This window comes from Accipiter gentilis, chromosome 2 (assembly GCF_929443795.1).
Source record: "Accipiter gentilis chromosome 2, bAccGen1.1, whole genome shotgun sequence".
NCBI lineage: Eukaryota > Metazoa > Chordata > Aves > Accipitriformes > Accipitridae > Astur > Astur gentilis.
This window is the reverse complement of record NC_064881.1, coordinates 3096396-3168095: the sequence shown is the minus strand read 5'-3', so window position 1 is coordinate 3168095 and position 71700 is coordinate 3096396. Positions and strand designations below refer to the sequence as shown.

At 46.6% G+C, this 71700-nt stretch overlaps 1 protein-coding gene across 1 annotated transcript; it reads right to left on the bottom strand.

Annotated features, from left to right (window-relative positions):
• Positions 1 to 32945: 32945 nt before the first annotated feature.
• GATA6 (GATA binding protein 6) lies at positions 32946 to 54416 on the bottom strand. The gene is made up of 7 exons (XM_049829313.1): positions 54345 to 54416; positions 51997 to 52925; positions 48175 to 48341; positions 44753 to 44878; positions 43237 to 43324; positions 43037 to 43143; positions 32946 to 34558 (listed from the first exon to the last, which is right to left on the bottom strand). Exons 2-7 carry the CDS (start codon positions 52904 to 52906, stop codon positions 34391 to 34393), a joined length of 1566 nt encoding a protein of 521 aa, XP_049685270.1. The 5' UTR covers positions 52907 to 52925; positions 54345 to 54416; the 3' UTR covers positions 32946 to 34390.
• Positions 54417 to 71700: the final 17284 nt, after the last annotated feature.

Below are 71700 nucleotides of genomic sequence, written 5' to 3'. Positions count from 1 at the left end.
GCACATTAGGCAGATGCTCGTACCTAAAAAAAGGAACAAATTTCCCTTGGGGAAAAACTGGCATGGCATCAGAGGAACCTGACCAGCATCCAGTGGCTGTGGCCCAGGCGCAGCTTGGACGTAAGCACCACCAGTAAGCCTAGAATTAGACATCTTTCCTTCAGTAAAAATAACACACGCTCTATCTGTCATTATTAGCCTCTAAAATTAATTTAGTTTTCATGAATAAGCTCACGAAGTAAGCTGTTTGTTATGGTAAAAGCAGAAACATTAATGGCTTTAAATGGCTTTAGCTGATAATAGTCTGATAGATGGGGTAAATGGGAAGAGACATTATATGTCCCTTAGTTTCTCAGGGAATCGAGAGAACAAAGTGAGGGAGAAAGCCAGTCTGTGGTTCCTGTTGTAGCATAAGGTGGCAGTAAGAAATGTATTTCTCAGACCAGTTCTGAAACAGAGTTATTTTTGACTCTCAAATGCAGACCAGTTGTAATGCTTAGAGTTCAGCAGAGAGCAGAGTCATGTTCTTCCATCAGTCAGGAATCCCTTACTCCTTCTAATAAGTGCAGATTTTTTCCAGCGAGCAGCAGGGAATGTTATGCACATGTCACAAGACTTTTCTCCAGCCTCTTGGACTGCCTCACCCTCGCTGGAGTTAACAGTGAATAAAGGACAGTTTCCCAGCGTCCTACTCTAGTGGATTTTTTTTCCCCCTAGGGCCCACTGGAATAGCGTGTGAATTGTGGTGTGAATAATCTACAATATATGCTTACAATGTGTCATTTTGCCTGCCAGGAGATCATTTGCAAACAGTCAATAAAGGAGAGATACAAAACTGGCCAAATAAAGTTATTTAAAAACAATGTATTTGTGGGATAGTGTTCACTCAAAGCAGTTAAGAAACCTTAGGATACATCCAGCAAAGGACTAGGTGCCCAGAAGTTAAGTATGTGTAATGGGTAGTAGCAGCAGAACTGAGAATGCAGCATTGAAAGTTAAGACTGATCCTATCATGAGGGAAGAGGGCTAGGTACTTTCAAAGGACAGTCCAAAAATACCTCCATGCTGAACTGGAAGCTGCCTGAGAGCAGAAAGCACTCACACTCCAAACCCTAATTCACCACCTCACCCCCACCCAGGGAGTTTAGATATCTGACTTAAGATCAGTCATAAGGTGCTGCTGTCCCCACAGGGACCTGTTGAAGCTGGATGCCTGCAGACTTTCAGTTATGGGTCTCCAAGATTAGGCAGCTGAATACGTGTTTTCCATCTCACAATTTTGGGTTTAAAAGCTTGAGGTCCCTCTATGCTCATTTTGGAGCTGTCACTTAAGCATAGTAACATGACTTGGCAGTGTCTTGCCCATAATACAGCTTTATTTCCTTTCCATGACAGTTTAGCATCATCAGCTTAGAACTGACTGACTTTGCTATCCTAAATGCCAATGAATTACTGAATGACTCTTTTATAACTTGCCGCCTGGTAAGAGGCAGTGGTCATCTTATGACAAGAGTATAAATAAATCACAATTCGTGATTTCTGTCAGCTAAAGCAGTCAACATAAATAGGTTGTATGGAGCTTTTTATTTCAGGGACTGCTAACTGGTATAGCCACTGCCACAGCTGCTCCTTGCTGGTTGTCCTAAATGAAAAGCCTCCACAAGCCCTGTGGCGAAGGGAAGTCCACCAGTCATACAAACAAAACAATGCTACAAGATATCTTCTGCCTAATTTCCAGGCCACAGCTCTTTGGGGACTGCTCTGCATTCTTCTGGTGGCTTGCGTCTTCGGTACCCTCCCTGCTCTGTTCAGCTGGGGAGAAAAAGGGCTCGTTCCTACACAAAAAAGTGGGTAGGGCCACACCAGAAGGGGCATTTTCACCAAGGAGCTCTAGAGACATCTTTCCTTGGTAGAAGATACAACCCTCATATTCCTTTCCTAGATTATAGCTTACTTGATTCCTGTGTTTAGAAATTGTACGCAACTTGTGTCCAAGACAGAACCAGGAAAGGGGCCACTTAGTCCTGCGACAGGTCCAGTGCCAGAAAGCATGGAAAGCATGAAAACACCTCCCTAATCCTGGAGAAGTTCTGGCAACATCATTTGCAATGTCTAGGCCTCTTCCTTGTGCACTTGTTACCAGCCCAGATGGGGCTCTGAGACAGGTCAGGGTACAGATCCAGTAAGGTCTCGCTTAACAGTTTAGGGATGAATAAAAGGCTGACCCAAGAACTGCTGCACAACTGACTTTCTTTCAGCATGTTGGATGAGAAGACTAATCCGGTCAAGCTTGGAAGAACAAATAAGAAAAATAGCTTCTTGGGTGCTAGCCAGCACTCTAGTACCAGGCTGCAGAAAAGAGAAAGCAAACACCTGTCTGCTAGCCCTCAGAAGCACTTAGTTTCCTCTGGGAGGTGTTCTTTAAGAAACCTGAAAGTTCCTTAATCAAGTACTCCCTGCTTTTAATGCTGGTCGCGTCTGTCTAACGGAGCATGATGCTACAGGGCATGCAGGAGGACACGAGCTAGCCATGCTTCTGGGTTACTGTTCCCTGCCTATCCACAAGGCGACCTTGTTGTGGTTTAACCCCAGCCAGCAGCTAAGCACCATACAGCTGCTCGCTCACTGCCCTCTCTCCAAGTGGGATGGAGAGGAGAGCTGGAAAAAAAATTAAAACTTGTGGATTGAGATAAGAATGACTTAATAACTAAGGTAAAACAAAATGTAATACTAACAATAATAAATAGTAATAATAATAATTATTATTATTATTGTAATGAAAAGGAATATAATAAAATAAAATTTTTTTAAAAAAAAGTCAAGCAATGCACAATGCAATTGCTCACTTCCCACTGACCGATGCCTGAGCAGCCACCACCCCTCCCAGCCAACTCCCCCCAGTTTATATACCGAGCATGACATTCTATGGCGTGGCATACCCCTTTGGCTAGTTCGGGTCAGCAGTCCTGGCCATGCTCCCTCCCAGCTGCTTGTACACCTGCTTGCTGGTAGAGCATGGGAAACTGAAAAATCCTTAACTTAGGGAAAGCACTACTTAGCAACAACTAAAAAACATCAGTGTGTTATCAACATTATTCTCACACTAAATCCAAAACACACTGTACCAGCTACTAAGAAGAAAATTAACTCTATTCCAGCTGAAACCAGGACAGACCTCTGGACCTGACAGCTTCCAGCAGATCCTTGCCTACATGCAGCAACAGTTTTGCAACGCTCCCCAGTCACTGCCATAGCAGGAGCCTAGGAGCAGCAAGAGACTGAGGAGCCGAAGTGGCCCTTGAGCGGGTGTTTTTGAGGAATTCTCCTCAATGCTACTCTACTCACAGTCGCTGCCACTGGAGTGAGTCTGGGAATGTTCCCTGTACCTGGGCAAGGAGCAAGAGAAGCTCAGCTTCACGTTCGCTGCCAGAATACTTCACAACACCCAACTTTTATCTGACTCCTGGCATTTAACAGTTTAGAGATGGGACTGTTCAAAACTAATGAGGCTACTTTGGATGTCCCGTGAAGGGGTTCTGTTACTCTAATGTCCTAGCAGAGGTTGGCAAGCTCACCTTAACTAACCGGTTTATGTGATCTGGGCTTTGGAGTGTTACTGTCATTTTTTGCACCACATCTTGAGATAGAGCTGTGCCTTCTGACTACTTTTAATGAAGCAAATGTTTGAGGTCCTGTTTTGCAGGTGCTCAGCCTATTTTAATATGTCACAATAATGTAGTTGGAGCCTCTGGGTTTTGAAGAACAAAAAGACAGGTTTCCTGCAAAGAGTTTTGATTTTACTGGCCTTCTCAAAGGAAGTAAATTCAGCATTTTGTAATGATCATCATCACTATACTTAGGTGATAAAACCAAACAAAAACAAAACTCAAAAATATTCAGAAAAAATCCATCAAATCTGAGACAAAGAAGAATGCAGTGACAGAGAGCTTTCTGGATCTGGTCCTCAATCACAATAAATGATGGAGTGCCTTATTATACCAGCTTACACCACTGTATTTTAGCAAGGAAACTGTACTGTAATGGTGTTAGGTTACTGGAGGTTTCATACTGTATGACTACTGCAGTGAAACCCTACACATACCCAAAGACTCTGATGTCATGAGACATAGGATGAAGCTGAATTAAGGAGGAGAAAACTGCAGAAAAGGGAGTCATTCTTCTGACACAGTGAATTTCTCTGCTTGCTTTACTAGACTGAGCCACCAGAGTGAATAAGGAGAAGGTGCCAATGAGCACAGCAGTGTCTGAGCTGTCCTACCAGCAGTCCCCTGGCCTGTCACCGAAGGGGCTGGGAGGTGGTGCACAGGGAACAGCAGATCTTTTATGAAACCATCCTCTCCTAGCATAGGAATGAGTGATAGTCATTCCCTATCCACTTTTTTCATACCGGTCACTTTTCTGTGGACTAATATCATCTCTCTCTCACTTGCCTGTGTTCCCATTGGATGCAAAGAGATTTCCAAGCAAAGTTCTTCTGAAGGGACATTGCTGGTTTAACCACAGTGCAGTGCTGCCAATTTTAATGACCTTCAGTCCCACAAGCTGAAAATAGCCTCCTGAAATCAATGGGATTCCCTGCAGAGTCACCCTTTCTCCAGTGTTAATGAAGATCTTGCTTGCAAGCGCCACAAGCAACCCTAGCTAGACGTCCGGCTGCGTGACCTCACTGAAGCCTGTGACGCAAAAGCAGGCGCAAGCCCCGGAGCTTGCTGCATTCTTTTCTGCCATCATTGGTGCTGTGCTGCGAGGCTGCATCACTGCTGCTCCAGGGAAAACTTACAGATGGGGTGCCACAAGTACGTGTAAGAAGCCTTTGGGCAGCAGACTCTCCATTTCCAGGTGTATGAGGTAGAAAGAGCCCAGATGGTTTTCAGTCTCATTTTGAGCCTGGAACAAGTTTCCTATCCTCCCCTCCATCTTTTAAGTTATGAAAAGCGAAAATCTGCTGTGGAAGTAACCCCTTTTCAAAATCACTGGGTGATCTCCAAGATCTCCTAGTCTTTCTCTGCAGTAACTCTTTGCCCCAGTGCTCAGGGCAGCTGGATGGAGAGGAACTTCATGAACTCCAGGTATCGGAGACACTCCCCACCCCCACCCCCCCCGAAGCCTGTGTGTCCCCATAGTCTATCCCCTGTTTTTTTCAGAAGAGTTTTGCCAGACCTTCTGGGCCAGGGCCTGTGGTTTTGGAAGAGGGAACATTATTTGTCTCATAATACAGACATTAAATACAAACAAGGGAGCTGCAGTTGCTGGCATGAAAGCTTTTTGTAGCAATTTACTGTCCAACATCCTTATAATTAATGAGGGTTATAACCACTATTTTTAGTACAGCTAAAATGAGCTGTAAGTTATTAGAGAAAGACATGTTGTGTAACATGTGACTAATGTATCATTTTACCAGGAATTTGTATTAGATTGCTGAAAATTGCAGGGAAATTATTTCCAGAGTATTCCAACTGCTCTGGATGCTCTTTGAATGTACAGTAGAAAACAATCTACAGCTCAGCTGGCCTGACCAGCTAATTGTGTCAAAACCTTCACAAAACTGATTTACTATAACGTAAATCCAGTCTACATATTGCAAGAAAGATGTGGCCAAAATACATTTCAAGTGTGACAAGACCGAAACCATTGAAATTAATTGTGGCAAGAGGTGGAAAACGGAAGTGGGAGAAGATTGCCAATGGCAGAGTTGATGAAATAAGGTGTTTCCTTTAATGGGGGGATTTGCCTAGCTGTTTGTCTAGGGCATGGATGGGCCGGACAGAGGGGCTGGGCAGAGTGGGGCAGGCAGTGCAGGCAGGAGCCTTTCAGGGCATTTCCCTGGGCATCTCTGGGCCCGCAGGGCAAGGGTGGAAGGGAGGGGAGCTGCCGGGAGGGACCGCGGGAGACGGCATCTGAAATGCAGGTAGGTACCAGGAGAAAGCCGGTGTCTCGGCATGTATTTGGTTTGTTTGGGGTAGGGTTTTTTCTCTCCGCTGCTGCTGAGGTAGCCAAGTGTCTTGCAGGATTTGCCTCCCACCTGCCTTTGCTCAGCTGCGTTGTTACACATTATTCAGCATCGAGTGCCCATCTTGGAAAATGGAGAGCCAGAATCCAGGTCTCCGGGTGTCCGGACCATTGTTTCAGCCCCAGGTCCCCAGATAGAAAGAACAGCCAACAAAAGAACAACCTCCCCCACCAAGTAACACCCTTCTTTTAAAAGAAGTAACGTACAACTTCTTTGCTCTTCTCTTGAGATGGGGCACATTCTTCCCTACATAATGATGTTGTTTTCTTGTCTGGCAATGTTGTACACACTGTCACAGCTATTTGCTATGCAATTCAATTCATAAAAGTCAGCAACCTGTTGAAGTGATTAGCCATATTTGCTTAAGAGACGCCCAGTACTGGAATTGCTGAGAGAGTGCATTACAGGTCGGAGTTACAATATTGGCTGGGATCTGGGGGAAGCTTGTACAATCACATTGGCCGTTCCTATTTATGACTCCTAACCTAGCTAACCTAAATACAGCTACTCTTAAGAGATACAGGTGGGACGTAATTCTGTATAAACTGCATACTGTATAGTTTATGTGCAGCCAAGTTGAAGATGGAAAGATGGGGGAGTGGATCCTTGAGACTCAGATTACTTCGGCTGCTAGGCAAAAGCACTGGCACTGGCTGGAGCATCAAGTGTCCCAGCCCAGACATTGACATGTTCTTGAGGGAGTGCTCCAGCAAGGAGTATAAGGTCACCAGTGCTGGCTTAGTGCCTCACTGCCCGGAGGATTTCCGTCTGTGCCTGGAGAATTTTCATCTGCATCTTCCGGGCACTTCCCAGCCAGGTGGCACAATGTGAGGCCAGAACGCATTTGGCACAGGTGTAAGAGGCAAACCATGCAGGCAATCTGTGTGACTCTACCTTCATCAGAAAGTAAGGCAAAGGTAAAAAGATCAGGTATTCATTATGGGAGAAAAAAAAAGGTCTCTGTGGTGGAGCACAGCCCTCAGAACACAAACTGGACAATGGAAACTGTGATAGGATTTTTCAAAGCACGAAAGTAGCTTAGCAACACGTATTTATTTCCTGTTTTAGAAAAGGTGCTATGAAGGCATGAATTCCTAGGAGATGAATCATATATAAAAGACACGCATTGTTTAGCCTTGAAATTGCACCCGGAATACCGGTGAGATAATTCAGCGTATACTCTCCTCCATTCATAAAGTCCTGGCATCTTGATGACCGAGCACGCGTGCATCCAAACATCGTATGAAGCTGGAAAGTCCTTGCGAAAGAGCATTTAATGTCTTTCCCCTCAGTTTTCCATTAGTGGCACAACAAGTAGCAGGTATAGATGCATCTCACAGAAAAGTAAATCCTGTCTGAGAGATTATACTGGTACATGAGAAAACTGAAGTTAGACATTTCCTCTGTGTTCCTTGTTTAGCAAATAATCATGTAATAATTTACTTCCAGGAGTCCAAAATCTAAAGAAGATGCTTGTTACCATGTTGTTTCTGTTTGGGAGAGTGTAAAACTCAATGATTCAGGAATTACGTTTCGGTGAAATCAAAAGAAAATCAAACTTTACTAAGACAATTGCCAGTTTTTTCTTTACATGAAAACCTTTTTGGTTTCACAGTGACCTTCAATTTTCAAAACCGGCAACGCTGTTTCAGAAAAAAATCAAGTCCGAGTGGGGATAGTTTTACAGGTTGCATTGATGACATTTTTTGTTCAGCTATAAGCATGAGATCTTTAATGGTCTTGAGCAAGCTAAACTCTACAGCTCTGTCCATAACCATACAAATATTGTTCCACCTGTGTTGAAAGATATTTAGCTTAGCAATTTATATGAAGTCATCAACCTTTCAAACGGGTCTCTTGTTGAAAATTTTATTGCCACGTTACATTGCTTGACTAAAAATAATTAACTTTCTGCAACATTATTTAATGACACTTCCAAACTACCAATAATGTGAAACAGAAATGTGAGACTTTAGAAAACTCTACCTCCTGCTCACTGAGCTTTTTTTGAAAAAGAAAAGCAATTTTTAAAAAATCCATGAAGGTATAAAAATGTCCTAGTTCTATTCCTCAGGGATTTGTATGGTTCAGTAACTTCAGTATCCACACTGTCTCCTAATCTTTAATATATTTGTCCTCAGAACACCTTTGTGAGACAGTGAAAGGACTTTTTTCTTTCAATAGATGAATATCTGAGAGATGGAATAAATAGGAATGGACATGGCATGGGCATGGACTCAGTCTTGAGATGCTGCAGGCAGGATTAGTATAGATAAGCAGGAAAATATTCTAGAAAACAGTTCTTGCAGCAAAATGCCCAGGTATGTAACTAGTTTTTCTCCCCATAGGCAATACTGAAAGCACCTCTTGGCAATTACTCATCACTAAGTGGCTTGCTTTCCCTGTCATGGTGATTATTTTAAAAATGCATCTATCTACCCCTGCAGCTGTCTATACCTGGGTGTACCTGGGCACACCTTTAGTTCTCTCACAATTTGCTGTCTGTGGCATCACAATGGGAACCTTCCCCGTGGCAAGCACTAGCTGGAGCTTTGCTGGAAGAACCAAATGCTGCTTATGGATAAATTATGAAGGAAGGAGGCATGGCCAGCAATAAGACTACTCTTGGGAGTTTTAGCAATTGATAAAGAATAAATATGGTACCTTACAGCTGAGTGAGGGTGTGGAATAATGCTCTTTTCAAGATCTCCCAGATGGCTCAGCCTCGTTAGCTGTCTTGAAACACATAAGAAAATGAGATTTTTTCGTGTTCTCCCATTCCTCGTAGTTTTCTTTGATAAACCTGTACTTAAAATTAAAATAGCAGTTTAGTCCTATATCTTTTATATTTGCCTTATTACTTGCAGAATTAATAAGCCTGGTCTTAAGTAAGAAAGATTCATCCCTCCCCAACGCCTTCAGTCTCCCCATGCCCGGCAGAAGGTGGGAGATGGTTCAGCCCAGGGCAGAGCCACAAGTGAGGGCTCGGGAAAGAGGACTGACTGTTTCTCTTGTGTCTTTCCATGCTGCAGGGCTTGCACCCGCCATGTGTATCGGTGGCTCTGTATCCAGTACAAGAGCTCAGCAGCCATTTAGAAAATCAATTCCCAGGGTTTCTGGCTCGCTCAGTTCTCTGCAAGTTAATGTGCGCACAATTTCACAGCCCATTTCAACCCAAGCCACTAATGATGGTAATAAATGTCTTCCAATTGTGTTGTCAGATGTAATCGGTATTTTGAAGAAACAAGATGAACAGGACAGATTAGATCTATGAAAATATGAGATTAAATTCCACTTTCACTTGTAGTGACCCTACTGGAGTATCAGAATTGGTGTCTGTGTACTACTGATTTACATATATCTGTCTTTACCAATAAATCTAATACCTGCGCATGTATATAATAGACCTTGTTATTTTTAAAAGCAGAGTTTGCCTTGCTCACAAAGGAATTCTCTCTGTTCTCACACGTCCCAGAAGCAGCAGAAAGCACTTGCTTGGGACCTGTCCCTCACTCTGCCTGTGCCGCTCAGCTGGAGAGCACTTGCAAAGTGAAAGTTGCTCGTTTTGGCTGAGTTTAAGGGGAAGCAAATCCAGCTGCAAGCTTCACACCTGTTCACAGGAGATGGACAGCATTGCTCTGCCAGGAAGAAAGCATGCTCTGAATGAAAGAGAAGGCAGCACGTGTGTGTTGGGGTGGGTATTAAAACCAGCTTTGGGGTATTCTGGAGACACCCTCTGCCTCCTTACCCTGCCTGCCTATGCCAGGAGCCCTTTCTCAATGATTAGACACTATCTACTGAATAAGAACTGCAGAGACCCCAAAGCATGCACGTCTCCCAAGGAGCAAAGCATTACTGACATGAGAATTGGAAACAAGAACAAACGCGTGTTAACTTCAGGGCTGGCTGGATTTTGCCTGAACATTACAGAGACAGAAATCACTGAAGTAAAAACATGAAACATTTACAATACGTTAATGGCAGTATTTCTCCACAGAAGCCAAGTCAGGTGATGGGATTGCATTTTGAAGGGGGTGGCTAATTTGACAGACTTCAAAAACATTGATAGCTGTGCAAATGGAGACAAGGACATACTCTGTAATCCTACTCAGGTGTCACGAAAGGCCTGCATAGTGCCTCATGCCTGTGTACCTTGCAAGAGAGGTACTCTGTGAGTCTTAGACTCACAGAGCCATCCAGGCTGGAAGGAAGCCCTGGAGGCTGCCTGGCCCAGCCTCCTGCCCAAAGCAGGGCCACTGAAGCATGGAGCTGTAGGTAGGAATGAAGATTTGACAGACCTATAGCTTATTCCACTGAGGGTCCTGCAAAAATTAATATAAATGGCAACTACAGCATGATAATAAATCATATTATTTATTAGAATTATTTAAATTATTCTAAATGGGTAAAAGTTGGGAATTACTGAACTTTATTAGGCTGAAAAATAAATGGAGCAGAAAGTCTAGCTGTTGCTTGAACACGGATGCTGTACAGCAGGGTTGCTGATATCATACGTTCCTCCGCACCAGCATCCTGCCCAGGTCTGAGTCTCCACTGCCTGTGAAAAAAAACCACGAAAGATGAAAATGTCCAAGCAAATGCCCAGTGCAACTGCTGCAGTCTACATGACAGCTATTTGGAGCAATTACTTTCAGATGAACCAGCTGTCTCATCTAAAGGTAAGTCATAGCATCATCAAGCTTCTTTAATGTTCAAGGCTGTGAATTATTTTAAAGAGTGTCACAGAAGAAAGTGAGGCTCCTGCAGTGGAGTCAGGACCATCCCCTGTCAAATCTGTTTTAGCATCCCAAGTGGGAAGGAGTTACCATCACTTAGGTTTTCCTTCAAACAAGGACACAGATTGAGGACTCCAGGTAGAGCTTGGCAAAAAAATCTGAATGCCTCTAAAGGGAAACTTGTCCCAGGGAATCCGATGTCATATTCTGAATATCTGCCCAGCCCCTTGTAAGTTTTTTATTAATTCAAATGTACTGAACTTATAGGAAGAAATCTAGAAATTGTACAGCTATCTTTTTTTTTTTTTCCACCTTGCTTCATTTTGACCACTGATTTGATATGGCATGTGCACAGATTTGTATTACTGAAGTCCAAGAGCACATTGATTCATTTGTGCCAGGATACGAATCCAGCAAGGTCCTATCCTGAAAGCAGACTAGGTAAAATTTTTGCAGTGCAAGAAAAAAACAACTATAAGGCTGACCACTTAAAAGACTGAATGTTTTGTTCCTCTTCCTTCAGCCCAGGCTGCTCTAGCCAAGAATATTAACCTGAGTAACAAAAGGGATGGCTGAAGGGGAAGTGCAAGATGAGGCTTAACATCCTCCAGGCCTGAACCTAAAGTATTTTCTGCAGCTGAAGTTGCTATTGTTGCTAAAGAGCCTGTTGTCAGTTCAGGGACACAGGAGCAAGCCTGCCTATATTGCTTGAAATTAAAGGAGAGTAAATTACTGGAGTTACAGTGTGAAAAGAGTGTCTTTTCACCTGGGAAGACCCAGAAGATAGTCTCATATGCGTCTTCATGAAGGTCCATATTTTCCTAGATGTTAAGGATTCACTCCTTAACATGAGTGTCCTTTGAAAGCCGTGAAAATGTCTGAAGCTTACCCAGTCGGGCCATTAGACAGCTGTGGTGTCTGGAGGGGTGGGAAGGAGCAGAGCAGCCAGCCTCACTGGCTTGCAGTGCCTGGGACAGCTGAGCCTCGGGAGACTGCGGAGCAGAGAAAGTGTCTCAGCTTGCACATTCCTCTGTCCCCACAGGACAAGTGCATCTTTCCATTTCCCATGGGTAGACTCAGAGCCTTTGCTCAGGCCGAGTTAAAGCATCATCAGTGTTAGATGAAGTACCAAGCCAGCAACTGGCCAAAGACCTGCCTGGTGTAATTGCCCCGGTGTTGGACTGCACGGGTGTTTGTCCCAGGGTGCACCCATGACTGGCAGGCAGGGACCCACCAACACCCTGGCTGAGATGCTGAACACCTCTGGGGCTGCTCGTGGACTTGCTGAAATGGGAAAAATGGTGATTCATGCAAATAGTAGCTGGCCCTCTGGTCAGAAGAGCACAGGCATGGTTACCAGGCACGAATAAGCAACCTAATGCATGCACCTTTTTTTTCACTACTCCGCAGGCACCAAAGAAGCGATTTAAGGCTCAGAGAGCCTTTCCCACGAAGGCAGAGGGCAGTGGGTTAGTGGCTTCCTTCCTTCCTGGGCTGCGGGCTGCGGGGCTCCCTCGGCTGTGCCGTGGCGGGGAGCAACGACGGAAGGAAGCGGATAACAACACACGGCTGTCCTGCACACACCGGGGGCACGGAGGAAGAGTCAGTGGTTGTGAGCTGTAAATATCCGGGTGGGAGAATAAAAGCCAGGTGATACTGATCTCCAGATGGGGCCTGAGCTCCCCGCAGGTGCTGCTGCCGCCGGGTCTGTGGGAACAGCTCAGGAGCTGAGATCCTCCTGTGCCCCTGGGGCAGCGCCTGCCGTCCTGCCGTCCTGCCGTCCTGCCGTCCTGCCTCTGACCCGAGCCACGGGGCCAGGCCATTTGGGCTGGGGAAAACAGCATGGCGGGTCCAGCCCAGGCTTTAGCTGACCCCTGGATGCAGCGGGGTGGTTGCTTCATTCAGTGCTGTGACAGGAAAAAACCCAAACAGGAGACAGAGGGAGAAACTTCAAAATTAAGTTAATTAGCCAAAAGGTGTTTCCCCCCACAAAAAAAATAATCCAGGACACTAGCAGTATCCACACTGTTTTTCACTCTATCTATGGTTATAAACCTATTACCTATCTTATAAACAAGTAGCGTTGCCAGGTCAATGTATCATTTATTATCTTCTGTACATAACCTTGCTTCTGTGTTCAGCCTTACTATTAAATGAACAGGGAAGCAGCAACAGTCACTGGTTTTGTTGGGAAGCATATAGATTACCAGTATTACAGTTCATTTTATATTTTAAATAATACAGAGAATAGGAAAAACATAAAGCCCGCAAAAACTGCAGTGAAATTACAACCTAAGTATTATTCCAGTATCCAATTACAATGAAGTCAGAAGGAAATGAGATAACATCTGGGTCAGGTGAATTCATCCACAAGACTCTCATTCACTCTGGTGGCAGGTCTTTCCCCCCAAAATATTACAGATTAACTGAAGGTAAATCTTAAAAGCAAGGGTGAAGAAGGAAAGAAAGTGGGTAAAAGTGGCAGTAAATAAGCAAAAATAGGAAAGCTAGTAAGGTCTTGCACTTAACAGAGCCTTCCACCGGGCCACAGCTCGGTGCGAGAGAGACTGAGAATACAGGGGGTTTTGTTACTCATGTGGCTCATGGTTCAAAGATGAAACACTGGAAACATCTGTGCTCTTGTTCTGCCCTATTTAAATCACTTCAGGACAAATCCAGCCCTGTTGTAAATGGGTGTAACTCTGTTCAAGCCAGTGGAGTTGCACCTGCTTACACTAAGGCGCGATCTGGCTCAGTTTGGATCCAAATTAACTCAACATTTGGAAGTAAAAATGAGAGGCTTGGCATATTCCAGCATTTCAGCTGGAATCTCGTAATGCCTGAGATTAGTTTATCTAATAGATTTACAGCTTGAAAAATATTTTATTCTGCTATCAACTCAGTCCAAAAATCTCCCTCTCCCTGCTCCCTTCATTCTTCCTCCCTCCTCTCCCTAGGCAGGAGGATCGGTCCTGACTTGGCCCATGCTGGCCTGCTGCAGCCAGTGGGGAGCACAGCTAATAACAGCACATCCTTTTTGATCTCCAGAGTGCTCCACAGGAGACAGATAGATTGTTCCTGTTGGTAAGGCTGGCCCTGCTGCACTCATCTGCCAGCTTCTCCTCAGACCATAAGGATGTGAGCGTCTGAGGATGAGGGATGCTTCCTGCACCGGCACTGCCAAGGACCACGCCAGCAACGTCTGGCATCACTGGGAAGGAGGAAGTCTGGTTTCCTCCCTTAATTACTAAAGAACTGGTACAGAGGCTTGTGTGGGGAGGAGAGTAATTTATCTTTTTCTTTTTTTTTTTTTTTTCTCCTTTGCAGCTTTGTACATCTACCACATTTCTTTAGGAGTCATAAGGGACAAGTAGTTAAGCCTGGAAACCAGTAAGCATTTAAACAGGTATCTCTCAAAGAAATGAAAGCATGAGGAAATGTCAAAGATCCTCCACACCAAACTCGCCCGTTCAGAAAAAGCCTGAGTAAATAGATAGCCTGTGCAATGTGTTGGGAAAGTCAACAAACCGGAGCTCTCTCACACAAAGAGGGAAGTGAATTCCTGAATCAAGGATTCTCTCCTGAGGAGACCCTGCCCACAACCCTGGGAAGTACAGAGTTACAGCCTGTTAATGCAATTTCTTGCTTAGCCCTCCGGAAAGAGTAGTCCAAGAAAGCACCCTGGAGCCTAAGAGAATCTGGCTCAACAGAGCAAAGTCACTTGTGTTATGCTTCGAAATGAGCTGCAAGACAGATTAGTCTTTGCATTACACATTTGTTATGTTTGAACTTTGTCATATGTGCATAGGTCTGCATATGATACCCCAGCCTTTCAGGGACAACCAAGTGAACACACTGTCACGCTCCAGGAAGGGCTGTAAAACTACCAGTGACATTTGCAAAATTGGTAGGTGGTAGGAAACACTGCTTGGAGAAGAGAAAAAACACATATGGCTCAGCTGGGAAGGTAGTGGTCTCTTGGATTAAGTACTTGCAGAATCACAGAGTAGCTGAGGTTGGCAGGGACCTCTGGAGGCCACCTGGTCCAACCACCCCTGCTCAGGCAGGGCCACCAAGAGCTGGTTGCCCAGGACCATGCCCAGACAGCTTTTGATATCTCCAAGGTAGGAGACTCCACAACCCCTGTGGGCAACGTGTGCCAATGCTTAGTCAATACTGCACTGGTAGAACCTCACAGCCTGGCATCTCTCCATCTTTCAATCATAGGATTGTGATTTCAGCCACGTCTCAGCCTGGCAAGGGAACTGAGCTGCTGCCTTGCCTGTGTGGCCTAGCAGATGGGTCACCTGAAGGGTCAGCGAGGTGCTGATGCCACCTCAGGGCACATTGTCCCATTGCTTCCCTTTTCAGCTTCATATTCACATGAATATGCAGGTTATATCCATCTAGAACACAGCACAAACAGCACAAATGAAAAATTAATAATCCAGATTTTCTCCAAGTTGAAAGAAAGAAGCAACTTGAATGGAGCTTTATCTGGCTTTCATTAATAGACATGCTCCTGTCACCTCAGGCTTTAGAGTAGTGTCTCCTGGTAGATGTATGAGAATCGGTGTTCCCACCACACCTTCATCTCTCATGAGAGGAAAACTAAGCTCATGCTATAGCAACACTCCTCACCTACCCCAAACCTCCAGCCAAATACGAGTTGGTCAAATGATCTACCTTGTCTTACCTTGTATGCTGCTTTTGTCCCTATATTTTTTTACAAAGACTCTTTTATTAAGCCTTTTTTATTGAGCTGAAGACAGAAGCTTGTTGATAATGTTGTCTGTGTCAGGATAAGACTGAACACATTATTTGTAAAACAGTGAGGCTTTGCTTTTCTGAAGGAAACTGTCAACAGTTGCCATGAAAGCTGTTTGAAAGAAATCACTATTTGCCTATAACAATTTCATTGGCAGTGAAGAACCCGCTTTCAAACTACAAATAGCAATCAGCTCACCTTCCCGCTTCTTCTTGAGTTTTCCTATTTAAAGCACCCTGGATTTTTTCCTAGCAGCATGCAGATAACAGAGCTTGGATCAACAATGAGCTAAAGAAGAGCACAAGGAAACAGAGGACTGCACCACCCAGACAAGGGCAGCAAGAACCAAGAAACCTTTTATTAAAGCAGATGTAAACTCCCGTTTGCTGAAAATCAGTGGGAATTTTGCCATTCACTTCAAACTGCTATGATCTGATCCATAAAGTTTGAATCTAAACACAAAAAAATACAGCACTGACACTTTGGACACCAAGGAGAACAAGATAAATTAGTCAGTCAGCTGAAATGAGATATCACATCTTGTTTGGCTCCGTTTGGGATCTTTTGGAGGTGAGAACTTTCATAAGTTATATTATGTATACATAAGTATACATTACATTTTACTTAATGAAGGAAACAAGCTAGTTTTTCATTTCTCCTTTAAATGTTCACATGTGACTTTTACACTCAGTAAGTCTGCATTAAGAAGGGATGAAAAGTCAAGTCCGTTGTTGTGTGCCTTGGACGGAAGATTAGCAAGGACTGGCAAAAAAATTTTGAAGAACATCATCAGATTGTTAATTCTATAATAATTCATAACTGGGAGCTAACTCCTGCCATCAAGAAATCAAGAAGTACTTATTATCAATGATTGTAATATCTCTGATTTTTGTCCTTATCACGTGGACTGTTGGCAAGATCCAGCCAGCGTAACTTGTAACAGTGATGACTTGTGTCACACTTCTTTACTGATATGTAAAATCTAGAAAAGAATTCGTTCATCTTAGCTTCTGATGACACTTGTGTCTGTCATCTCATCTACCTTGAATTTAGGGGTTTTTTAATATTTCACCAAGATGTGAAATAGAGCCACGAAGTTTCTCCTGTCATTGGAATTCAGGTTCCATTGAAACCACATATTTCCAAGTCTGGAATTTACCCAGAAAGCAGGAGTATTTTTGTCTTTCCTGCAGATGTCTGTGGGACAAGCCTATCAATCTGTACAGTTGCTTGTGATTCGATGCACTTGTAAAAATGAGCAATTCTCATAGTTGCCTGTGGTAGTTACTTGCTGTGTTTTGACTTGCTCTACTACTTATTTTCTTTTGTCTCCCAGTCAGAGAAAAATAAATTTGCTGATAAACAATACTACTGTGTGATATAAAGTATTTGGAATTGTGAATGAAAGAAGCTGGCAGGGAGGGGGAAATAACAGAGGGTAGTTTTATCATATCTCATTGACCTGAAGCAATAATAAATGTGAAGGCTGTATGATCATGGGTGATGTTTTTATATACGTATCATATTTTAGATTAGTTTGAGAGAGCAACACATAAAATTGATTGACTGGTGATGTGGCAGTAATTATGCAAATAGAGCAACTTGACCATAAAACACTTTAAAGGGGAGAAGGTAGCTCAGTAAAAAGTAAGCATAAAAAATGTGGTTATTGTATCTGTCCTAATGCCCTGACATCTCTCCTGCCACAGCATGGGAGGAATGGATGTTGTGTAAAAAAATTAAAACTTTATGAAACATCAGATGAAGGTCATAAATAACTTGTCCTTATAAAAAGCATGTCTTTAATTGTCAACTGTGTCTTTCTTACAATTTTGTTCAGTCTTGGGCAAAGTTCAGTTTTATGAGACCAACTTTGTGCGGCAAACACACCTTTGCTCTGCTGCTTTACTGCAGCGTTAATGGTTCATTTGCCTTTGGGGGTAGGGGAAGGTGAGTGCTGCTGTTCTAACCTTTACTTTATGCTGCTCAAATGAGAACCATGAGGTAATATTAGTTCATTGAATCATTCCATGAATTATTCTCAGTTGCTGTGATAGCAAGTAACAGCAGTGTCCCCCCACTGCCCACTCCACAGTCCCTGTATTTTTGCAGCAGCATGAATCATAAGTGATACAGAATGGTGGATGCTTGAGAAGGGGAAAAGAAAAGGAGTGATGCATATTTTCATCCTGATCCCAAATTAAGCCTGTACAAAAGTATTGTCTGTTCATTTTTTGTTTTCTTGACACTCACTTTCTTGGGTCCAAGATGTTTTGACCATACCCCAGGCCATATGTCATCATGACCCCAAGCTCAACGCTGGTCTGCAGTGCATGCACCAAATCCCCGCGGCCCTTCCAGCCTGAGAAAGCATCAGCCATGTGCTAGTAGCATTCCCCGTGGGGACGAAGGTTTAGCCAGTGGCTACCTCTCCAGCAAGTCCCTGGTTGTTCCATACCGATACCTGCAGTCAAACGGGTACACCATTTCTATGAGCTTACTATATTTGTATTTGCCCCAGTCCTACAGGTCAGGCAGCTGGTCAGAGCCTGAGGAATCTCTACCCTTTAGCAAAGAGCCTGGACCATCTTTGAGAGGAAACCAGGGGGGCAGGGGTGGAAGAAAGCTCAGCCGAACACAGATTTGGCCTTCATTTGGCTTAGATTTGGGATATGCATGAAGAACTCGCTAATACCTGGGAAATCAGAGATGTTTGTCCAGAGGCAGCCATGGCATTAATTTTAGCAAAGTAGAAATTGCCTGCAAGGACAGACTGGTGAGCAGGAAGCCAAGGAGGAGACCTATAAGCATGCAACACAACAGAGAGGGTGGAGAGCATCTGCCAACACACACTTCTGCCTAACCAGAGCTATCAGGAGATAGCTGGGGATCCTGGAGATATCCTCTTTTTTCTGCTGGCACTTTGTCCAGACAGAGTTTGAACTTCTCCCACACCAGCTATGGCATGCCCTTGGCTAACTGCTCTCCTCAGCAGCGAGTCCAGTGCCTTTGGCCAGGTTCAGTGTGTAGGACAGTCTTGTGCCTGCACTCTTGGCCTGATGATTTTGGATGTCCCTGAGAGACCTGCTGTGCACAAACAGGCCAGTTCTGCAGCACAGGCTTCCTTCTGGACAAAACCACTTCTCTTCATTTTCTGTTGACTAACTCTCCCAAACTGAACATGGCCTTTGTGTGTACCCCCCTGGAGGATGACATAACACTCCCTAAAGGCAACCATACCCCTCTCAAATACCAGTAAGTAGTGTCAACATGATGTGGACAGCATGCTGTCAGGGGATCCAGGTTTTGAGATATTGGAGACAGTCATTTATCAGAAGTGGCTTGACAGGGATCAGCTGTCCACAGTATCTTCAAAAGATGACCTAGGGACCATCAAATGAAGCTAATAGGAACTGGATACATGACAAGCCAAAGGGGGTGGTTCTTCTTGCAGCAGGTGCTAGATCTGTGCAGTTTCTTGTCAAAGGACCCTGAGGATGCACGTGGTTTACATGGGCTCCGGGGGGAACAGGACAAGCGATCCATTGTGAACTACTACGTAAATAAACTGTGGTGGCTAGGAAAGTCCAAAAAGCTCTGAGCTGAAAATGGTCAAAGTGTGCAAGGGAATCAAAGGAAAACATTATACATACTTGTCCTGTTCTCACACTCCCCAAGCTTGTAGCCAGTTTTTTGTAACCAGTTTTAGAGACAGACTATTGGGCTAGAAGGGTCCTTGGTCTGAACCAGTACATTCGCATGGATGTTTTCCCTACAATTAGGCTGATAAATGCTTTTTTTTGCCATCTAGGTAGGACATATACTAAAAAAAAAAAAGGGGGGGGGGGGGGGGATTAAATCTTGAAACTTTTACTATCTTGAGCAGAAAGTCACTTCCACCCCCAATATTTCAGAAATAGTTATGGAGACTGGCTGAAACCGAGACTGAAAAGGTGAAGGTGAGGAATCTCAGCTGCTCTCAGCAGTGTTATAAGGCAAGACCATAATCATGCTAGAAATGGTCATGATCATATAGTACAATAGTCAACATGAAATCAACAGATGTTGATTTTTCCCATGTGTAGAAACAGTGATTTTCATGCTGCATGACAAGATCAATAGGTCATCAAGCAGTGAACACCATGTCATGACATGTGAAGGTCTATCTGCTCTGGGAAATAGGGAGCTCCTGCCCTGTAGAGCTTTCATGGTGACTGTGCACATACTTGTTTTTCTTCTTTGGCTATTGCGCAGGCTTCTGGAGCCCTTGTCAGGCATGAAGTCTCACAGACAGACAGACAGCCACAATGGTAACAACTCCCATGGCTCCAGTAAAGACAGTAGCTTAGTGTTACCAGGTGAGATGAACAGGACTTTGTAAGGCCATGCTTTTTAGCCCTGGTGTTGTCATCTGCATTTAGTCCAGTGTCCAGCTGGATTAACACAGGATTAGCTAGAGATAGGAAAGATGTATTTATTCTCTAGCACCAACAGCCGGTATACCCTGAAGATAGTCCTTCAACATAGGACACATCAGACACCAAAGGAAAGGCAACATTTCAGCCCATGTCCTGCAGCTAGTCCAAACACAGAAGCATAATTCCTGCTGGGGTCATTTAGCACTTAAAGGTAACTAGTAGGCAAGTGAGAAAAAAAATGTCCATCTCTGATTTAAAAGCAATGCTTGAACCTGGCACAGCAGAAACAATAGGCTGTTTCCCAAGTGGAGATCAGGTATGTTTATTTTACTGAAATATATGGGTTTGTGACAATCAAAAGCAGATGTTCATTAACAGGCAGAGACATAGGTAGGTTTCCAACACATAAAGCATGAGGAGGGCAAAGAGGCAAAACATTCAATCTTCTGCCTTGCACCTGAATCTGTCCAGCCCCTTAAATCAGATTTCAACAACCCTTTTTGATTTTCATGTTTTTAAGTAACAGCTATGGAGATGCTTCTCCTGCTAGCTTTGCAGAACAAGTACTTTGGAGATTATTTTGATTCCTATTTCAGGATATTATCCCTTTGTTTGCCTTTTACTTGACCTGTGTTCTAGAACTAAATTTGCAATCTGATGTGTGAAGATGTGAAGAGCTGAGAAACTTGTTTTATAAACCCACTGCAACCTTCAGTCCGGAGCTGAGTTCCTTCAGAGCCTGCACATGCTCAGATCCCATGTTAGATACAGAGGGTTCCCTGTGGATGTATTACTGCTTATACAGCACTTATGTGTCTCCTAATAGTTTGAATCTCCCTTGCTGGAGGTGAGTGATGTTGCACCAGACCAGGGCAACCTTACTTCAGGCAGGAACTGTCAGCAGAATCAGTGCAAGGTCAGCCGCTCTGGTGGTTCCTTTCAGGAAACTACTCCTCCTACAGACACCTTTATACTAAACAAACCCCCTTAAATACATGTGCTGCGCCATTCCTCCAGTCACTGGCGTCATGAAGGCTGGCAAAAAATGCCATGGCAGCAAATGTTAGCAGACTGCCAGACCAAATCAAGCCCCATTTTCCCTTGTACAAGGACAACTCCAAGATAACTTAGCAGTTGGCTGAGTTTCTTTTTCCAAACAGTGCGGCGGAGTATCAGCAAAAGAAAGTCTCGGGAGTGTTTCTGCCAGGGAAATTGAGCGACGGGACCTGTAACTAGATTCAACACGCAGGCAAAAGAATTATTTTTATCAGCTGACCCTGAGCATGCCTATAAAATCACGGTTTTTAATTTTTGTCTACAAGCACATCTTACCCGCAGCTCCTAACCAAACTGAGGTCTACACGTTGCAGATTAGTCACTTGAGTGCTTTAGAAATGAAAAGCAGACAGAAGAAAGAGGGTGGATTTTGACTCGTGAAAATTCCCCAAATGACACGGCATTCACTTTCCTTCATCAAAAAGCCTGAGACACCTCTGTCCACCTACCCACACGGTTCACACTCCCAGAACACCTGTGCTCTCAGATCAGGACAGTGGGTTGCCTACTAGACTATGTGGCCTGTGAGTTATCCTCAGTGGAAATGCTCATGAACCCACCTTGCAAAACAGCTCTGAAGGGGAGGGGACCCAGCTTCTCAGCTGCTGTATTTCAGGGATAATGGTCACAGTAGCAGAATCCTAATCCTAACTCCTGCAAAAGCCTGCCAGCTATGCAATTATACAACATATGATACCTCTGATGTAAAAGGTAATAATATTATCTGAATAATAATGTCTGAAGTGTTAATGACTTAATAGAGGTCCAAGGTTGAGTCCTGGTTCTCATCAGCAGAGGTTCCTTTGTCCCTGCTTCCCTGAGAGGGAGGTGGCAGAAAGAAGCCTGAGGACAGCCTGGAGAAGGACTCCAGGGACTCCGGTGAGCCAAGGAGCTCCTCAGTGTCCCCCTCATTACATATGGTTCAGAGAAGCATTTTGTCTACATCAGGGAGTCATGGACATGTAGGTTGTTTGTCCACACCTGGCACAGACCTTGAGGCCACATGAGTGGTAAGTAGGTCTATTGTTCACATCCACATGGGATGCAGGGTCTGGAGTCTGAGCCACGGAGAGGTCTCTGCAACCCTGGCTCTGATGTGCTTCCATTGCCTAATCCCTGCACTGCAGACCATGGGACAGGGGTAACAAAGTTAAAACAGGTATTTGACACCACAAACCTTATTTCACTGTGTTATGAAAAGTCACACAGGGCAGTCTTTATTTCCCAGGCTCAGCATTCAGAGCAAACACATTGCTGTAATCTTTAGCAAATACATTTTTGCTTGCACAATAAATCTGTTCAGAATCACACATTTCCATTCAAACTAGTCACTAAAGAGTCACGTGTTGGGGCCTATCTCTGCTTTGTGCTGACACTGCATAGACAGAGAATCACGTGCCTTCATGAAAAAATATCCCCAGTCTTAAGGCAAAACTTGGCTCAGGGTCACACAAGACTCATCCACATTTCACGTCATGTTTCCTCTTTGTTCTTCACCAACCAGTCTTGAAACATGGCACTTCCGTGCAAGCAGACCGACACACACCACAAATACACACCAAGTGGCTGTACCTATGCTGGGAAATAAAATGGGCCAGGGAACAATCAAAGGAGTACTGCAAAGCACAGCTTATGTTCCTCCAGCTAAGCTCTCTTACCCTCCAAAGCAGAGGGGCAGCAATCCAAACTGGGAGCCATCCCTGGCCCAGCTGCTATTCCCTAACCATGGGCAGCAGCTGGGAAAGTGCTAGGAGGTCCTGACCAAAACCATGCCAAGAAGTCACCAATATGAGCTGTCACACACCATTGCCTATGTCCTGGCACTGGTGGAATACTGCCAGAGTCCACCGGCTAGGACATGGCCTGGGACCTAGAAGATACTCAGTAAATGTCTTCTCTATGAATGACTCCTGTGAGATTTCGGGAAAACTACAGAGGCTTTCTCATCTCTGTTGATCCATAAAATGGAGATAATAAGTTGTGCCATATATCTCAGCGGTGGAGGGAGGACAGACCATTTTCCAGCTTGGATAGTAATGGGAAAGCACGTGAGTATCCTGGCTGCACAGCTGGGTTTATCCCATTGTGTTTGATAATTTTCATTTGAACAGAGAGTAAATACTGATTTAAGTGGGCCTGATTCATAATCAGAACAGAAATTTGGCCACTGCTTTAAATTACAAACTGAAGCCAGTCATCTGCATTGGAAACAGGCATATTTGAGATAAACAGGAATATATACCTTTAAAATATATAGTTAAAAATATTTTGCCATATTCTGAAATGAATTGTTTTGCATTTTATTTCCTATTGGAATATATCTTTTCTCTTCTTTAATTTTTGTGAGTGAAAGTTGATTATCCATTCCATTTTTATGACCTACTTATTGCTGTTGTCTCAAATGATACCTCTACCTGAACTTCACTAGAGAGGCTACCACTTCCTTATATTGAGGAACATGATAAACAGGGTGGAAAAAAAAAAATCAGGAAGTGGTTTTATTCAGTGCTGTGGATTTAAAGATTTTTCAAGTCCTTCAATTGTCCAGAAATATATGGGAGACCGCCCTGTAGCTGAGAAGAAACAAAACAAGTTGCACAGGATGAAACAGAGGGAGAGAGGGATAAAAAGAGGCAAGGAGAGGAGGGAGGAAGGAAGGAGGGAAAGCAAGCAAGAAGAAGGAACCACCTGGGCTGATGTTCCCTTGCTCACTCATGCACCCACATGCCATTACAGCATTTACAAGTCTGCAGCTCTGCTGGATGCAAAGCACTTGAGTGCTGAAGATCCTCCAAATTTTGCAGCCCAAATGTGGAGCTATATAGAGACAGTATGCTTGAAATGCATAGTTCAGCTCAGGTTCTTCCAACCTACCTGGCCTCCTCCTTATACATACAGCAGATCTCTATTTAAAACCTGAAAAGTATATACCATCTATGTTGCCCAGCTGTTATTTTCTGAAGAGATCACCTTTTCTGAAGAGATCACCACCCCCAGCAGGGCTTTACCTCTGGGTACTGTAGATTACATAGGTGTAGGCTCTCCTTTGAAACTCATGCACGAGACCATTCTGCGAAAAAGCTTCTGTGCAGCAGCAAGGCTTTTGCGAAGACTTTCAAATTCATATGCTTTATGGTCACGGGAAACCATAAATGCAAGATTACATCCTCTGCTGCTGTGCGTTCACAAAACTGTAGTGATGCTGGTAGATGGAGAATGCTTGACACAGGTGAGGGTCAGCTGCAAAATATCTGTCTTTCCATGTGGAAGAGTTAACTGGAAAGACGGTTAAAGAACAATATTCCATGACGTCAGTGGTGTTTATGACATGCCCTTTAATTACCCTTACCAGAAAATCAGCATGTGCACTTTAGTACAGTAGAGTAGGGCATACTTCAAAGAAAATAATAGCTCTGTTGATTAGCTAATGAATATGCTATCAGAGAAGTCAAGGAGCCTTTCCACTATTGCTCACTTTAAATAATAGTGCTAATTAAAAACATACTGCATGCCTCAGGTCCACTGCTCAACTTTTGAAACAATGAAGCTCTCACATTTATATTCTTTCAATTACCTGCTCTGTATTTATTAATAGAAGGGTGCTGTCCTGTTCCCTGGCTACATATTTAATTCATAGAAGCACAATAGTACACAGAAAACAGAGGAGTGAATCTAATCATATCTGTGGTTGGGAAATGAACTCTGCTTCTCCGCAGGGCCGGGGAAGCCCTCTCCGCACACACTGCATCCAAGCCTGCTGGCTGAGACACAGCCTTGGCGTTCACGTATCGGGTGCTGTCCTGCAGTTGAGGGTGACACCCCAGAAATAGTGTCAGCGGCTTCCTCTTTCCCCCATTCACCTGCTGATGAGGCTGAAGACAGCACGGCTAATGAGGTTAGCTGATTAAGAGAGCTCAGATGGTAACTGCTGCCTCTCCCCAATGCTTTTATGTTGTCTGCTTCCATAGTGAAGCCCCCTCTCTGCTTAGAGTGATTTTACCAAACAGATCCATTTAATCTGGGCTCTTTTTCCTCTACGCATCTCTAAACTCATACAGACTTTATGGCCAAGTTCTGCCCTTCTGGAACACTGTCTCTTGGGGGCAGCTGTCTTCAGGACAGCATATAGCCACGGTGTCTGTGGGTGCCTATAAGTATTCTCCGATGCAAGCAGGGCAAGTGCAGACCATGCCAAAATTACTGCAAAATTACTGCAACAAGAAGTTTGGCAAATTATAAATTTCCCTTAGCTCCACTAAGAAGTTTGCCATCGGAAAATGTACAATGCAACATATAACCAAAAATTCTAGAGCATTTTCTCAACCAAAGAGTTTCTGCAAAATGTTTGTATTCCTATCAAAGGAGCCTGGTTGTGATGAAAATGAAACTTTTTTGAAAAACAGATACTTTCTACTCATGAAATGGGAACAACAAATGGAATCTCTTCAAAAACCTTTGCTGAAAAGACTTGATCTTCTGATCACACTACAGCTTCTGGTTTATCCTGCTTTCCTCTTGTGCTGCAGCTGTCCTTTATTTTAAGTCTTCTCCCTAAAAAAAGTATATTCCCACTGCCTTCTGTTGCAATGCCTTTTATTAGCAGAGCTCTATCTGACTGTTACTACCTTGCTTCCCTCCCACCCATGCTGAGTAGGTAGCACAAACTCATTTTTTTTAACACAGGGAGTATTCCTTCTCCTCTGAACAGGCCATTTTTGCTCAAGACAGAATTTCTGGGCCCAAAGTGCAAGCTCTCTCAGCAGCATCCCAGGTGGCCACTGCCCTCCTACACCACCACGTAGGTGGTGGAGGTGGGAGCATGACACTCGATGCCCCAATGGCAAGGGGTTGACTTGCCCTCCCCAGGGACGGGTGGTAGCCTGGGCTTTTGGTGGCCAAGATTGCCTGGTAGCTCTGGCAACTGGCAAGCCCCTGAACCACAGACTGCTCTGCTCAAACTGTCTGGGAAAGCTAGCTGAAGCCTGTCCGGAATTCCTCTGCCTTTTACGAGGCTCCTCCCAATGGCTGGGGCTTGATCTAGGTGGCTGCCTTGAGTAGTCTCATTAATTACAAAGGTGTCAAACACGTACTCCTTGCCTTTGTAGCTAACGCAGCTTTTACATCGAACCAGACAGCTTGCTGCTTCCCATGTGCTTGCCTGCTCTAGCTGGTCATAATTTAGGGCTGGGCTCATCTCTTTAGAAGGTCCTTATAAATCAGAGTTCACCTCTGCCACTGAGCTGTGAGGAGTTTCACTCCTGACTTCAAGGGGAACAAGAGCAGGCCTGGGAGAGATACGGAAGATCTCAGTGTAATCTGTTGAGACAGAGAGGCAAGGAAAAGATTTCTCAGAACCATGTATGGCTGAAACTCAGTTAACAATAGGTTTCCCCATCAATGGGGTACATTGAATCACGAGTGAAGCATCCTGACGTTTTAGGTTGCCTGGAAGAGGGAAAGCAGACTGTACATCAGTATCATAGTGCCTCAGTACATAACAGGTGTGAAATATGAGTTTCTTTCAGCTTTTCCCTGAGCTTTTGATATGTGGCTTATTTCAGAAGTGCTAATCCTTTGCTTTAGATAAGAAAGGGTTTTGCAGTGTGACAGATTTGACCCTGTTGCACAATCCTGAAGCAAGCGGTCCAGGTCACACCCCTAGATACCTGCACAAGGCAAAACTGCTCGCACCATTAAAGGCAGTGGGATCAGGACTGGTTTACACTGGAGAAGGGGTACGGCACACGGCTGTCAGTGCCTATCCATGTCTTCCCTGATGAATTCAGCCACAGAGAAATGGTAAGATATCTGTGTCTTGTTTACAAAGCCCAAGTCTGCTGGGATCTGTACTTGAAGTTTCTTGCTTTTTGCTGAAAACTGATCATGGAGACTTAGAAAGACAAGCTGTTTTTCCTGAATTTCCTGCTTATACAAAGCTTTCATTTAGTCCCAGGAATTTTATCACTACTCTGAGCAAAGTGTAAGACTGGGTAATAAAGTGGGAGCTCTAACTTTAAAGACACCACTGGCCTCCTTCTGCCTAGTGCACAGTTAATCCTAACAATTCTTTGGGATAAGTTGCCTTTTTTAATTTTCTGGGAGACACTAAATTGTACAGAGTATAATTTCTCCATGCCTATTTTGAGTGTAGCCACAGTTCTTTTAAAAATCTTGAAGGAATCATGTGGTGGTTGCAATGAAGCATAAACATTTTGTTGGTCAAAGTTTTCAGCAATTTTTTTTTTTTCCCCATTGGGTAAAATAGTAATGTTATTTTCCAGTCTCCAGGCTCTCACCTTGATCTGAAAAAAATTTTAAAAGGCAAGTCAAAGTTACTAGCAGCTACGGGATATCATCTTGTTCTAAGGAAGGGAGCATTGTTGTCTTTGGGAGCCGGTTCCAGGCTGAAATGTTCCTAATAGTTTAAAATAAAATTAAATTAAATGAACCTTGCAACGTACTTCATTGATTCTGTGAAGAACAGAGGGTATGGCTCAGTTCTTGTCCAAGCCGTGGAAACCCCAAGAGGTGCCCCTGCCCTGGGTCCGCAGCGCCAGGGCAGGTGGGTCTGCCCACACCTTGCAGTAGGCACTGCTCCTCACCTCTGTCACTGATCTGGAGATGGCCCGTCATCCCAGCACTTCTTCTTCTAATAAACTTGGATTCAGGCAAAACGGAACAACTACGGGCGAGTGTGGGTTATGGTAGAAGAAGGAAAAGACCTAATTTTAAGAAAATTAAGGCACGTGCATGCACACACACATAGAAGATGGGGGTCCCCAGACTGCCAGAGGTCCTTGCAGCCTCAGTGAAGGCCAGTTTCAGCTTCTTGATCCTCAGGCACCTCGAGTCGCAGCAAGCAGAGGCTGCCCACAGGCAGCTCCTCGGGATGCCGCTACGGCCCTGTCGCTGCAGTTGAGGCACAGCAGATCTCCCCTCCACCAGGCCTCCTTCCCTCTCCCCTCCCCAAATGTGCACAGCCTCTCCTGTCAGCAAGGCCACTCCTGCCTCTGGGGCAGGAGGCAGGGGAGGTGTGTCTGCCAAGTTTATGCAAACCCTCTTCAGAGTGTGAACGCTCACCAGGATCTGCCCAGCTGGTTTGGGGCTTCTCTGTACTGCAAAGGGGTCGGATGAATAACCAGCCAAATCGACGAGGCACATCCTCTCCCCCTCCCTCTCGTGCCACAAGACTTGGTCCTCTCTAAGCAAGGCACAAAAAGCAGCATGAATTTTTTTAAATGTTATTCATTCCCATGAGAAGAACAAGCAGGATATGGCTCACGGTTGGGGTTCAGTGCACTACAGAAATCTACCATTGCACTCTCTTTTTTAAAATCACCACATTTGCAAGGTGATGCGTACATCTCTGTTCACTCTTCAGGCTGTGGGCTTCACAGCATCAAAAGGTCACAGACAGAACACCTGCAGACCTCGGTCTTCAGAGAAGGCTTCCTTCCTGATTCTCTAAGAGCAGCAAGCCACTTAGCAGCCCCTGCCTGTGTGCCATGCCATAAGAGGTGACATATTTTCAAGTCTTGTTTGTTCAACTTTGAAACACAGCCTTTTCTTCTGTGGAACTCAGAATGTATTTAGTAGGAAGCAATAAAGATGCAGGACAGTTTTGGAGAGGAAGTAGGACATTTTAGGTAGGCAAAAAATAATTACTTATGCTGAAACTGGGTCAAAACACCACAGTGTTTACCACGGCTTTCAGGAAGGATGCCATGGGGTTTTTAATAACGACAAAAATTCAAGATCTCAGCATTGGGTCTCATTCCAAAAAGTAATACAGTTTCAGACCAAATGGAAACTAATCCGGACTATAAATCACAATGCAGCAGATGTAACCATCTCAGTCCTGAACCCAGTCACTTTTGGTTGGCTAAAGCTGATCTTCCGGCCAACTTTGTTGCAAAGGCAAGAGATTGAGCACTCGTCTTCATCCTTTGCTGTCGCTCCCATTTCTAATTATGTTCATTGTTTCACCTGAAGCTAATTTGTCTTTTGAATTAATCTGTCTTCACCTTCTGGCCACTAGATCTTGTTATGTCTTTCTCTGCAAGGTCAAAAGCCTGTTAGCACCTACCATTTTCTCCCTGTGAAGGGACTTACTATACTACTCACCTTTTAGTCTTCCTTTGGACACTCTAAGCAGACTGTGGTCTTTAAATTTGGCAAGGCCAGACGTTTTCCCCAGTCCTTAAATAATTTCTGTGGTTCTTTTCCCTAACCTCGCCAATTTTTCAACATCCTTTTCAAATGTGGATGCCAGGTCTGGATGCAGCATCCCAAAGTAAAATTACCTCCTTACTCCAACTCAGTATTTTCCTGATTATTTGTTCAAGGAGTACATTAGCACTTTTGGTTACTACATTGCTCTGACAACTCATTTGACCACGTGTCCACCTGGGCACCTAAATCCTATTCCCCTCTCCTACATATTATACCAACTTTCATCAGATATCTTTAAGGAACAATTAAGAAGTGATTCCAAAACACGTTACAAACCTGTAATGAAGACTTCAAGGCTTTTGAAACATGGGGAGCAGAAGGCACTTGAAACTGTTCCTCAGGCCCTCCGTTTCCTTCTCACTGGCCCTGGGCAATAACCCTTGCCCTATATTTTAATACTGAATTCAGTGTGTTTGACACAACCCTGGAATGTCCAGTATATACAGATTTAGGAACTGGAGGATCTGTGAGGAATGAAGTTCAGGACAGCTGGATAAGGAAGATCTGGAGCTGTGAGCACACAGGAAGAGTTGAAGTCCATTTTGGGTTTCTGCAGCCTGTGCTCAGCTAAGGCTCATGGTAGCAGGGACAGGGTGTCACTTCTAAATCCCTTCTTCTCTTGGAAAGCAGCAGAAGTGATATTATTTTTACACAGGAACAGACAGTAAATTATCAAAGTTCTACATGGCAAATGTTACAGGGCTGGCATGTGGCTCTGTCTAGCTTTGCAGCAAGAAAACCAAACCGAATCAGCTACTTTGGCTCCTCGCTTCATACCCAGGTCCTTCCCCTCTGATCATGCACATGTTAACAAAGCCCACCTGCAGTTCTGGAAACAGCCAGGTGCCTCTGACTCCCTTTGGGCAACCTGTCCAAGGCTGGTTCTCTCCACTTTACCCAGGTCACCAACCCAAGCCCAGCAGCTGTTGCACCCTCACGTACCTCCACAGCACTCGTACCACACCAGTATGTGCCTTCGATGCCATGCTGAAAAATACCACTCTGGACCACAGTAGGGATCTCAACTTATTTCAAGCATTTTGAACAGAAAAAATATGATTATGGGTGAGGGTGATGGGAACACTACTAAAACAACCCGGGGACCTAGGGAAGACTGGAGGCCGGGGTAACACACATGGCCAGGAGCAGTCTACTCTTGAAGGGACACCCAAGCAAATGTGAGCCTTCTAGTATTGCTTGGTGGGGGAGCCTCAAGCAGATGCCTTGAGACACTGGCTATTTAATTTTGGCAGTTTCCAGAGAAAAGGTGATAACGTGACAAAAAAAGTATGCTTTTTTTCCCCCAAATGTCAACTCTGAAGCTTCATTCTGGTACTAGAGAGACTCTCTGGGGTCAGTCTGGCTCGTTCAGCCTCACTAGTAACCGAGATCCATGGTCAAACTCTTTCTTTGTTCTTTCTCAGCCCATCCCAGGGGCTGTCACTGAAGAGAAACAGGGATAAGTGAGGAAAGCATCTGGCCAGGCCATCCATCAGTATCAGTGCTATTGACGATATATGAGCCAGAGCAAAATCCAGCTCAGAGCCATGCCAGTTCAGAAGGACTAAAAGGCAAAATTTACAAAAAAAAAAAAAAAAAAAAAAAAGAAAAAGAAAAAAAAAAAAGAAACCTTTATTTTGTTGAGCAGTAGCAGCTCCAGCAATCAATACACTTGGAGAGCAGTTTCAGTGAGTAGGGAGGTACTGTTCTTACCGTCTTTTTCCATGTAAAATCATAACACAGAACCTGGCTTTGAGCTCTTCAGCATCTATACAGTAAGGCAACATGGTACTGCAACCCCTCTTGCAGAGGGATGAAAACCTGATTTAGCCCTGCTTCTGGTCCAAGGAGGTAAAATATTTCATTTTTGATGTTTTTGCTGATAAGAAATAACAGGAAACACCTTCTCTATGAAATGTTGCTTTTTCTATTCTTTCTTTTTTTTCCCCCTGATATTGCCTAAAAGAGCATTTTCAGCCTCAGATCCAAGAGGAGTCTTTTCACATAGGGCATCTTTTTTATGCCCCCTGCAAGACTTGTTATCTGCAGGAACCACCCCAAGCCAGACCCTGGCTTAAGGTGGTGCTGAGAAGGGAGCAGGGCCTCCTGGGAGCCCTCTTAAACTGTGCCGCAGGGTTTCAAAGCAGCGTGGCCTTCCATGCAAGAGAGTCAGCAACCAGCTGACTTTTTCTGCAGCCCAAAACTGGGACACACTACTCTAAACCTCCTGTTTTATGATAACTCCGAGCAATACAGCTCTGACGTACCCGGCAGTGAGTTTTGTGCTAGGCTTTTCAGAAGTGGCACACCAAACTTCACCCCTGGCAAGAAAAAAGGAAAAAAAAAAAAAGGATGCCAACCCCATCTAAGGCTGAACACTCTTCAACACCAGTTACCAACAGCTCTTTTATGCATTTAAGTGTCAACACTGGAAAACCACAGAAAAGGGCATTTTAAGGGCATTTTAGCCAACAAATGCTTCAAAAGGAAAGCTATTCACCCTCTTCTCCACACCTTTTGCTTTTTTAAACCTAATGTTTCTCTGCACAGCTCACTTTGCACTCAGATAGGGATTTATCTTTGTAAATCACAAGATCCAAGCCCACATGTCCCCAAGGGTAGCAGAGCTGGGGTACCCAGTCACATCAACCCCCAGGGAGCAAGGATGTGAGGTGGCCCTGCAACCAAGCCTGGTGTGACGGTCCCACCAGGAAGGGTGATGGGTCCCCACTCCTGGCTGGCCAGAGCAGTCCAAACCCCAGACAAGGCTTGGCCTGACCCCTTTTTGCTAGAAGCTGTTCCCCTCCGAGGCCTGTGCTGCAGTGTTCATCCCACAGTCTGCACAACACCCCTGGGGTAAGGAGGTGGCCTCGACTCTCGGGATTGGAAAACCAAGAGGCAGATTCTCAGCTGGTGCAAATCAGCATAGCTTCACTGGAGGCCAAAGAACTATCCCAATTCACCCCAAATGACGGTCTGGCTCAGAGAGGTGAAGGGACGCATCGCAGCCACTCCACGCATCACTGGGTACGGAAGTTGGGCATCGCGGCTTCCCGGTCCCACAGTACTGCCGACATAGCTGGAAATCACACTCGGCGGCTAGTCTTGCTCCCATCAGCTGAGCAATGCAGAGGACCAGTCCTCAGAGCCAGTGAAAGGTTTTCCACTCCCCTCAGTAGCTAAAATTCACTGTCTTCTCTTCTCAGCAGCAGCAGCACCCTCAGTTTTTGCTGCCCTTCACCTTTGGCCGCCAGAGGATGCCAGAAGGCATGCAATGGCTCTGCCACCCAGTTGGCCTTACGCAGTTATGTCTGCAGTGGGTGACAGGCTGATATTTGCACACATAGGGGACCTGGTGATACCCTTTAGCTATGGTGTGAAGGCCAAGCAAAACCATGACAGTTCTCACAAAGCATGGGATCAGTTCCCGAGACTTTCATCAGAAAAAACCTCCTGTGTGTGCATGAGGATCTTGTGTTGGTAGGTGGAGGCCCTAGTTTTACATATCATCAGAAGACGTAGTGAGGGGAGCTGCAGAAAAGCCACACGCAATGCAGACTTAGCTAGCCAGAGCGGGCACTTCAGCTGAAGACCTTCCTTGCAGCCATCAGACACGCCGCCCGCATCAGGTACATTTCCATAGCTTTTAATGTAGCTTAACAACTGCATTGGAGATAAAGAAGAAGGCACAGTGTACAGGAAAAAAAAAAATAATCCCAAAATGATACCCTTTTATTTGTAAAGCTCTGATGAAACAACTTTCCAAATGACATCCCACTTAAAAACCAATGGAAACCAACCTAACTATGTGTCAGTCACACTATACAGATTGCATCCTACATTTTCAAGATGCCTAAATATCTTATGGAGTATTTACATATGTATCAGTTAGGTAGTAAAGTTTCATTGCGATTTGTTTCTTTCCAGCACATACTTACTCAATGGCAAAAAAAAAAACCCTGGGGATGCATTTGCATTTTTGTACAACACTTCCAAGCAATGACGAGGGCAATTTTCCTGAGAGAAGGCTTGTTCTTTGAAACTCTTGCTTTAACAACTGGAAAAACAGAAAGTGGATGGGTTTTTGTTGCACTAAAAAGCCTAAGTATGCCTAGTTAAGTTTTTCTTTTAAATTATTTACGTACCATTAAGTTAAAATGTTTACATTCATTCATTCGTATAAAAACTGTTGTTAAATCTTATGCAAATGATTTAACACTGATTGCTGCAACGCAAATTGCACTTCTTTAAAAAAATTATTGTATATATGGAAGAAAAATATCTGATTGCTACCCTGTTTACAAATTTTGACTGACTCTATACAGTTCAGCCAGAAAATATGAACTTTCATAAACCTCAGTCACAGTGTACTTTAAAAGTTATATCGCAGTCTTGCAAAGTGAGTAAATATTTTAAACAAAAAAAAAACAAAACCACCCCAAAATCTTAACAAGCTGGACCTTGTGAGACTTGTACCAAATGTGATTTCTTCCAGGGGCATAGCTGGGCTCTGAAGAGCAGAGCAAGGCACACTGAAGATGAAGGGCGCAGGAAGAGAGGACCGACAGGGTGAAGACATCAAATGTTCGGTGTGAGACGTCTGCACCAACTCAAGCAGTACATACTTCTGATGCTCGTCAAAAAGCATCTCGCTATCTCTGGTAATTAAGGCCTTTGCTACTCCCCCCCGACACTGATGACTTACACCAGATTCTTGGGAGAGTAGGCAATGAGAAAGTGAAAACAACTATACAATCAGAAAGGCAGCACTGCTGGGTAAGTCGAGGATGTATTTCTGGAATCTATCAATAGGTCTAGGTTTATCTCTTCTTTTTTTTTTCCATTTTCTTTTTTTTTTCTTTTTCTTTTTATTTTTTTTTTTTTTTAGAGTGTAAGGCTGCATTAGGTATCCCCCGGTGGGCATTTGCTTTCTCTATATTTTTCTTGCATAGATGAGGAACTGGATGCTTCAGCAGACCCTCTTTTGAAGGTTGAAAAACACCTCTGCCGCCAAGGCACGAAAACAATTTCAGAGGAATGGTCTTTGCCAGCACTCCCGCTGCTGCGGCGACCGCTCTGCAGAAGAAACCGTGTACGGACGCCTGGGGGCTGCTGCGCAGAGCCGGGATCCAGCTTCCCTCGCACCGGGTCACGCCAGAGCCAGGGCACACCAGGGATCCTGTCTCACGGATGCCGTCACTTCGGCCGTGGAGGTCAAGCTGACTCCTGTGTACAGCCCGTCTTGACCTGAATATTTAAGGTTGCTGCTTTCAGGACTGGTGCTCTCTCCTGGGCCAGACATCGCTGACGAGCTCGCCTGGAGCAGGGGAAAGAGCAAAGAGAGATTTCATTGAGCAGGTGAGCTTTGCATGCACCAGGGTGTGAGTGGGAGCGCGGTGGGCTCAGGGCACAGCTGCTATCCTAGGATTTCTGTGGAAAGCCTGGGTTTGCCCTCTGCTTGCCCCCATGCCTCAAAATCCTGAAACTGAAAAAATGTCTCAGGGTCAGCCTGCTCATTCAGTCCCACTGATGGGAGTGACAGCTACATTTGGAGATCAGCACATGGTTATCTTCACAGCGAGGTGGAAAAGAAAGTGCATGATGTGCAGAAAAACCTGGAAATCAGAGCATGGTGAAGAAGGTAACATGCATGTGTCCCGCTGCCCCCTACTGAAGGGACACAGATGCCAACACCAAAAATGTGATCCAGGAGTGGTGGCACCTATAGTTTTACTTCCCAGTGGGAGAATCCCAATACATCCCAATTCTCCAGCAGTGGGTGCAGATCGCCTCCTGGAAATCAGCCTTCTTTGGCTCCCTCGACCTCGAAATGCCTAAAATCATTCCTCACCCTTCAAAAAGCTAGCCACACCCACTTCACCCCTGTAAGACTGGCCACTAAAAGGATGCTCCTTTCATCTCAAGTGGAGAAACTCTATGCCTTTGAAGCAGGAGCCTTTTTGTTCCGCCAGCTACACACACAAGACAACACACAGGGGAGCCCTGGTAGGCACAAAGATGAACCTCTGAACTACACTGGAACCAGTCCATTTATTTTAACATAGAAATGGAGAGTTACAAAGACAAAGAAGCGATCATTTTTTCCATGAGGCTGAGCAGATCTGCTAAAGAGGAAAAATTTGCAGTGCCAGAGAGAGAAGGGGCAACATTTTCACCTGATAAAGGAAATGTTTAAGAGCTGACTTCATGCAAAATTAACTCTTGGATATGTCAGCTTTAAAACCTTAATTTACTTGTTAATGGATCGTCTTCAGATGAGATTCCTTAAAAAGAAAGAAAAAAAAAAAAAAAAAAAAAAAGACTGTCCTAAACTGTGACTGCAGAAGCTTCCTGCCTGCTGTTTAAGTGAAAAGTATACATATTTAATCATTTTACAAGAGTAGAGCTCTTGGCTCTCCTGGAGCCCTGCCAAGCTAGCAGTCCTGACATAGGAAAAGCAAGGCTTCATTTATTCAAATGTAATTTCCAAACAGTCCTGTGCAGGGTTCTTGCTGCTGTGCTCAACTCAGCGAAAACCTCACCTTCTGAAAGAGATACTCATTGCCAGCAGTCACTTTTGTCTGAAATAACCTGGACTCCAATATTTTCTGTAACTTTTATTAAAATGGTTGATTGCCACTATTCTTCTACCCAGTCATCAACCAGGATCCCGCTCTATCAATTGCTACCCAGAAATGGAGAGATGGAAGGAACAACTGCTTGCCTCCCAAAACCAGCCAAAACTACTCTAATCTTAATACGTTTTATCACTCTCTGAAATACACAATTGCCAATCAGTGACAACGAATCTCTGTATCCTCTTTCCCTGTGACTATGCACAGAGAATTCAATGAGGCAAAGTTTCACACTAACCTTTGGGTCCCGTTTTGGTCTTGCATCAGCCTAGTTTTTTAAAAAGGCTTTTTTTATTTCTAATACATCAAATAGATCCCTGTTAGCACAAAAGACATCATTTTTAACAGTCTGAGTCTCCCCACAGTGGAAGAAGGGTTTAAATTAGAGTTGAGCAGTGTTTGCTCAACCTGAGCTAAAAATACTAGGAGCTGCTTTGAAAGGTTCCCGTTTGCCCATATTTGCTGCTGTTGTTCCGCTAGGCAAGTATCTTATCACTACCTGTTTTTTCCGGGCTTGGAAAGTGTAATTCACCCTTTTCCTGATTCAGCCCTACAAAGGTGGGGCGCAGGGACCCACAGTTTCCATGTGGGGTTATCAGCTACCCCTCCCTTGGGCACCCCAGAAGGGAGGACACGAAGGCACGTCCTGTTTGAAGAGTGCCCATCCCTGCCCAACCAAGGCCGGATCCTGGCTCCATTGAGCCAGGGCGGGCAGGACCTGGGCAGGACCGCTGGGCCTGGAAACCCCACCCCAGTAATGTCATGACAAATCCAGACAGCTCAGGCAGCTCCCAAAGTGAGACATGGAAAACAAACTTTAGCTCATGAAAAGGATGCGTCTGAATCACGGCTCTGCTCCCAAGCCTGCCTACCTCTGCTCTTTTCTTCTCCAGCTTTAAGGGATGAAAGATGACAGAGGTTACAGTTAGTTGTTAGAGGACATTTGTCAGCTGGAATAAATAAGCTGAACAATGCTGCTTAAGTCAATGACCTCTTCTAATTCACAACAGCTGGCTCTATCAATAAAAAGGTAATGGATTTATTTTTATTGCTGAAATCTGGTAATAGGATAGATAATCAAATGAAGGTCAGCTTCTTGAGGAAAAAAAATGAATGAAGCCCGTTGGGAAGAGCTTGCCCCCCAAACAAACAGAGGAAGGTTGTGTTTGTCTCTGCAAAGGTTCTTCTTTTTACACAAACCAGCAGGAGCTGGTCATGGGGCAGCCCCCAGGCAGGTTGTCTGGATCAGAGGTGGCCTTTCTGTAGAGGACCTGCCCACCATGCTCACAAGAAGACCTCAGCCAGAGCCACAGAGGGACTTAGACACCTACATCATACTCAAAACTGCTGTCAATACGCTGGAGCCAAATTCTCCCCCACTAAAGCTGGCCCAGATCAAAACCAGGCTGCTTGGCCTGTAGAAGAGCACCAGCATCTCTGGCTGATTCCTTCTATCTTGCACCGACTTCTTCCTGCACCATCTGCCCACCACGGAGAGCAGGGAGAGGGGAGGGACACCCCCTGCCCCCACATTCCCCCACACCTCTGCAGCTGAGAGACAAAAGCTCTGGGCCAGGAGTTGTGCTAACAGCTGGAGGGGGTGGCGAAGGGTCTTGATCTAGACCTTTGCTCTATCCACTTCACAGGTACAAAATGCTGCATGAATTTTGAACGTTACAATTAAGTCTGTAGTAAGCTGAGTCTTAGCCGACACTCTCTTCCTCTTCAATTAACCTAGTTTAGTTTCACTACACTTAAATGATAAGCACTGTCAGCTGAAACACACTTATTCTTTCACATATAACATATTGTGGGAAATTCTGGTGGAGCCCTCAATTTTCCAGCCTCAGCCTCCCTGCAATAACTGCCATCCCCACCAAGAGCACTTTCTCCCAGTACTGTCACTCCCTGGTTTCTGAAGAGCAAGTCTCGGCACTGCAAAATCACAGCTTTTTTTTTCTGATTTAGTGACCCTCTTAGTACGCAAAGTTGTCATTTCTTGCTAGTCCAATTGATCCTTTTGTTTATATTGCAGACGTGTATGTTTACATATCTTCTAATCTCTCCTTTGTATTATAGCAACATAAATCTGTGGCTAATACTTCATTTATTTCCTAAGGGAGGCAACTTCCAGCGTGGCTTGGGAAAGCTGATGACCCCACTGCTGTCGAGGGCTGTATGAGTAATTGGCTTTATTGCTTTGGCAATAAAATGAAACCAAGCAAAATGTATGTGTCCATATGCATATAGAAGTTTTGGGTAGGACAAAAAATACTCTTTTTCCTTGGTTTTCCTCACTGAAGCAAAAAAGCTGAATTGCTTTGTTCTGTTTGATACAAAATGAAATGCTCTCTTTTGGTTACATGTACACGGAGCAAAAAAAAAAGAATGACTGAAAGTATGATACTGAGTGGGGAGAAGAAAGCAGCATCCAATTTTGTCCAGGAGTGAGGACTAACACAGGAGAGCAGGAGACCAAGAGAAGGTTTACACTGGAGTATCAGATCTCCCAGCATAATGGCCTGACTACCAGAGTATTTGGTATTTTAGGTTGCCATGTCCCTTGTGCCTCCTGTTTATCTTATTCCACCTGGTTTAGATAAATATTTACTCATACCAGGACTGAGGCACCGTGTTCCCATTTTCCAGGTGAAAGTCCTACCAACCATGCTGGTGAGCCTTTCTCATGGAAACTCTGTCCCAACAGCTAAGAAATTATTCTATACGAACTGAAATCTTTATCAGATAGTCTGAAGGACCCTTGGCCATTCAGCTTTCCGATATCCAGGTGCTTAGGAGAGTTTTTTTAAGACATTGAGTCTCTGGTTCATCCAGACTCTGGGAGATACTGTATGGAGGCTGATTCCCCTATAGCCTGCACGAATGTCCTACCAATCTGCTGCTTAAAAAGAAGCAAAGAACACTACCTCTAACCATCTCGAGAACCCTCTTCTGAAAACAAAAGAACGTAAATGTAGGAGAAGCTGTTCAGATAATCCAGCCCAGGTTGTCAGGCATTTTGGGGACAGTTAGAAATGCATTTTCCTGCTAGCTCACCACCTGCTGAGGCCATTTCGGACAGCTCTCTTGCTTTCCACCCTACAACACTGAAGAGCCAGTCCTGAACACTTTTCAAGGTAAATCTCCAAGGGAAGTAAGCGCTAGTTTTACCTGCAGGACAACTGTCCAAAGTTATTCTATGGTGTGTGATTACGGTCCTTCTGAGAAAGCTCCAAACTGGAGGCAAAGGGCGCGCTAGAGTCTTCTGAAAGAGGAGCTCCCCTGGTGCTGCTGAGCCTTTACTGACATCAGCCCTGGCTCAAGGAGCTTCCATGTCCTGCCATAAAAAGCAGATTTTACAGCAGTTTTCATACTGCCTTTTATCCTAATAAGGGAATAAAGTCCTTCTGGGAATCACACTAGTTGGAGGCCCTGCATGGAAATGGATGGGTGTGCGCTACAGGCCGTGCCCTTCGTTTAGCAACTTGCTCTGCGTAGCTTTTCTCTGTACAGTTTCAGCAGCATCAAAGGGAGAGCAGGTATAGATGCAGATGCAGGCTGTCTGAAACCTTCAAATCTTCTTTTTATGGGGATGTAAGGCAACTTCATATATCATGAAGCTGGACCTTTTCCATGTTAGTAACACAGGACACCCAGTACTTATACCGCTTAGGAAAACAGAAATAGGCCTAAATCCTAGATCCAGATGTGAATTTGGCACATAGCCCCTTTGCAATGGGACAACGAAATATCTCTGATCCAAACACTTCTACATTTTGGGATGTTTGAAATCAACTTTGCACCCACAGCAATTCATTAATCATATCTTTTAAATGTTTAAACTTCAGCTAGAACATAAAATCAACATTTAAGGTTCTTGCTAATTTGTCTCAAAATTGGCATCATATAAGATCCCCTTCATGAAATGGATAGCCTCAAAGACATTTCCAAGAGTAATTGCTGCCCTTCTCTTTTTCTGCCCTCCCCTCTTTATTTTCCTTTAAAAGAGATAAAGAAAGGTAGGGCAAAAAGTGAACATTACTGACACAAATGAATTCTGCTGAATTTCATTTCCATTAGATTTCTACATAACTGGGAACTCTTTTGGCAGCCTCCCATAAAAGGCATAATAAATTGCTTTTGTACCAGTAGAGGAATTCATTTTCTCTGTTTCATTTAGCAAAAAACATTGCTGTGAATTTTAGACAACAGTTTCTAAAACGTCATCAGATTTTCTCTGCCTAATGTCAATTTGGCATTTTTCCCCTCTTCACAGAATAAAGGCTGGAGAAATAAAAACAAAGCAAAACAAAAACAAGTTGCCCTGCCAGTTGTGTAACATGTGGGGAATGAGCCAGGTTCGCTCTTCCAGCAGGTGCCCTTGTTTCGGCAACATCACCAGCAGCGCTGGCAGGAATTGATGCAGTTCTTGTTAAAGTGACCAAAGATTACAGAGCCTGGGTTCATCCATCTGAGGGTTTTCCCTCTTGACATGGCCCGGAGAAGTTTATTCTCCTTGTGTAAAGCCATTGCCTGTTCTAAGAATAAATACAAACCTTCAGGCTATCAATGGGTCAACTCAACTGGGGGGGTGGGGTGGGGTGGTAGAAATCAAGGAAAATAGAAGTCTAGCAGAGTGTCTTTGCTTCAGTGTGTGATCAGATTACAGGCTGTCTCGCTCTAAAATGCTGACATCCTTTCACTCCTGACAGCTTCAATGGCCCTTATGAACACTCAGCCCCTCCCATGAGATTTAGGCCCATAAGAAATTATTTCACTTCCTTTGCAGCTAGTGATCATGTTCCCAAATGAAGTCTGGGGCAACAGGAGCCAGTCTTAACAGCCACCACTTTCTGCTTTCCACCTCCAGTCGTCCCTGTCTTCATGCCATTGAATTGCTGATGCTTGGGCAAAGCCAGGACCCCAAGGGAAGGATGTGGCCATACCTGCAACATGTCCTGACAACTGCTCCCCTGCAAATCCCATCCTCATTTATGTACATTTGAGGCTGGAGTGCAGGGGTGGGAGATCACTAGCCCCTCATGTAGGGTCAGGGAGAGTCGAGGGGATGCCCATGTGTCTGGTCGCTGCTGCAACCTCCCCGCTTCAGCACACTTCACAGCCTCCCTCCATCGCTTCCTTTTATTGAAATTTTTCACAAGAGGTAATTTGCAAGTGCTTTGCACATGCAGGCTACATCCGACTGAATCATGGTGGGGAGAAGGCTGTGGCGATATTACTGTCCTGCCTGCTGAATACAAGGGGACAGATTTCCCTGGCCCTCATGCAAGTGTCCTCTCCCAGCCCGATCTACTACAAAAAAATCAGGGAGAACTGAAGTCCTGGCACTGGAGGATGCCTCAAGTTCCCTGGGAGTTTCTCTTAGCTGCAGACAGCTCTCAGCTAGCCTTTTGGCTGACAAATCATGTCCTACCCCACTCTCCTCTGGTACCCACACAACTCCACCTGGCAAAATTATATTACAAATGGTACTATTAAAATGATAACATGAAGATTATTAATAACAGGTTTGGTATGCTCTCCTAGGGAGAAGGGCTGCAGAAAGGAAGGCAGGCTTTAGCCAGCCAAGAAGGCAACAGCATAGGGGAAATGGGATCTCATCTATATGGCCCCTCCTCCCCTGAGCAGCACACGGCTGCGCTGCCTACGGCCTACACTGCTGCCTCGGCCTCAGCTGGGACTGTCCTTCTAATTCTGACCATTATAGAAATCTCATGACACTCCTCAGGATCGGTAGTGCTGCTTAAGGCAATGTAAGGAAAATTTGAGGAAAATTTGGCCTCATCTTTTCTGCTGCAAATATTAGGGGAGAGCCTAAAACACTGCATAGTAGTTCGCTGGGGGGAGCCTGAAACCCAGTAACAGTTCACTTTTTGGTTAGTGTTTCTCTTTTTTTGATGTGATCTGTTTATTTTATTGGACTGACAGGGTTTTCTCATGTCAAAGACAAGCCCTTTTAGTAATATCCTTGTCTGGCAGCATCCAAACCCAAAACCCAGCGCCTCTGAAACTGGGTGGCCCTGTCAGTCCACGAACAATCGCATTTGCTAAAAATGGTTTTTTTTCCTCCCCTTCTACAATGAAACTTTGTACATCAGGAATTAAACTATTGAAAGGAATTTGGATGTGGGAACGCTGAGACATATTGAAAAATAGTTATTATAAACAATGTCTTCCTTTTATTAATAAAGGAGTAGAGAAAGCCACATTAGGAAAGCTTTTCAAAGAAATGATGTGGCAGATTAAAGGATACAGAAGGCCCGAGGAGTGAGTGTGGATACGGATATGTATAGCCAAGGGGTTAGAAATTAATCTACGTTAAGCTTCGCAACTTTAGCGCTAGTATTTGTTGTCACATGTGCTAAATGAGTGAAGAAAGGAAGTTTGAGATGGTTTGAGTACACGATGTAAAATAAGGATCAAAACTAAAGCAGGGGATGATCAGTGCTCCCCTGGTGCTCCTCTGGAGCTCAGTGCTGCCAGATGCTGAGCATCTGGCCCCTGAAGAGCCCTTTGCGAGGAGAGGGCTGATCTACGCACTGCAATCAGCGGGCTGCCCCAGCCTGGTTTCGGTTGGGTCTGGATCAGGGTTTAAGTGCACATCTTAGTTTAAAACAAAAACCTTTGCGCGTCCCTCCATACAGCAGGATAAAGTTTTGCTGGAGTATACCAGTCATTTGGGATAATGTGTGCAAATGCATATATATTTAACAGCTTCAGGAAAATGTGAGAGCACCAGTGTCTTGAATTATAAATTCAGATCATTTCAGAAAAAAAGGGGTACATGCACAATTGTTTCTTGAAAGGATCAATTGGGCATGACTTATTGTCTTTCCTCCAGAAGAACACCTTTGAAATAGAAGAACCTGAACACTTCAAAACAAAATGTCTGGGGTTAAACTGTGGTTAACTTTATCATAAAAATTATATAGATCTTAATTAAGAGGTTTGTAAAGTACTTCAGCTTGTCGTTGTGTTTACAGCTATATGTAATATCCTCCAAAACTCTTGTTCCAGTACCAGCTAACAAAACTGGAAAGTTTGTTTAGATTATTGTTCTGCAAGATAAGATAAAAGCTGCGATAACATTGCACAGTGATCAGCCTGCTTACAGATACCAACATCGGCTTACGGCTTACCCCGGAGGCTGCAGTCTGTGTGCTGGGAGAAGCGTTTTTGCTACAGTCATCTGAGTTAGTAGAAGACGTGGATGTTGGAGTCATAGGAACCGCAGTAGTACTGCTACCTGAAAGATGGGGAACCGGTATTAAAAACAAATATTTTCCAGCCAGGGGAAAAAAACTCTTGCAGTTCAACTGTCTTATCCTTTTATATTTACCAGAGCATGCCTTTGACTTATTTATGTTCTTAGGTTTTCGCTTCCTGGTCTGAATTCCTTCTTTTTTCATAGCAAGAGGTCGGGGAACCTGAAAAAATTAAATTTCCACATCAATCACAGAGGTATATATATTCTAATACAAAAAATCAAAATACACTACAAGATCAAACAGTGATGTTGAAAATGCCTGTTGAAGTCACGTATAGCAAGTAAATTTTTCCTGTGTCACAGTAGCGATTCCAAAAAAACTTTGCATTTTATTTGGGCAAAGCAATGGGTTGTTTCAAGGGGAGTTGTATCTGAATAAAGAAAACAGGGAAATTTTTTTCTTTATGTGGGCTAAACACTGTTTCCAAAACCTCCGTCAGTCCACAGATAAACAGCACACTTTTAGGGAAAAACAGCATCATTTGGCCCCAGGTCATATGAAATTGAATTGGACAGGGTATATCCGATCCCTGATTCCTTATTCCAGTCAGTTAGGAATTATCTCCAGTGGCTGATCCTGGAAAGCAAGAATGCATATGAGGGGAAAAAATATGGTCCTATGGACCAGCTATGCAAACCAGATCATTGCCACTAAGTGTCTTAGGACAGAAGCTTTAGGCCATAATCAACTTAGTATTTGATCTTATAAGCAATTCTACCTGTGATACAGCCTTATAGTATCCAAATTTATATTTATGTGGAAAACGTGCTCAGAAATCAGCTTTGTGTTCTGTGTCATCACAACAATAATCATTTTACAGAAAACATTGGCTTAAAATATATTTTAACTTAATGATAACATGAGTTTGGGGAAAGACAATTCAGGCATATGCTTACTATCATTATAATGTTTAAACCTGTGATATAATTTACTTTTTCCTTGAAGACTAGACCAAGTCCCAATCAATCCTAATGCCCTAACTCTTCAAACACTTGTGCTTGACTGTAACTTAATCCACAGGGGCATAACAGGCTCCAAGTCTCACCCAAAACATACTCCACCACACTGAGGATAGAGCTATTTTCTTCCTTTATTATTGCCTAGCAAAGGCTGGAATGACATTTAAAGTTTTGCTGGCATAGCTAAGTCTGTGCATGAAAAACTGTCTTATTAAAGGTCTAGGGTGTTGGTTTTTTCCCCACTGCAGAGCTCGTTTAAATCCTGGTGGCAAAAAGACCACTGCCACTCATCCAGAGGTGGTTTCTTTGTACAGATCTGTCAGGAGAGCTACAATGGCAAACACACTAACTTGTCAAAACCATAACTTACTAAAAGGGTATAACCATTTTCTAATGCTGGGCATTTTTCAGTCATTTTATCCTTTCTTTTTTTTTTTTTTTTTTTAACTCCATGGTTCAGACTGTGAGCCGAGACCATTAGCATCAACAGAAGCATTGACCCAGCTTGAGGAAACCCAGTGCCACCCCTCCAAAGACACCAGGCACCCGTCAGCGGGAGGACCACCCCTTCCCCAAAGGAGCATCAGAACCAGCAGGGAATCTCTCTCTCGGCAAAGCAGCCACTTACCCCGTGGAGCTTCATGTAGAGGCCGCAGGCGTTGCAGACAGGCTCGCCCTCCGCGTTCCTGCGCCACAGGGTGGTGGTTGTGGTGTGGCAGTTGGCACAGGACAAGCCTAGCCGCCGGGACGAGGGCTAGGGGCAAGCGTAGGCAAACACAGGCATAAACAGGTGGGCAGGAGCAAATGATTTATGTCTTTACAGTTTATAAAAAGTACTTTAACACGCAGCGGGGACGGTAGGAGGGGGTTTTGTAGCATCTATCAGTGACATCCCAGAATTAAAACAAGATTATCCTCATTTCAGAGACCGGAAAGCTGACATGAAGAGGTACTGTGAGTCTGCAACTCTGGGCAGTCATGGCAGAGGCAAAATTCACATTTGGGAGCTGCGGACCCAGGGACCTCTGTTCAGACAGCCAGGCACTGGCTCTTCTTCCAGCAGGACAGCTAGGAAGCATCTCCACTACCGCTCCATCCAGCTGAGGAGAAGGCACTTCACCCCTGTGCTGCCTCTCCAGCTGATTCAACGCCCTCTCCCCTGTGCAATGGGCAAAGAGGCAGCTCTGAACCTGCCACCAATACTCCCAACTCACCAGAAAAATCAGCCGCTTTAATCACCTGCCCGTGGTGGCACCACGGCTGGGGAAAACTTTCCCGGACATCCCAAGGGTAACATATACAACAGCAGCATCTTTTAATCATCGCCCATTTTAGCCTCACACAAAAAACAACGTGCCTCTGGAGCGTGTTTTACAGAGCAGAGCTTCACCTCAGCCAGCAGAAAAGCTGGTGGGTGACAACAAGGTCCCCAATGCAAACAAGCCATTTATGACACTCTTCTGTGGAGTTTGGAGCCAAGATGAAGCAACCGTGTATCAGAAATAACCGTATAACCCACAGCTTTATGGCTGCAGGCTGTATATCATAAGTGAAGGCAGTCCTCATAAACATGTGAAATGAAGGTGAATGGGTTATAAAAGTCCCTGTAACAAGTGATCTCTTTTACGTTCATCACAAGCAAAGAATTCCAGCTACATCATAAATCTAGTCTTTTTCAAAGTATCGTATTGTCAAAAAAATATAAAAAAATTCATGACTAGCTCTGTGTCTGGCAGCTGAACAAGTTTACATGGAGAAGTCAGTTTTAGAGGATTGCATTAATCTTATTCTGACTATAAAGCGCCCATAACTGAAATTACTAACTTAAGGGTACAATGCCCTTCCTCTTGAATCATTTACTCCTGGGCTGTTAAGACGTAGTTCGGTCACCTTTGATACCGCAGAGCTGCCTGCCACTTGAGAAATGTTTTGAGAATGAAGAATATTCCAGAGTAATAACCAAGTTTCTTGAATTTTATCTGTTCGAGTTTCTTTAGCAGTAAGCTGTCATCTTACACCACAGCTCAGAAAGAACTCCAGATTAAATACGAATTTTGTAATTTTGAATTTAGGAATCCATTATTCATTGCACAGCAAAAAAACCCAGCCAAGTGTAATATAGGTTGAAGTACATGCATATACTTTTTAATCTTAAAAATCCAGGTCTCATGAAACAGAATTTTTGGCCCTGTTATTAAATACATGTGCACACAGTGTCCAAATTGCACCCCTCAATTCAATAGAGTTTTACATGGATCAGGTGAAAAAATGCTGCTTTTAACACATATGCTTCATTTTCTTTCTTTGCAAAGTGAAATGCTGTCAGACATTTCACTCTGTTAAATCTTTCTTTCTTTTGTATGCAGTCTGGTATAAATCGTCATATATTTTATTTCAATAGCTTTTGCTCATTCCTATTTCTAAACAAACGGGGGGAGGAGGGGGATGTTTTGAAGCTAAAATGACTTTTCGGCTGCAGGAATTTTATCAGAAACTTTGGGGCAATCTAAACATGTTTAGCATTTTCAAAACATTTTCCCTTCTCACCTACATATTTCCAACTGTATGAACACACAGTCATGCTTGATTTATAGTTATGGCCAGGGTACTCGGTAGGGATTGTTACGCAGAGCTATTTCAGAGTTATTTCACTGAGGTGTCAGGCTGAAATCGGGCTGCAGTTTGACTCTGTTTTAGTCTCCTCAACCCCACCTCTCGTTCAAAAAAAAAGAAAAGAAACACAGAAATGCCGGAGCCAGGTATCAGCTACTTGAAATCTGCATTGGGTGAGCGTGCCACGGCCAGTCAAGCTCTGACACTTCAGACAAGCGGCAGATCAGCCCCATCTGCTGCGTTTGTCCCCAGTGATGAGATAACACCTTGTGTCATGAAATGTGGTGGACAACGGGCTAGAAAAAATGGGTACCCAGCAGTAATCAACCTCTGGATTAAAGTTAAATTAACTCTTTGGCTTAAAGAAAGGTCTTTAAGCAGAGGTGGGCTGGCTCTTGAGCACGTCTGCTCTGATCATCACAGGTTTGGTTTTTGTTTCCCCACCCCACCCCCACTCCCGTAAGGGCATTAAATTCAAATGATTGTGAAATAAAGAACGGGATGTCTTTTAACACTAGGAAAACAGGCATGGAGAGAAGCAGCTGGCGTGACTGAAAGGGGCTTGAAAGGCTGATGGGTTTGATACACTGTCTCCATACACAAGGGTCCAAACATCAGCTTGGATTATACTGGCATGATTTATTGTGGCTCACTCGGTAACAGCCATTACTGAAGAGCGTATTCTTTCTCTCTGCTGACCTCCACCCAGATTTGCTAAACATAATGTGCAGTTCCCACTTGTTAAATTTTCTCCTTGACTATTCAGTGCCAGCCTGAGTTATAAACAGGGGTTCTGGTTTGTACTATTTATTTCCCCCCCTAGTTTTAGGAGTATATTTTTAGAAAAATTGCTGCTCATTTCTTAGGAGTAAAACAAAACAAAGGCTATTATCATTGTTTAAACAATTGGTTTTCTTTGAATTATATACAAAACTTGCTTACATTCCCAAGGATCGAGCTCTCAGCAAACAAAGCAGGTCTGGAGAAATTCCTAGCACTCTGAACAAACACTTTCCAACCTTGATTTTTTTTTTTTTTTTTCTGTTGGAAACATCCAACATCGGCAGCACAAATTTCTTCCGAGCCGCCGATGCCCCCTCACCGACAGGGTCTATCAACTCAAAGCACCAGGCCGGCCCATGCCCTGTGTGGGGCTCACCAGGGCCAGAGGGCGATTTCACCAGCGCAGGGCCCGGAGGTGGGCCCGAAGCAGCACCCAGAGGGCCGCCAGCCCTTCCGCCCCTCACCGGGACCACTTTGGCCTGCAAACCCGGTTAGAAGCCCCGCTTTGGTTTTGCAGTCGGGGGGATCACCAGGCTAACGCGCTCGGATTGCGCCAGCCCACCCTTGCCCCTGCTTTCCCCCTGGTTAGCGCTGACTGTGTGTCCCTCGTGGGGCAGCTCCTCTCGCCCCCTCCTCCCCTCCATCCCCACTCACCACTCTCTTCTGGGGCTTGATGAGGGGCCGGCTGAGACCGTTCATTTTGGTGTAGAGCCCGCAGGCGTTGCACAGGTAGTTGCCGGTGCCGTCCCTCCTCCACAGCGGGGTCTGGATGGAGCCGCAGTTGACGCATTCCCGGCTCTCGGACAGGTCCTCCAGCAGCTCTGGGGGGGGGGCAGGAGCAGAGGGGAGAGGCGGTGGGGCACGGCCGCCGGAGGACGCGCAGCCCCGCGGAGCGCTGCCCCGGCCCCGCCGCGCCGGGAGACGGGCCCCGGGCGAGCAAGTAACCGGCGCTGTTCAGCCCTCGGAAAAGCAATTCCGCGGCAGCGATCGCGGCCATGCGGTGATTTTTTTTTTACAAAAATCCTCTTTGTTTTATTTAAAAAAAAAAAAAAAAAAAATTCTTTAAATGTACCGAACTCGCTGCCGGCCCCGGCGCAACCTTTGCTTTACAAACCGGAGCGGAGCCCGTGCTCCCCGGGACGGGCTGGGGGCACCGGCCAGGCGGAGCGGTGACGCCCGGCAGCCCTGCACTCAGGTCAGGATTTGGCCCGTCGGAAATCTGGCTGGAGCCGCGCGGGGTCCGCTCGAGGGGTAAAGGCCCCGTCGTGGTGCCCACCGAGCAGACAGGGGGGTACACATGGCGTTTGAGGGGGGCAAGAGGAGTTAGGTGCCTGCCAGAATAGCCCGCTTCCACAGTCCACCCTGGCAGGAGCGGGGTAGAAGAAGCCGTGGTTTTGCCCCACATTCCCCCCGGGTCGAGGCTGGGCAAGGAGTTTTTACCCCGACTCTCATTTTAAGTGCTTCACAACTAGTAAAAACTTCAAATTTAGAGACGGCGTTTGGGACTCTGGTGTGCCAAGGCAGCAGCGGGGATCGAGCACTTCGCCTCGGCTCTTTGGTCAAATTCGAGCTGGCTGGTAGGAAACGGAGGAAATGGAAAAATATGCGGTGCTCTGCCTCCTGCTCTCATAGCTACTGAACACTGGTAAAAAAAGGGACTAAATGCACGGCAAAAAGTAAAGAGAACCCACCTATAAAAGCAAACACCTTCACCCCTGCGAATCTTCGTATACTTGTTCTGACTCACCTCTCCATATTTCGGGGGGGGGGGGGGAATGAAGATGGGTTTTACATATACCGCGCCACGTTGTGCGTAAATAATAAAAGAAGGTGTTTGGATATCTGCAGCAGCTTTCGAGTTGAGCATGGGGAAGCCTGTTTCAGACTCATAGCTTCGTCACTGATTTTTTTTTTTTTTGCTCCCTCCATCCCCTCCGCTACCTGCCTTAATTCATCATTGGGTTATTCTTTTACGTTTTGCTAGCAGCTTTGTGCTGTAAAGCAAAAGAGAGCTTGTAAACGTCAGGCAGCTTTGGAAAGAGGGCTGCGATGACACGGCGGGCATTGAGCTGAGAAAGAAACGGCCTTTCGGCCCGCACCCACCGAAATACATTTCTCTCCTCCCTTCGTTTGCAAATTATTAGGGGCTAAACAGGAACGGGCACACGGCAGAGTCCAGAGAGCACGGTTCAACTTACGTTGTCAGCTCGTAGCTCTGAGCACATCGCTCAGATTTATTAATCTTTGCACTAAAAGCGCCATTGAAGACTGTAATCAGGGAAATGCTTAAGGCTTCAAGGACGCTGGAAGTTAAACAGTTATTTGTCTCAGCTGTTTACTTCATAACATTACCTTCGTGCCTGCAGAAAGAAATTCTGCCGTGACAATATTGCTCGGGCATTTTAAAGATTTTTTTTCCCCTTAGATCGTAGGAAATATGCTTCCCTCCAAGGAAAGCAAAATAAAGTTCAAATTTTAGATATTGTTTTAGTAACTCTACGAGTAACGTTAAGAAAGCCATATCAAAACTGCTTAATACTTAGCCGTAAAAATATACTGCGGCTACAATTTTCCGGACGGCTGACAGGACGATTTGAAACGGGAGCACGCGTGCCTTCGGCTTTGCCGCCGCGTTTTCCCTTGCAGGAGCAGGAAACCCGCGTGGCCCAGGAGCTCCAGGCTCCTTCGCCCCGCGTTACGGCGCGGCGCAGCTCCCCCGGCGCCCATCCTGCCGCTCACCCGGAGACCAACCCCTGACCCCCGGCTCCCCAGCACTGCGGGCCGGAGGCACCGACCGGGGAAAGGGGAGGAAGGCGCCGCGGCGGCCCGCGCTGCCCGAGCCGCTGCCCCAGCCGCTGCCCCAGCCGCTGCCCGCCGGGCCGACGGCCCCGGGGACACAGGGGCGGGCGGGCGAGGGACCCCCGGCAGCAGGGGAAGCCGCCGTGCCCCTCCCCGGCTGGCTTGGCACTCCTGCCCCAGCCTCCTCCGGCGCCCTGCTCCATGCCTCCTCTGCTCCTTCTCCCCCAGCCCTCTCCCTCTCCCTGCCGCGAGAGTCTCCAACTCCACCTTTCTCCGGGAAAAAAAAACTAAACCAAACCAAAACCAAAAACAAACCCAAGAAGAAAAAAAACCACACAAACGGAATTTTTTCCTCCATCACCTAGTTTTACACTGTAACTTTTGGGAATTGAGTTAAAACCGTCAACTTTTGTGTCGCCCTGAGACATGGCTTCTCGGCTTTCCTCTGCCCTTCTCCTACCACCACTACAACTGAGTCTTCTTCCCTCTGTCATGTTAGTAAACACCAAGCGGGAGGCTTAAAATGCCTGAATCTGCCGGGAGACAGGAGAAGCATCGTCTACACCCCTCTGGAAAGATGAAAAGCCATCGAGTAATTTTCTGCAACACTGCACTGAAAGAGAAGATCATAGTGTATATAAAATATACCGACCTGGTGGGGAGTTTATGATTAAAGCAAATGCTGATCAAATGTGTGTGTGCGCGCGTGTATACATACACATATATACATAAATATATACAAATACACACAAATATATGTAAACATACATAGATATATTGAGAGATATATATACACATACCCACACACACCCCTCTCTATAGTCTGTATTTATAGATACATACATATATTCTAAAGCTGAAGAGACTGCAATAATCGTTAATCTTTCTACCTCTGACTAAGTCATCACAGCTCAACCTCCACTTCTACAATTAATTTACAGACACCGAGAATTTCCTAAACTAAAAAAAAAAAAAAAAAAAAAAAAAAGAAGGACACGTCGGAAGCGAAAGTAAAATCCCATCAGGAGGTGCCATATTTTAACAGCAGTTTAGAAACGGGGTTTCTCGTTCGTATCAGAGGTTTTTCTTTGCTGCTTTTCTCGTTTAACGAAGCAGCGAAGGGGTCTGTAGTCGAAATAATCCAAAAGGGGTTAAGCGGGCCCCTGCAATTTTCCTCCGCGCTGCAAGAAAGGTGAATTCGCAGCAGTGAATTTGTCACCATTCCGTGGCCAGATCACCGCGTTTTGGGGAAGCAGAAACGTACGGGCCCGGGAAGCTTAAAAGCGAGGCTTGCACAGGGCGATTCGTTTAGCGAACGGCGGGTGTGCAACCCGGATTGCCGTGCTCCGAACAACGCCGCTTTTTGGGGGTGTGTTCCCCCCCCCCCCGCCCCATCCCATCCCAAGCAAACGACGAGAGCCACCTCCCCGCCAGAAGAGCCGCGGTCCCGGGACCGCCGTCCTGCCACCGGCTTCGGAGCCGCCGCAGGCCGCGCCGCCCAGCCGGCGAACCCCGCGCCGGGCCGGGCCGGGCCGAGCCAGCCCCGCCGCCGCCTCCCCGCGCCCCGCCGGCACCCCCCGGGGGCCCCGCCAGCGGGCAGCCCCGACATGCGGCGGCCGCCCTGCCCTGCTTTGCCCTGCCCGGCCCGCCCCCCGCGCCCCCGGCGGCGGGTCCTACCTGCGCTGGGTGCCCGGACGGGGATGGGGGCGGCCCGGCCCTGGAGGCAGTGCAGCATGGAGTTCTCGAAGGGCGCCGTGGGCCAGGCGGGGGTCAGCTGCGGCCCGACGTAGGACGTGTAGGGCCCCGGGTAGGAGCCGTTGAGCGGCCGGGCCAGGGGGCTGTACTGGTCCCTGGCGCCCAGGCTGTTGCTGTAGGCGCCGGGCTCCCGGGAGGCCCCGTTGGCCACCGGCGGGCTGGGGGAGTAGGGGAAGCGGCCCGAGGGGTGGGAGCCGCCGCCGGTGCTGTATGAGGGGCTCTCCGCGGCCGACTGGGACCAGACGGCGTGGCCGCCGCCCGGGTGGCTGGGCTGGGCCGACCCGCTGCCCTGCAGGTATGGCAGCGTGGGCAGCATGGAGCCCACGCGGGTCGTAGGCACGTAGACGGGGGAGCTAGGCGTGGAGTGCATGAAGCCGCCCGGAGATCCGTCGTAAGGCGTGGGGCCCTGGGCGGCCGAGATGGCCAGGGTCTGGTACATCTCCTCGGGCTGCTCGGCGCCGAGGGCGCTCGGCTTGGGGCCGCGGCTGGACCAGATCAGCTTGTTGGTTTGGTCTAAATCCGCGAAGAGCAGGATGTCCTCCCAGCTGGGCAGGCCGGAGGGGTGGGGGGCCCCGAAGTGCACGTAGGGGGCGAGCAGCGACCTGCCCTCGGCGGCTGGGGGCGGCGGCGGGGCCGGCCGGTAGCTGCCGTCGGGCTCCGGCAGAGGAGTCTTGCAGGAGCCGCGCTCGCCCTGGGAGCAGCCGGAGGAGGAGGAGGAGGAGGGCGAAGGAGGAGACGGGCGCGGCTCCCTGGTCGCGAAAGGGCAGGAGGAACCGCCGGCGTCCGCAGCGCACCGCTTCACCGCGCAGCAGCCGCCTTCAGCCACGGCCATCCAGGTCCCCTTCTAGCCTCTGGGTGTGGATGGGGAAGGGGGAGGAGGGGAGGAGGAGGGGAGGGGAGGGGGGGGTCCGCAGGGCAGGGCGGGGAAGGAGGACACAAAAGAGCGGGGGGGTGGGGGGGGGGGGAGAGAAATAATAACAACAAAGTTAGCAAACAGGACAGCCCGTCTCCCTCCCTTAATGAGATTCATCAGGGCTTATCTGGACCCTCTGAGCGCTTAATCAGTCATGTCGCCTCGGCGCTGTTGTCCCTCGCCCCGGCGGAATGGGATCAGGCAGCCCAGGTCAACAGGGGCCGGGAGCCGCCGGCCGCGCAGCGCCCCGCGGAGCGCGGTCCCGCGGGGACAGGGCTGCGGGCTCCGGCCACGCTCCCCGCGCCGCCGGCGGGCTGCTCCCCTCTCCCTCCGCATCTTGGGCTGCGGATTTGAACGTGAAGCACGCCGAGGGGAAGGTGGGCGGGAGGGCGTGGGGAGAGAGGGGAGCGAGGCGGGAAGGGGGGCATTTTTCCCGGTCTGTGCCAAAGCCCTTTCCTTGGCTGCTGTCGTTGTTGTTACTATGATTATTTCAATGAATGAGTCATTTGACTCGGTTCCACCGAGAAAACAATCAGTAAGGCGATCCCTTTAAGGTTACCTCTCCGGAGAGCGATGTTAGCTTTTCCGCGCATCGCCTCGCTTGTTTGCTTATTTCCAGCCCAAGGTCACGGAAAGGAGGAGGAGAGAAAGGCAGCCGGGAGATGCGCACGGGCCGGGCCCCGACGTGTGCGCGGCGGCACCGGGGCAGTGGCCCGGGCAGGGGCCGGGCCGGGCGGGCTGTGCCTGCCGCAGGGGCCGGTGCCCGCCGGCAGCCCTGCCTGGGGGCCTGCCCCGAGCCCGAGCACACCTTTGGGGGATGGCACCCATCCCGCGGCCAACCCCAGCGCCGGCGGCCGTGCCGAGACCGGTCGCATTGCGGAGCCACCAGCTTGAGAGAGGCCGGACAGACAGACAGACAGACACAGAGACCCCGGTGCCCAGCCTCCCGGAGAAGGGACGGAAAGCGAAAGGGGAGGCAGAGAAGTGACAGCAAGAGAAGCGGGCGGCGCGGCTCTCCGCTCTCAGCCCACCTCGGGGCTCTCCAGATAACCATAGGCACATCAACACAGGACTCACACACAGCCCCCTCGCAGATAGGCACCGAATACGTCTCTCCCTCCCGCGAGATAACTGCGAGATAAGGCTCCGGCAGATAAGGGCTCCAGGCACCGGCATCGGATATTTGCCCACAAAGTCTCCCTCGGGTTCCCCCGGCCAGGCGCAGCCGCCGCCGCGCCGCTTTCCTCCCGCAGCGGCCGAAGGCAGAGAGGCAGAAGAGCGAGGAAGAAGACGGGAAATCGCGGCGGGAGGGAGCGGGGAAGGGGTGGGTGGGGGAAGGAGAAGCGAGAGGCCAAACCTGCTGCCGGTGCCCGGCATGGGGCCGGGGCGCGGGGCCGCGGCGGGCGGTAAATCCAGTACGGCGGGGGCGAGCGGCAACGGCGAGTCCGGCGGCTGCTGCCGGAGCCGATGTATAAAAAGGAGAGAGGAGGCGCCTCTCGCAGCCCTGCCGGAAAACTGCAGGCAGCCGGCCCTGATTGGGCTCGGCGAGCCCTAAACAAACACGGAGCTCCGCAGGGGTGCCAGTCCCGGCGGGCAGCCGGCCCGCAGCGCGGCCAAGCCGGGGGCGGGCGCAGCCCCCGGGGGGGGTGGGGGCGGGGGGCACCTCAGGCTGCCCGCGGGTTGGGGGGGGGGCCGACCCCCTGCTCGGGGAGCGGGGAAGAGCGGAGGGGGACTCACCCTCCCAGACGCCCGAGACTTTTTTTTTTTTTTTAGCCCAGAAATAATACACACTCTCCCACCCCCCTCCCCCGATAATATCTTCTTTAGGGTGAATATTGACCTTTTATAAGTTTTTTTCCCCGCCCCTCCCGGCCTTGCAGCGGCTGCGGCCCGGGAGGATGTGTGTCTGGCTCTCGCCCTAAAGCAACCAGGTGAACGTCTGCCCCGCCGCCCCCAAATCCCCTTATTTTTGCTTGTTAAAATCAGAGCTACCCGAGGGGAAAAAACGTGGCTCCTCCTTGAGTTGCCCCAACCGTTAGGTGAAGGCAAAGCAAGCTGTGGGATGTGCCCACCCCAGCAGCAGGCGGTAGGCATTTTTCCCCCGTTTCTTTCTTATTCTTCTCTTCGCCCCCCCCCCCCTCCCCCCCCAGCCCTCTTATCTCAGCTGTGTACAAACTGATATGGTACTTAGCAGGAAAGTGACTGGAAATTAAAATAACTTCGTTCACCAGAGGTTATCAGCTGGATATCTGTCATCATCAGTTTGTACAGAAAGAGTCATCTGCGGCGAAGGGCTGGACTAGAGCAGAGCCCGGCTCTCGGCAGCCGGCAGACATGAGCCCTCAGACAGAAACCGAGCCCAAACCTGCTGATGCGCGGTGCCGTCGCTCCTGGGGTAGGCACGGCTTTTCTTTCGGTCTTTCCAGGCAAGGTGATCGGGAGGTGAAGAATTTGCAGTGCTGGGGGTACGGTACAACTCTGGCTGTAGTCATCCGCTCTGCCGGCGTGGGTGAGCAGATCGCGACCTCCAAGTTTTATTGTGCTCGTTAATTTTTGTGGTAGAGCGCGGCAGGGGTTTGATCGGAAAATAACCACTTTCCCGAGAAACCGTTTCTCTATTAAATTGTATGATTAAAGGCGATACTTCTTTCCTGTCAGTTCTGTCTAAATAATATCTTGGTCGCCCTGCCAAGCTGAAGTGATTATTTTTTTTTCTTTTTACTTTTAGATGTATTTTAGTAGGTGCAATATTAAATAGAAAATACGCTTTTGCAAGCATGGGCAGTGATTCGTTGTCTGTAAACGCCCGGCGTGCCTTCCGACCCGCGCTTGCCTCGCAGAACACTTTCCCGGTTTTTCTACCTGCAAAAGCGCGACAAGGGCAGGGGAAGCCACTGGTGTCGATGCCCACGCCGCTTCTTCCCTGCTTGGGTGCTGCCACTGCAAATTTCTGCTCTGAGAAGGGCCGGAATCGGCTTCACACCCCGCATTTCGTTAAGTCTTTTGGACGTCCCTTCTCGAGTTAAACCCGAAGGTATTTCAAACACGTGTGAGGACGGACATAAGGCGAGAAACGCCGTGGGTTTTTTTGCACGCGACAGGCTTTGCTCGCGGGGAGGGGGGTGTCCGTGCCCGTGTGCCTCCAGGGTGGGCGGCAGAGCCCCGGGCCGGGGGCTGCCTGCCCGAGCGGGGAGGATGGCTGGGAGGAAGAACGGCCTCGCTGGCCTGGCAGGCGCCTCTTTCCCTGGCTCCGAAGTGACCTGTGTTTTACACTTAAGGCGCCTCGGGTTTTTTTCTCCGCTGATTAGCCTGTTTACGTTATAGCCGGGCTACAAGTTTCATTTTGTTTCCTCCGATAGACCCGATAACAAAACCCGGCTTGAACTGGGACCAGCGTGGGAAACCATTCCCAATCACCCCTTTCCTCTCCACTCGTTTTCGTTTCAGGTTTGCCCTCGAACCGCTCAAATCCTATAGCCTTCGGTTCCTAACCCTTCATGACGTCACTCCTTTCCCAAATCCCGCTCCCCTGACGTAACTTTCCCCCCCCACCCGCGAGGCTCCGGAAGCCTCTCGGATATCTCCTGTCCCGGGGCCGGGGCGGGCACCCCGGGGAGCATCTGCAGGGAGAGCGCGACGGCATTTTTGCAGAGAAAATCCGGGCTGGGGGATGCTCGGTGCGGAGAGGCACCGCTGGGGAGGTGGTGCCAGCGGGGGAGCCACGGCTCCTGCTCGCTGTGGCCAAAGAGGGAAGGAGGCAGATCGGGAAAAAGAGGGTTGTATCCAACTAAGGCAAATTCCCCTCATGGGCACTGCAATCTCCCCCAAAAAAGGTTGGGGGAAAGCCGTGTGCAGGCGCGGTGCGGTTGCTCCTTCCCCCGCTCCCGGGTCTCTGCAAATCTGATCCATTACCAGGGGTGCATTAGGGAGAGGGGGAAGGCTCCGGTCCGGCCGCATCCCCGCCGCCCCCCCCCCCGGCCCCGGCCCCCCCGGGAGCCGGGCCGTGCCCCGCTGCCCCCGGGGCGCTGCGGCCTTGGGGGCTCGGCGGGCTGGGGTGCGAGGCGGTGCGAGGGGTCACTTTGGTGACTATCGCAGGATGGAGTGTATTCTTTTCCGAGCCGTGTTTATGTAACTTAATGTACTTTAGAAACTGCTGGGGAGTTTAGGCCAGGCTGATAAGCGTAGCGGTTATTACAGGCGACGTGCCGGCACCTCTCCCCCTCTCTTCGCCTGTTCGCTTATCCGCGCTACTTAAAATATACTTTTATCAAGGCCACCCCACGATACGGAGTGTTTCCATTCCCCAGCGGCTGTGACATTGAAACGGATTTATCGATCGGGGCATCGGTAGCGCTCAGGCGCGGCCGGCCCAGCGGGGAGCTGCCGCCCGGCCGGCTCCGCGCTTCCCCGCCGCTGCCCGCCCCGCAGGGCTCAAGCCCCGCGGCGGCCGAAGCCGGCGGGGCTATCCGCACCAGCCGGAGAAAGGGGGATTTCGGCGGCAGCCGAGGGAGAGGGGCCTCTGCCACCGCCCATCACCTCCCTCTCGGGCCGGGCGGGACAGCCTCGGGAGCTGGAGCAGCGCTTCGTGGAACTCGACCCCCAAAGCAGCAGTGTCCTCCGTAGACCGGGGGGGGTAGGGCATGGCGGGGGTGCCCTTTGCCAGCCGTCAGATGTGTCCCATGGCAAGGGGGAGCCCCCAATTCACAAGGATGAGGAGGGATTATTTTTTTCTTTCCCCAAAACTCCTAGCGAAGGGCTGCCCGGCGCTCCAGCCTTTCTCGCCGGTTGCAGACAGCAGGCTCCCCCGGCTGCCCCCGCCCCGGGCAGGACACCCTGCCCCGGCTCCGGGGAGCCCTCCCCGCTCCTGCCCAGCGGCTCGCCTCTCCCCTCGGTTGAAGCAGTGCCCAGCGGCGGGGAGCGGGGCAGGAGGTTATTTCCCCCCCCGACCCCCCCCCCCGCAGTACGCGGCCTCCCCGTCCCAGGTGACCTGCTGCCGCCGTGCTTTTGGGTGATTTCCACGGTGTCTTTCAACCTTTGGCGCTGAAACAAGCAGTGGCTGAGAGCGTGGGTTTTGTGTTGTTCTTTTTTTAATAATGATCTGCAGCTTCTTTTTTATTTGCCCTCCCGCCAGTCTCCGAGGTCTGCCTGGTTAATGATTTCAGCCTTAAAAAAAAAAAAAAAAAAAAAAAAAAAAAAAAATTAAAATCAACAAAACGCGCGGAGGAGAGGCTCCTGTGGCCGCGTAACTTGACCCCAGGAGCCGGCGCTCCGCCGTACACGCATGGTGAGCCCTGGCGAGGCGGGCAGGGCGACGGCGATGCGCTCCCGCTCTCGGGGTGACCGGAGGCAGCAGGAACCCACGCAGCACCCTAAGAAACACGGTTGCGATTTAGCTGCTTGTGTCCAACAGGCGCATACGCACTGTTGGATGTCTCTTTCCAACACATACACAGAGGCTTTGAAAATGAGGAGCTAAGGTTTGGTTTTATTGCTTCTCTGCGGTTTTAAGGGTTTTTGAGGACCGGTGACTGAAATGGCCTAATTTTGATTCTTTTATCAAGGGGTACCTCAGTGCCTTTGCTACGAAGCGGTGGGGCTGTGTTTCATGTATCCCTTGCCGTGACGAATATTACATCACATACTATTTTTAATTGCAGGGTGAGGCCAGCAGCAAAGCCCCCCCCCGCCCAGGGGCTTCGCTGCCTCGCCGCGGGGGATAGGGCCTCGGGGCGGGTGGGAGCCGCCGCCGCCGCCTGGGGCCGTGCGGGACGCCCCGGAGTCGGGTGCCGGGGAAGGCTTTCAGGGGTCGCTTCTGATGGATCGGACACGGAAAGCCCGGGGGAACTTTTCTCGGGCTTCTTGCTGCGAGAGCTCGTTGTGGGAGAGAGCTGGAAACGGAGGAACGCGGGGCACAGCGGAGCCGGTCTTCTCCTCCCCACCGCTTCAGAGCAGGGCTTCTCCTCGCCCTCCTTCCGTTCCTTATCACGGATGTTAGGCAATATCAAATCCGACCTGCAATCAGGTATCCTGCCTCCCCCCCCATCCGCACAGCAGAGGTTGCTGAGACTTAATTCTTTTTCACTTAAAAACAAAACAAAACAAAACAAAACAAAACAAAACACAACCCACAGGCAAAATCCCCCATCACCAAGTATTCCCTGGGCCAGCACCGCACACCGTGAAGGAAATATCGTTTTTTTGCATCGAAACCTGCCGGGCAAACCTCCCCCCCGCCGCCCCGCGCACGGTTGCCTTCTTATTTCTCTGCCCAGGAAATAAAATAAACCATCAGGAGCGGTCAAAATCTTCCAGCGAAATGTTTTCCACAGGACAAAATGAATCCGTCCTCCTGGAGGCATTTTGCCGGAGTAACCCCGTTTCACGCGTGTCCGTGCTGAGCTCCGGCGGAGCCGTGCTGTTTCTCTCGGCGTCGTGGGAACCCCTAGCCTGCCCTTCTGAAACAGTTTTCCTTGCCATTTACCTGCCTTACCGAAATGTCTGAGACCAAGCGCCAGACAAAAAAACCCAACGAAATTCTCAACCTTAGCCAAGAAAAACGCTTCCCTTGGTCCGAACTAATAATGTTTGCAGTTGCTGCTTTCGTGAGAAATGTCAAAATTTGGGGACTTTGTTCCTGCTTGGAATGACAGTTGATTTTAAAACGTTAAAATAATATCTTCCAGAGCGAGTCCGACCAGTTCTGTAAATGCAAGTCCTGCGGGATTGGAAAAACAAATCAAAACAACCACATCACAGAATTAGAGACTTCAGAGTTAACAACAGCTCGGAGTAATTAGACAGCCTATTAATAGCCTCGCTCCTCGCTGCTATAGAAAGGAGGTGGATGGCTCCTGCCTCGGAAGGTATGTGCAAGCATACCACGGGAGGCAGGACAGAGACCGAGGAGATGGGGGGAGGTTTCCGACGAGACGTGGGGGGCCTCACCGACAGGCAAAATGCGTGTTGCTCCCCCCCCCCACCTTTGCTTTGCCTGCCACCCCCCCGCCCCGCAGGCGCCGGCTTTTCCCTTCATTTGATATATGGAGGTCTCGGAGGGAGCCGCGGAGGCAGGTCCCGGCCAGGCGGGTCCCATCCCCACCGGCCCGCAGATAAGAGATGCTGCAGATGCTGCTGATTCACCTCCGAGGAGCCGACGCCTTCCTTCCCTTTTTGCCTTTTTGCTTTTCTTACCCTTTTTGCGGTTGTTTTGGGTTTTTGGTGGGGGGTGGGGCGTGGGTGCGGGGGGGTGTTTGTCGGTCCGACCCCCACCCCGGTGTCAATGGCTTCGTGCACACAAGCCTTTGTTTGCAGTTAAAAGTATAAATATATACGTTCGCCGTGTGAATGCCGCAATTTCCATTTCGTTCATGTAATCAGTGGCAATGTTTATCCATTTCGCTTAAGCCTGCAGGACCAAAGAGGCTGTGCAAATAATTCGCACTTTTCGATTACTTTAGGAAAAGGTTGGTTTTGTACAGCCGTTATTGCTGTCCACGTTGAATTTTTAATTCATTATTAAAGGACATCAGTATTTTCAAACAATGAAAAGAACAATTAAAAAGCCGATTGTCCTCAAAGATGCTTGTAACTAGGTGGCTATAATCTATTGTTCCACTGCTGTTATTGACTTATTTTAAAAGGTCACAGCTGACTGAATCTTAAGGAGGCGAACAACTTCATTTTAATTCCGATTAGATGAATACAAGCAAGAAGTAGTGTAGTCTGAGATACATAAGGATTTTTTTATGCTGTAATAATTTCTTACATTTTTTATATGTATACATTTTACATACGTAATTTCTTAGTTATAGTCCTTGATGGCCACAATAGTTTTAATATTTAAAGATGTAACACAGTTGTAGCAAAGTAGATGGGAGTAATCCCAATGTTGCCAGTTGGTTTTTTTTTTTTTTTTTTTTTTTTTCCGGTGTTCATAATGTGGATAGAGTTAGCAGCCTTTTTCTGAAGTAACCAGTCCTCAGAGTAAATCAATGTGATGGCAGGCTGTACAGTGACTACTATTTTCAAGAAAAAAAAAGGTCCTGGGCATTTTCAATAAACTCTGAACGTAATACCATGCAACAGCATTACAGGATAACTTCAGGAATTTGCTGCTAACATCCACCAGTAACCAGGATGGTATCTGGATCATGCATTTAGCATTTACTGATGAAAATCAAACATAAGTTTAGCCACACACAACTGTAATATTCACCTGTGAAATAACGCAAAAAAAAGTTTCACTATAAATTTACATATATTATTTGCTTTGCAGCAGTGCATTTTCATTGTGACATTGCTGCAGGTTGGTTTTTCTGGTAGTGAATCATACACTGATTTGAGTGCATGTACTGTAGTTCCTGTAATGAAGTTAGATGCTCTCCGGATTTTATGTCAGGGTCTGTCAGGTTTAACAGCATCTCTTTATGCTGCAGATGCCATGCTGTTGCATGGACATGAAAGATGGCAAATCCCAGCTCCGTGTCCAGCACAGCCTTATAAACTTACCTTGCCCTTACTTCTGTGGGCCAGTGACTGCAGCAGAAAGGAGGACAAGAGCAGTGACAGCAGTAGCATCTCATGGCATCACAGCCAAATCCAACAGAGGTGAACTATCAGAGCCATAGCAGCATTGGGAGATGAAAACTCAGCAGCCCTTAGCTGGCTTGAGGACTTTTCTCCAGCTATTTTCGGCTTTCCCCAAATGCCTCTAATGTGGCATCCTCCGCAGGACCACTCCCCGCAGACCACCAATCCGTCTGTAGTGACCAGAGCTTTAGGTAACATTACATAAATCAAAGTGTTTCAGCTTCTGTGCTAAGCCAAACTCTTTCTCTCCAGAAAAGCTTGTATCTGTCAAAACATTTCCTTTTACCCAAAATAAAGCTTTTCATGTTGTTTTTGAATTATTTAACCCTTTAAAGAAAAAGATCAACTTGGACACAAATTAGCAACAGGGTTCATCTTGAGAGGGTAGGCAACAGGTTTTGATTTTTCCTCTCTCTTTTGCTTTGGTAATGGGGTCACACCTGGGGTAGTAGGAAAGATCTGTCACACCTGGACCAGAAGCCAAGATCTTAACACCTTGTTCCTGCTCAGCCACCAGAAACCAGAGCAAAACCTGCTGTTTTCTGCCTGGTCACCAGGATACAGAGGAAGCAACAGCCCCTGAACTGGCTTAAACTGCTGTCTGTGCTTTGTGTTTAAAGTTTTAAATATTTTTTTTACTGGAAAAGTTAGGGGCTAACATGAATATACTCCAAGATATTTCACTCATGGAACTGGAGGGGGGTGTAATTCAGCCTAAAACCAGAATTCCAGCTATACTCTTATTCTAGGTCTTACTACCTACAAGAATAGTTACTACTCATCTCACAAACCCCGTCTGTGACCTGTGCTAAGTTTTCAAATCCATTTGGTTTTGCTTTTGATAGCTTCAACAGAATTGTTGAATGACATTTCCTTTAGCAGGAGTTTTCTAAACAAATTAACTTCGTTTCTGCTTGCAAGAAATGGAAAAAACATATTTTGCTTGTGCCTGCTTGGAACTATGTGTGCCTCTGAGGTCCAGAAGGTGACATATCTCCCACAAGTGTTTCCTCTAATAAGCGTAGAGAGGAGAAACTAATGGTTGTGAGCTGTAGCTACTAGAAGGTTAAATATATTCTGTACAGAAATATGCTAACCATAGCTCAGCATTTGGACTTGTGGAGCATAGAGCTGACTAGGATGAATGCATGGAGAGAATTGGAAAGCAAACAATTAAACCTCGGCTAGAAAAGGAGGCCCCCTGAATTTAATGGGATTGGACCAAATGAGCAGGGCTGGCCCTAGAAGAGCTTGGCTGAATGTTAAATGTGGGTATTTTGGCTGAATTCTTCATGTCATCTAGGCATTTTGAATACAACCAGCGTTATTACAGCGAAAGCAGAACATATTGGCCATTTTGTTATGACTGAGGGTAGAATTGGAGAGAAAAGCAAAGCGGATGGGAAGGGGGGGCTGATGGGGATGGCCTCATTCAGGGCTCCGTGACTGTTTCTAAGCAAATGGAAAAAATACAAGTGTGGAGTCAGCAAGTCAGCGCAGCAGGTCAGAGCTGCGGTAACAAGGGCGGTGCCATCGCCCAGGTGCAGTGCAAAGGGAGAAGGACTTGGCCACCTCCTTGCTGCCTGAAGACAGGGTACACACACCAGCCCCTGCACCCCAGGGTGGCAGCAGGGCCCAGGAGGCAACAGGGCCCCCGAATGTGCTCTTCCTCAGCACAAGGAAGAAGTGCCACCCTGGGTCCATACTCCCAAAGCGAGCACGGAGCTATGGCCAACCATCCCAGGGGGTTTCAGAGGCTGGGGCTGGCTCTCAGGCTGCCTTGAACCCACCCAACTCTTTGTGTAAAAGCAGAATCCAGCACACCTAGAATTACACTTTACTAAAAGGAATAACAATGCATATCCTTTATGGTATTCAGCATTACAATGCTTCCCAGCATCTGTCAGTCTGAATGTCAAAAATACACTGCTAAATGGATTACATTATTTTATCAGTCCTCTATTTGGAAAGCAGAAACCTGCTGTGTAAAGCTTAAGGAGTAAATAAAGTCTGACGATGAAGGACCAAACTCCAGTGGGAGCTTTGCTGGAGAAAGGCCTGCACGAGTTGAGCTATTTAATTAAAATGCAATAAAATGCAATTTCCTTTACATCATTACACTCTAGTGTCAACCTTAGAATCACAAATTTGTTAAAAGCTGAGCAAAGTGATTCATCTGTGGTTACCTCTTGGTAATAAGAAAAAAAAAAAAAAAAAAAAGGTGCTTTTAAGGAAATGTGTTAATAATTAAAAATAAATTTAATGGTCTAAATGAAGAGTACTGACAGTACTAAAAGGAAAAGACTTTATTATTTTTGTTGATGCCAGTTATTCATTTGTGGGCCATCAAGCTATAAACCGGGGTAATTTATTGACTGCAATACTAACTGGATATGTGCCATATTATTCAAGAAAAACAATACACTGTGAAAACAATACAGAGAAGAGGTAATTTGTACAGAGTTCATGAGACAATTATATCATCTAGTTATGAAAACGGCTCACTCTGCCTTTGGCACTGTTTATTAGAACAGAATTGAAGGACATACTAAACATACTGAAAGTCTAGTAAATTAAATTTAAAACCTGCTTGCACACCCAAGCATCCAGGAACTGGTGCAATCCAGCACATGGATCAGGAGTCCTGAAGGAGGATGCCTTGATTTGGGACTCAGGATACTATTTCATTTTTCTGTGTGCTGGAAATTAAACTACTGCCCCATTTTGCTGAAAAGTGCTTTGAAACTCAACCAATGTCACAGAAAACATTTAATAATGTTAATAATACAAAAAAATTAAGTAATTAATTACTTATTTCAAGACTTGACAGCAGTTTGAAAACTGTCTCTATTTTATGTGGTTCGCTGGTGCAGTGCCTCTCTGGAGTAATCCAGCAGAAGCATCTGGATGCACGTGGATGCGTTTCATGTTCAAACAGAAGCAAATTATTGAAGTGCCTCAATGAACCATAAGACATAACCAAGGGTCTGCACATGTAACTCACTTGCTCACAGCAAAGCTCATCAAAGCACAGAAATGAGCAGACCAAAGCAAAAGCAAGTTGCTGAATTATTCTGCAAATTTCCAAGTCATAGCTGTGCTGCAACCTTTTGAACTCTTTTCAGATGTTTTTCCTTGAACTTTTAATGCTATTTAAGGAATGTACAAATATTTTCTTTGTTGATCATGTAATGAACTTCATTAAATAAAACTGGTTTTTTGCATCTCTTCTTATGTTTTGTATTCTCAATTTACTGTGCATTTTGTATTTGAGTAGATTTTAATGGGTTACATCTACCCATACTATAGGAAACTGTGGAGGAGGCTAATATTCAGAATGATTCTAAGGAATATTTATTTATAAAACAGGAAAAAAACCCTCAGTGTCTCTTTATTTGTATTTAATAATAATAATGCTGGCTTGCATACAATGCTTTTTAAAATGAATGCGATGAGGATCTAGGAGACAGAATAGCAAATGGAGAGCCTGGGAGATCTGGGTCTGACTTTGACCCAGGTAGGGAAGTCATAATTCTGCATGTTGGACAGTGCAGTTCTACAGCGTGCTGGCCTTGCTGCAATCCTGGCTTAAGAAATCCTCTCCCTCTGCAAGGACAGACTCTTCTGCCTGGAGGAGTCACCCCAGTGCCAGCGCAGCAATCCACTGCCTTCTCCCAGTTGTGTTAATGAAATTCCTTGTGGGACCACACGGGAAGAAAGACTATTGAAATGATTACAATTAGAAATAGCTCTCCCTCTCCTCCTCCTGTGAACGGTTTATTTTTAACTTCCATCACTTCAGTGCTCTGATTTAAGCACTGCTCTACACGCAGCTGTAGACTGAGGAGGTGACAAATGGCAGGCCAGAGGTGGGAACGAGCATCTGGGGCAGGAGCTGGTTGCAGCAGCTTAGCTGCCAAAGGCAGCTTATCATGGGACTATGGTGTGATAGTTCATTGTATGAACTTAAAACTTTGCCTTTCCTGGCTATGTTCATAGGCATGTAGCATCTCTGCTGCAAAGCCCTAGCACGGAAGTGCTGGACCAGCGTTGCTTTCCTACCCCAGCCTGGTTCATTCACATTAGAGATTTGCAGTCACGTGAGTTGTATCACGGAGAAATAATGCAGGCAAAGACTCAGCTGAATCATGAGGCCTATATCCTTAAAGACATTTAATTAGACGGCTAACTTTCAGTCAGTGGAAGGCTTAAATGGACAGGGTTAGGAGCAGGCATATTGTCAGGGACAACACCTTGGCCATAGGGCAACAGCCACCTACGTGTCTCAGCTGTGTTCCCTTGCCTGTCTCTGATCACAGCCTTACGTGTTTTGCTTACTTGCTAAAGATCAAGCTGTATATGTGATGCAGGACTGAGTAGGAACTTCTGCTGGGTCATTTTGGCCAGGATTGGGGGTTCTTCCAACTTTTCTTAAAGCACAGGCCATGAGTCCCTTGCTGAAATCTCCTTTCTTATCTCTCCAACTTCCTGCCACTTCATGGACCTCAGGCGAAGGCGACAGTGGTCCTTTGATTTCTTCTGTCCTCTGCCTGTGATTCTTGTCTCTTGAGGACTCAAAAGCTGCAACTTAGTTTGAATTCTTGGATACACCAATGTAAGCACTTGGTTGAACTTGCATAGCCTTTAGCATACAGGAAGTCAGATAATATGTAATCTTCTCCCCATTAGGGTAGAAGTGTGTCCCTAGCACATTATTAACCAATGCATTCTAGAGCAAGCAACACAGTGCATCATATAACCCATCCTACAGTTCCCTATATTAAAAGCAATCATCTGACTTGTTCACATGTGACAGCATCACAGCATGACATCACCAAGAACCCACTGAAGTCAATGGAAGAAATACCAATTCAGGTGGGTTTGGACCTCTCCTTTAATGCCTCAGGCAACGCACCTTACACATCACAGTCTGGCTTTTGAGCCTCCACTGTGTTCATCAGCCATTATCTTTCCTTCCAGTGTTGACCTAGACTGGGGACCTAAAAGGTTTTGTTACTCATGACTGGTACTTTTGGTAGGAATAAGACTTCAGTGTCAAACTTTTCAATAAGAAGGTCTTGTTTGCCTGTGCTAGCATATTGCTTCTCTTCTGCTCCACATGCACCATTCCAGTCCTCCCTGAGGTTAGTAGGCCTTCTTGTAATGCAAATAAATCTAAATTAAAATAACACTACAATGGCTCTAAAGGAGCACTTCCATGGCACTCTACTGTATCCTGGTGGCATAAACAACATACCTAACAAAAAGACACCCTTGAAAATCATCTGGCTCATAAAAGTGTGATTTTGTGATGGAATGGGGTGGGCCAAGCTTGGCTGGACCAAGTTGGACTACAAGAACCCGCAACCCTTCAAGAGCTCTATGGAGCCTTAGTCCTTCATTGTCTGCAGAATTAGCCCTGGAACCATTTCTTCAGACTATGGTAAGATATAAACTTCCTTACGTGTTCATCTACTTAATATTTATCTGCCATTTCTAAACTCCTTCCTATCACACAGGGAGGATAGGCTTTTACTGATTTCAGTGATTTTACCAGCATGTTTGTCTGTGAACCTCATTCGTGTCTTTTCTATCCTCACTTCCCAGAGGGAAAGCATCAAACAACCCATACAAAGTATACAGAATCTACACACTCACTCTGGAGGCCACAATATACGGTATGTAAGCAATTAAAAAAAAAAAGAAAAAGTATTTTCCTAGTAACCCTTACATATCCATCAGGCTGGCAGTTATTTCAGAGAAGACTCATGCTACTTACAAAAAGCCAAAAGTCAGCCAAAATTCCAAGAAAAAAAATAGAAGGGCAGGCAGGTAACTAATCCATTTTGGAGCTGTCAGGTTGTGACCTGGGGCATGCTTTCAGAGGAAAGGCAAAAATCAGATTCTTTCCTAAATGAGGAATAATATGATGATTTAAATACGGAAGGCTAAATGATGAGCATACAGTTGCTGTCTGCACAGAAAACATTCCCAACAGAGGACTGATCTGATGTAGTTGTAGTAGATGGTTACAAACTGCCAGACAGGCGGTATTGACTCAGAGCTCCCACTCCTGTGCTCCCTTTCCTGGATGTAGCTTATGTAAAAGACTAGAAAGAAGGAAAACCTATGGAATAATGAAGACGAATGCAATAAATATACCTGAGCCTGTCTACTTGTTTTAGTGGTTAATGCCACTGGAGAAACCCTGCAGGGCTTTAAGCAATTCTTAGTGATGAAGATTTATGAAGCCCTTTTAAAAACTTCATTAAGGGCTCAGAGAGATTTAAGTGCCTCACAAGCACTGCACTGAACCAAGAGATTCACTTTGCAGAAACTCGGCCAAAGGCAGGGAGGGGAGAGCTGGCTTGCAAGGACTCTTCGTGCACTCTGGCCTGGGAGGAATGATGCCGGGTACCCTCTGGATCTGGGCAGTACAGTGTGCTGCCGAAGTCCTAAGCAGGGTTATGGCGTGTAAGATGGTTAAAGGAAGCTGCTTAGCAAAAGTAATTTTTCGGAATAGTGTTAAGGCCAGCATACTCCCTTAAGCAAGCCAAGTCTGCATACAGTGCTCACATGTGTCTCTTCTTCCAACTTCCCTCAGTTTGTCCAAAATATGGTAAAGCATTTTTGTAGTTTGGAAGTGCTTTCTTCCTTCTGACGACAAGCACTGCCTGAATCCCTTCAAATCATAGTCCAGAATCTTACCTTCCACACTGATGCCTCTAAGCAGTTGTTTAGGACTGTGATTATTTAGATATAAATAACAGTGCTCATTAATCTAGCAATCACTTACTCCCAGCTATGAAAATGTAAATTGAGTTGGCTTGTTTGTGTTTTCAAGAAAGAATGAAGGTGGCGGCAGTAGGTGGGGAGGGGAATGTTCCCTGGGTGCTGCTGTTATAACCCTTTCGTGAGCCAGGGAATGTTTCATCTGCACCCTGCAGAGCTTTGCTGGGCTCTGTTCCACCACCACTGAGGTGGGTGTGCATCATGCCCATCTCGTAAAGGTGGTTCATGGACTGATGGATTGGGTCAGCCCCTGGACTTTTTTTTAATAGGCGTCCAGCTGAATAAGCTCTGGTAGCTGGCAAAGTCAGCAAACCTTGGCAGAGAGAGAGATGAAGGCTGCTCTGGTAGTGTCACAGGTAAAACTACCATTCCCTTTGGCTCGCTGAAGTGGCCTGGCCATCAGGAAGCAGCCATGATGAAACAGACATAACGAGCTGTTATAAAATTCAGTACAAACCAAAGCAGCAAATCTCCTCCAGAAGCTGTGTTTCAGTTTGACTGCCTACCTGAAGCAAACACCCTTTGCTAGGTGGCTTATAACCCAATACATGGTGCTTCACGTGAAGTGCGGGAGGCGTTACACAGCCTCAGTGCCTAGCGAGGAGGCAAGGACCTCCCCTGAATCTAAAAGGAAGGTAGGTAAGAAGAGAAAGATAATGGAGGATGGAGAAAGGGAGAGACCTGAGAAATCTGCAGGAAGAAGTGCTGGGCTGAGCCCTTAAAGACCTCCCTCACATCCCATCCCTGAGAGCTGCCGGCAGCAGGCACTTACTACAGAAACCTCCCCCAAAAAGGTTGTATAAGACAGTCCCTGTCCTGTTTTTTTTGCCCCCCCCCCCCCCACCCCCTCCCAGCATGTTCAAATTTAAATGCCTTCAGCATGAATTGAAGTGGGCTCCTGAGTTTTAGCAGTGCATTATTGGAAGTAAAATCTCATAATGGAGTCAGTTTAAAAATTAGTTTTCATGATTTTAAGAGAGCTTGTTCATAATAGTCCTCATTCAGGAACACACTTTTTTACATTCACAGAGCTTAAAGCACCTGGTTTACACTAAATGAGAGGGATGCACGCACTTGTGAACGGGGTTCCTCAATCAGGTTTCATGGCAGAATGGCTCAAGCCTGGGGTGGCCTCCAGTAAGGGTTAAATTTATGAATGATACAACAGGCAATACTCAGTCACCTCTCTGGGTGACAGCACTATCTGGTACTACTTTAGCATCTATTAGAGACTCAGCATTGGCTGTAGATCTCCAAATCAAGCCATAGCAATACTTCCCAAACAGTTATTCGACAAATGATTCAATATTAATGAATAGCATAAGGAAGTTTATCTACCATTGCCTCAATCCTGCAGAGTTTATTAAAGGAGAAAATGGCATTACCTTGCTACCTTCATTTGAATACAATCATTTCTGGCATTCCTGAAGCTAGCAACAAAGACAGGAGGTGTGCTCCCATCTGCAGGAGCAAGTGGTGATTGGGTAGTGAGCAGATTATCACTGGCAGGAAGGAGAAGCCTTCCTCATGACAGTGAGTCAAGAGATCTTGGCATTGACAAGGAGAACTACTACAGAAGAGCCAATTGCCTAATAACCCAAAGAGCAATTAAGTGGCTTAACTGAGACAAGGTTTGCATGAGCTATACACTACAAATAGCAACTTCATTCAGGCCATTTCAATGACACAAGCTAGAGATAGGAAGAGCCAAGATAATAATGTTTTGCCATGGCATTTTGGGAAACTGGGGATCAGGAATTTTTCCAGGGCGGGACGCTCATTTTTCTCACTGAAGACTTTGTTTTGATTTCAAGCACTGCTGACTATGCACCGGTGCCACATTTTTTTAGATGCCTTTTTTATTGCTCCCTGGATTGCAGGGCACAGGAGATTTCTGCAGTAGACAAAGACTCTTCTGAGGTATAAGCTGTAAGAATGGAAGGAATCTGCTCCAGATCTTCCATAAATACCGGGTTAACTCACTGTATCTAACTGCCTCTACATGAGGAGCATTGCTCTTGCATACCTTATGGAGACCGGGGATATAAGGTGACAAAGAGAAGTGGCAGGTGGCCTGGGCACCCAGTGTCTGAGTTCCTGGGTGCTGGTGTCAGCCCTGGGTGCTGATAGTTCCCTCCACAGGCCCAAGGTGTTGTGCCTCTGATGCTCCTGGCTTGCTGCCACTGCATGTGAGATGTTGCAATGGCTCAGCTAGGTCCTGGGGGCTGCTCTACATAAGCCCATGTCATTCCAGTAAGCAAAACCCTGACCTGTATGGTTTAGGTTAATAGCAACTGCAGAGAGTAAAAGCACTTGGAGGGCTTAATAACAGCTCCAGAAAACAAATTCACAGTGAAGTGTACCCTGACCCTTCATCTGGAGCCATATGCATAGGCTGCCAAAGTAGGAAATGCCTGAGGTGACAGGAATCCATGAATCAGGGGCCCATTTGCCATTGTTGTTTTGTTTGGTTTTTTTTTAAAAAACATTTTCCACCTGCAAAACAATATAGGTAATCATTTAGGGACTTGTTCTGATCCCCAGTTAGTGCTCCTAAACCTTCAGCTTGCTTCAGGTTTGTGAGCAAAACAAAAGATAAACTGAAGAAGAACGCAGCCCTGCTTTTCCTTGAGCCAGCAGGAACTTTGCCAGCATTTGATTTTTTAAATCTGCTTTCCTCAGCTAATTTAGTCATGCAAAGTTAGCAACCTCAAGAAGGAAAGTGTAAATGTGAGTGTGTTACTCCTGTTATACCTGAAAGTGGGTTATGTTCCCCATCAGTTCCCTCAAGCAAAGCCTGTACACCTGTGAAGCACCATGATATTTTTCCTCTCTCTCTGTGGTGAGACTTTAGCAACAAGTGAGCACCAATGTTTGTTGCAAACCTTCTTTTGGGCTTTGGGTGCTGCCATGGCTCTTACCTGGGGGCTGTCAGCCCAGCCGCCACATCCTCTTTCTGCAGAGGGGAAGAACATTACTCTTTCCTTTCCCCTCCGTGTGGTAAAAAGCCACCGGGAGCCACAGAGCTGTGTCATCCTGAATTGCCGTGACCACATTTGCCAGGGAGCTTTTCCTACTGGAAAGCAAAAATGCCATGATAGCTTGTCCGCCCATGCATGTACCCTGGGCTGTGTGTCGGCAATGCTGTGTGTGGTCCCCCCTCTACCACCCTGGCTCTGGGGAACCACGGAGCACAAGAAGGAGTGGGAACATCTGGCAGTGGCGGCTACCTCAAAAATGCTGCCTGGGCTCAGACCCCACCTGCTGCATCATCTGGAATGAAATTGAGTGTTTCGGGGCTGTCTCATCCAATGAAGGGAAAAGGAAGTGGG

Coding starts and splice junctions, on each gene's coding strand:
- GATA6 (XM_049829313.1), bottom strand. CDS start 52,906: ATGGCCGTGGCTGAAGGCGGCTGCTGCGCGGTGAAGCGGTGCGCTGCG. Junction 44,879..48,174: donor TCAAGCCCCAGAAGAGAGTG/GTGAGTGGGGAT, acceptor GCTTGCCCCTAG/CCCTCGTCCCGGCGGCTAGG. Junction 43,144..43,236: donor TAAGTCAAAGGCATGCTCTG/GTAAATATAAAA, acceptor CCCATCTTTCAG/GTAGCAGTACTACTGCGGTT.